Source organism: Orcinus orca, chromosome 8, assembly GCF_937001465.1.
Source record: "Orcinus orca chromosome 8, mOrcOrc1.1, whole genome shotgun sequence".
Classification (NCBI taxonomy): Eukaryota; Metazoa; Chordata; class Mammalia; order Artiodactyla; family Delphinidae; genus Orcinus; species Orcinus orca.
Genome location: NC_064566.1, coordinates 47408596 through 47472488, shown reverse-complemented (window position 1 = coordinate 47472488; position 63893 = coordinate 47408596). Strand labels below are relative to the sequence as shown.

The following is a 63893-nucleotide window of genomic DNA, read 5'->3' as shown; positions in this document are numbered from 1 at the left end:
GGACTTAATTTATATTTATAGAGCATTCCACCTGAAAGCAGCAGAATACACATTCTTTTCAAATGCACACGGAACATTCTCCAGAATAGATCACGTGCTGGGCCACAAAACAAGCATCTTTTCCAACCACAAGGCTATGAGACTAGAAATCAACTACAAGAAAAAAAAACACGTGGAGGTTGTTACTAAACAACCAATGGATCAATGAAGAAATCACAGAATACCTGGAGACAAATGAAGATGAAAACACAACATTCCAAAACCTGTGAGATGCAGCAAAAGCAGTGCTAAGAGGGAAGTTTATAGTGATACAAGCTTACCTCAGGAAACGAGAAATCTCAGGTAAACAACCTAACATTACACCTAAAGCAATCAGAGAAGAAACAAAATCCAAAGTTAGTAGAAGGAAAGAAATCATAAAGATCAGAGCAGAAATAAATGAAATAGAAACAAAGAAAACAGCAAAGATCAATGAAGTTAAAAGCTTGTTCTTTGTGAAGATAAAATTGATAAACCTTTAGCCAGACTCATGAAGAAAAAAAGGGAAAGGACTCAAATCCATAAAATTAGATATGCTAAAAAGAAGTTACAACTGACATCACAGAAATACAAAGGATCATAAGAGATTACTCTGAGCAATTATGTGCCAATAAAATGGACAAGCTAGAATAAAGTCTTAGAAAGGTACAACTCCCAAGACTGAACCAGGAAGAAATAGAAAATATGAACAGGCCAATTACCAGTACTGAAATAGTAATTTTAAAACTCCCAAGAAACAAAAGTCCAGGACCAGATGGCTTCACAGGTGAATTCTATCAAACATTTAGAGAAGAGATAACACCTATCCTTCTGAAACTATTCTCCAAGAAACTGGAGAAAAAGGAACACTTCTGAACTCATTCTATGAGGCCACCATCACCCTGATACAAAAACCAGACAAAAAGATCACAAAAAAAATTATAAACCAATATTCCTGATGAGCATAGATGCAAAAATCCTCAACAAAATACTAGCAAACCTACTCCAACAATACAGTAAAAGGATTGTATACCATAATCAAGGGGATTTATCTGAGGGCTGCAAGGATTTTTCAATATCCACAAATCAATCATTGTGATACACCACATTCACAAATTGAATAAAAACCATACAATCATCTCAACAGATGTAGAAAAAGCTTTTGATAAAATTCAACATCCATTTATGATAAGAATTCTCCAGAAAGTGGGCATAGAGGGTACATGCCTCAACATAATAAAGGCCATATATGACAAACTCACAGCTAACATCATACTCAACAGTGAAAAGCTAAAAGCATTCCCTCTAAGGTCAGGAACAAGACCAGGATGTCCACTCTCACCTCTTTTACTCAACATAGTTTTGGAAGTCCCAGCCACAGCAATCAGAGAAGAAAAGGAAATAAAAGGAATCCAAATTGGAAAGGAAGAAGAAAAACCATCACTGCAGATGACATGATACTATACATAGAAAATACTAAAGGTGTCACTAGAAAACTACTAGAAGTAATCAATGAATTCAGTAAAGTTGCAGGGTATGAAATTAATACACAGAAATCTGTTGCATTTCTATACATTAACAATGAAATATCAGAAAGAGAAATTAAGGAAATAATCCCATTCACCATTGCAACAAAATGAATAAAATAACCAGGAGTAAGCCCAGCTAAGGAAGCAAACGACCTGTGCTGTGAAAACTGATAGGAGGCTGATGAGAGAAATTGAGGATGACATAGATGGAAAGACATACCGTGTTTTTGGATTGGAAGAATCAGTATTGTTTAAATGACCATACTACCTAAGTCAATCTACAGATTCAGTACAATCCCTATCAGATTACTGATGGCATTTTTCACAGAACTGGAACAAAAATTTTTTAATTCATCCAGAAACACAAAAGAACCTGAATAGCCAAAACAATCTTGAGAAAGAAGAGTGCAGCTGGAGGAATCATGCTCCTTGACTTCAGACCATACTACAAAGCTACAGTAATCAAAACAGTTTGATACTGGCAAAAAAAAATGATACATAGATCAATGGAACAGGATAGAAAGCCCATAAATAAACCCACATGCTTATGGTCAATTAATCTACGACAAAGGAGGCAAGAATAGACAATGAAGAAAAGACAGTCTCTTCAATAAATGGTGCTGGGAAAACTGGACACTGACGTGTAAAAGAATGAAATTAGAATATTCTCTAACACTATATACAAAAGTAAACTCAAAACGGATTAAAGACCTAAATGTAAGACCAGATACTATAAAACTCCTAGAGGAAAACATAGGCAGGACAGTCTTTGACACAGATCGCAACAATATTTTTTTGGATCCATCTCCTAGAGTAATGGAAACAAAAGCAAAAATAAACAAATGGGATCTAATTAAACCTGATAGCTTTTGCACAGCAAAGGAAACCATAAACAAAATAAAAAGACAACCTACAGAATGGGAGAAAATATTTGCAAATGGTGCAACTGACAAGACTTAATTTCAAAATATACAAGTAGCTCATACAGCTCAATATCCAAAAAAAAAAAAAAAATCAGAAAAATGGGCAGAAGACCTAAATAGACATTTCTCCAAAGAAGACATATAAAAGGCCAACAGGCCCATGAAAAGATGTTTGACATCACTAATTATTAGAGAAATGCAAATCAAAACTACAATGAGGTACCACCTCACACTGGTCAGAATGGCCATCATCAAAAAATCTACAAATAATAAATGCTGAAGAGGGTGTAGAGAAAAGGGAACCCTCCTACACTGTTGCTCGGAATGTAAATTGCTGCAGCCACTATGGAGAAGTGTATGGAGGTTCCTCAAAAAACTAAAAATAGGGTTGCCATATGTTCCCGCAATCCCACTCCTGGTCATATATTAGAGAAAACTCTAATTCAAAAGGATACACGCACCCCAGTGTTCATAGCACTATTTACACAAGGCAAACATGGAAGCAACCTAAATGTCCATCAACAGATGAATGGAATATTACGCAGCCATAAAAAATGATGAAATAATGCCATTTCCAGCAACATACTAAATGAAGTAAGAGAAAGAGAAATATCATATGACCTCACTTATATGTGCATTCTAGAAAAATGGTATAAATGAACTTATTCACAAAACAGAAATAGACTCACAGACATAGAAAGCAAACTTATGGTTACCAGAGGGGAAAGGGAGGGAAGGGATAAATTTGGGATTAACAGATACACACCACTACATATAAAATAGCAAAGATCTACTGTATAGCATAGGGAGCTATATGCAATATCCTGTAAAAACCTATAATGGAAAAGAATCTGACAAAGAATATATATATACACACACACACACAACTGAATCACTTTGCTGTACACCTGAAACATTATAAATCAACTATACTTCAAAAGCAGCAGTAATAAAAAAAATCAAGAGCATAAGTGGTTTTATCCAGGCACAGATAACAAAGCAACAGCATGTCATCCTGACCACAAACAACAGATGGTGATAGTGAACACTTATACCCTTTGCAATAAATATGAATGATTTAAGGAATAGCCTCAGGAACCTAATTTTGTTTGCAAGTTCAGAAGCTTCTGTACTAACCATCCCTACCTGACCACACCAGAATTGGGCCTGGCATTTAGAGGATCCTTAACAAAGAAGCACCCCTTACCTCCATTTGTGGTGTACAGTGCAGGGAGTCCAGGATTCTTGGAGCCCACGTTGACTATTGCCCTGATGTGTATTTTTAACACCATTTCCATTTCAAGGGTCTCCTACAAGAGAAGAACGAGTGCACATGGAGGGTGCCTGAGCCCTCTGATAGGTGTGACCTTAAAAACAACACTCTAGAAAGAGGGGTTAAAGAGAAATTGGGAGTTGACACGATTCTCCTGGAGTTCTGCCCCAGTATTTTTGACCATTGTGACCCCCCCAAGGACACAAGATGCCAATTTACATGTGGGGCAGGTCAAGGCCTTCTACCTGTCTAGCAGGTCCCCCACAGAGCCACACTCAATGGCTATCTGCTTTGCACTGAATTTTACTTCACCAAACTATGGAAAAAGATACTGAAATGGAATTCCTTCAAGCAAGGAGGCCTCAGAAGCTACTTTAGAGAGGAAGGAGTGCCAGCGTACACAAAGACGCATTACGAGGGACTTTTGAACACTTCCCAGTATAACATGGTGAAGCTGAGCTCATGAACGGGACCAGGCAAATTTGCCAAGAGCAAGGGAGGCATTAGTAGGTGAAAATCATGTCCTTGGTGTAACCCAGTTTCTCCAAGTTAGGGTGCACGGCTCTGGATCAGGGGTGGTGGGCCACACACCAGGATGAACGAGAACCTCCCAGGAGGAGGGAGACGCTCCTTGATCGTGTCCTCAGTAATGAAGCCTGTCTGTACTTCCAGCCTGAGATTAAGCAGAAAAAAGCTGTTGCGGGGGCCAGGTTGCGTCCCTGACCCCAGGCCCCCTGCCCGCCCTCCCTCAAGCCGGGAAGAGGAACACAAGGCTATTCGCCAAGGCTTAGACATCTGCACTACTGCTCTCCGCAGAAAGCTGGGAGTAGAGCACGTGGGGGGCCCAGAGAGCCCTTTTCAGTATTTACCCCAGACCCCAGGCTCACTGCTGGGGCTCTGAGTCCCTGGCTGGTGTCTGCCTGCTGTAAGCACCGGCGCGGGTGAACGCCACCGTGAGACAGATGCACCGGGGTGCGGCGTGAATCGAGGCTGTGAGCAGGAGCTGTGCCGGGCAGAGGGTGCTGTGGTTGTTTGGGGACTGGCTCGTTTGGGTGGCGCCCTCTGCTGGGCAGTGAGCTGTATGACGAGGCAGGCACAGCTCAGCGCTAGGTGGGAGAGGCAGCCTGTCAGCGTGAGGGCTCTGCGGGGTGCAGCGTGTGCGGTGGCGGCCGGGGCTCAGCTTATGAGGACTGCTGTCCTAGGTGAGGTGCGGGGTGCAGGGTGAAAGGGTCAGTGGCCGTACAGGAGGCAGTGTGAGTGATGGCTCTGTGGGATGCCGTGTGGAGTGTGTGTTCAGGGTGGCCCGGGGCCTCAGGGTCCCCCCTGACGTTCAGAGCAGTGCGTGGAGTGCCGCTGAGATATCGGACACCTACCCTCTACCGCCCTTACAAGCAGGTCATCCCAAATCCTCTCTCCCTCAAATTCCTGCATTTCCCAAGTAGAGACATAGTCCAAGGCCTCAGCCACCCAGCCCAGAACCAACCAACCCAGGGACTGGCCCCTGACTGGGTCAAGGGTTGGAGCTGACCCACGGTGGGGACAACGGGGACCTTACCAACAGGAGGCCTGTCCAGGGTGTACCACAGGTTGAACTGCTTTGGGTGAGGTCTATCAACTTCTTCAAGCTCCTTTCTCACCAAGATCTCCTCCTGTGTCTAGAAAAGAAGCAACACGAGCCTCACCCCTCCAGGGCACCCTGCTTGCTCCCCAGACTCAGCACACAGGTCAGCACATTCCCGCCCCGGCCACCCTACTCTAGCTGGAGTGCTCCCTGCAGACTCTGGGCCAAAGAGTTCTGCTGAGGCTCCGACACAACAAACGCCCTCTTGTGGAGGGAGGCGTTGGGTGACTGCCCTCCAGCTGGAAGGCTGTGTCTGATCACCCCAGCCCAGCTCCTGCATCCACTCTGAGCGCCAGGCAAGGCAAACCAGACTGGCCCAGGATCTCCTGCACGGAATGCGAGCAGCTAAGGCAGTGATATATGACACGATATATATAATCTACGGCACTGGAGAGCTACAGCAGAGGAAGACAGAGGCTGTAGCCTCCGCTGGGGAAAGTGCACAAAGCCAAAAGATCTGTTGCAGGCTCAGAGATGCTGCACACAAGACCTGGACCGTAAAACTCGTCACGATCCTTGTCCCAACAATTCCACTTCTGCGATTCTGTTTAACAAAATAATCTAAGCCTAGGCACAATTATTCATCACTGTATCATTTATAACTGTGAAAACTGAAAACAACCTGAATGGAGGAGAAGATTTAGTAATGATGGTGAGACTTGATATAGACTGATGAAAATATTTATAAAGAGTTTTAATGAGAAGAAAATGCCTGTGTGGTAATGTTGAGTAAAAAAACTAAAAATGAAAAACAATATACCTATAATTGTGAATATATAGCATGTATAGAGCAAACATAAAAAGAAGTAAATTATTTATATGCTTCTGTATTTTCTGAAATTTCCACTAAGGGCAAGGCATCTATGATTTTACATTGGGAAAAGCATAGAATTATATATTAAAGAAAGAAGGAAAGCTTAGTGTTTATGGTTGTTTGGGGAGACAGAGTTGAAAAACAAAAACAAACGGAAAAACAGGCCTGGACTCAGCTTCTATGGCTGCCAGTCTCCCTACTTGAGCCCAGTGAGCCCTCCCATAGCTGCAGGCGCCGGAGCAGCATGACTGTGGTGAGTGGGGAGGAGAAGAATGCAGAGACCAGCTCAGCAAACAGTGGAAAATTCCTTCCTCACTCAAGGCTGACTCAGCAGAACTGACCTGGCTGGCACAGACGAGGGACATCCTGGTCTTGTCACTGGGCTTCTTGGTGATGCAGCGGATGAGCTGCAGCATGGGCGTAACCCCTGGAACACAGCTGGCAGGCAGGCCGGGTTTCCCTCCCCCTCTGGTGCTCACTGTCCCTGGTCTGCAGCAGCTTCACAAGTTTCCTTGGCCCCGGTTACTTCTCTCACTTCTGTCCCCAGAACTCAAAGAGCAGAACCACCCTTCATTTTGGTTTTCCCTTCTAATGCAACAGTCCATCAAAAGCACTTCTCATTTTCACATGGCAGCACTGGCTTTGAAACGACTGCATTTCACGTCTAGCTCCCTAACTGTCCGACTAAGGTGAGTCAGGCACCTGTCTGAGCTCTTCAGTGTCATCTGTAAAACAGATATAATGACAAGTAAATGTGATATTTTTTAAAATGCCCGTTACGGTGCCTGGCACGTTGCAGTTCTCCTTACACATTTGTTCTCGTCTTTCAGGCATTCATTTTCAAGGGGTGGGGAGCATCAGGCTTGAACAGGATCCAGGAGCCCCTGGGGGCCTGTGTGGCCCTGCCCAGCCTGGCCCCCAGCCTCACCTTAGAGGCTCCAGGGGCTCGTGGGGCAGCCACCATGTTGGTTAAGGGGGGCAGGGCGTCCAGGGTCAGTGTCAAGACCTGTCACTGACCCTGCATCCCCATCTCAAAGAGCCAGGGAAGGAATCTCTCACATCACCCCTTCTAGGACCAAATGACTCCCAAGTCAGAAAGGTCTCAGGGCTCACCCTGTGGATGAAGCCCCCAGTAGCCTCTTACCTGTGGCCCCAGCAATCATTCCCAGGTGATGGACCAGTTTATTTTCAAGCTCACTCATTTTGTATGGTTTGAACGCAAACTTCCCTGAAAACACAGAGGATGCTTCTGATGTCTACGGCTCTTGACGGAGAGCCCGCAAAACATCACTGAGTTCCTTGGGCCTCCCAGGAAGCAAGTCCACCTAAGCGAGTGGCTGTGCCACTTTAAACCAGAGGAGCAAGCCAGGGTGGGCTCCTTAGCCAGCCCTGGTCCACCGGGGCCCAAAGTGGGAGTAGAGCCTGGGCATCCTTGGGGGAATAACTGCACCTTTTCTTCTGAGGAAGAAGGAAGGCAGGCTGAAGTTAACATGGAGTGTCACACAGCACTCTCACCCACGGCAGCGAATGAGTAAGTGATGAGCGTGTGAGCACACGGATGAGTGTGCATTCCATCCACCCACCCACCCATCCTCCACTTCTCAGCAACGGCAAGTGCCTTTCGTGCATCAGGCATCGTGCTGGAGACACAGTGATGAGGAAACACCAAACCTTTGTGCATCAGGCATCGTGCTGGAGACACAGTGATGAGGAAACACCACATCTTCGTGCGTCAGGCATCGTGCTGGAGACACAGTGATGAGGAAACACCACATCTTCGTGCATCAGGCATCGTGCTGGAGATACAATGATGAGGAAACACCAAATCTTCGTGCGTCAGGCATCGTGCTGGAGACACAGTGATGAGGAAACACCAAATCACTCCCTTACCTTCATGAAGCTTATAATCTCATAAAGTGGGTGTGTGAATGAATGTATGAAGACTTCAAGGACAAGTCCATGTGACTCAAATCTGAGGAGCTTTCTGGAACAATGGAACAACCATAGGCATCTTCTTCCTCCTAGCTGGAGGCCCAGTGTGAACCCCCCAGTACCTGACCCATGATAGAACAGGTGCCCGGATGGCCCTTGAAAAAGGATGGTGTCCCCAGTTTTCATGTTCTCCAAGTACTGAGTCCTCTTCCCCCCTTCTGGATGATTAGGGTGTACATTTTTGAAGTAGACCTGAAAAATAAGGCAGCATGGTTTTCACACCTTCAGCCCCGAGGCCACAGCCACACACAACTCAAGAATACACTTGCTACCAGAAACCAGGAAGAGCAAATCCTCTGCGCTCACGGTTGCTCTAAAGCAACACCTGAAGACTTCACTAGGTCAACAGCTTCACTGTTAAATGACACCACTGGGAAGCCCTGTCCGGGGCACGTGCCCCTTCTCCACCCACCACCCTGAACAAGCTTGTGACGGTGAGGCAGCTGGACACGGCGGGCATCACTTACCTTGATAATTACGTCCACAAAGCCTAGATCCTCATCACTGGACACAGGCGTGTAAGCCCTGACCACCAACACACCATCAATTTTGGCCGAGAGATTAACATAGTTACCTACAGAAAAGGCACCAAATGTTAAGCCTGAGCAGGGCCAGCCTAAACAGGACCAGGGATTTCTCTAAAGGACTGAGCTTTGGTGGCGGAGGGGGTGCATAGCGCGACAGGGTGCATGGGAGGAGGGCCAAGCAGGGAAGGAGCCCAAGTCCAGGATGCCTAGATCCTAGGCCTGCCCTTATCACTCCATGTGCAAGCCTGGACAAGTCACTTCACCCCATATACCTGCCCTGACTCCATCACAGCGTAGCTGTGAGCTTCACACACAGGAAGCCTACTGTCGGTGCAGGCTTACCGTGTCAAAGTGCTCTGTGGGGCAGGAAGAACTAATTAAGGGTGGAGGCTGAGCATTAAAAATTATAGAAAAGTGTTTCCTTTTTAAAGCAAAATATGTTGCCTTCGTAAAGTCATTTCTTCCTAAACTGTATGTATCACTGGGGTCTATGAATGAATCACAGCTCCCTCATCTGTATCCTGTCCCCTGGCCTGGAGCAGGCCTGGCCTCACAGGTATGCAGGGCTCCAGGATTTAGACATCCGTGGACCATGAGTTCCAGCAGCAGCACTGTGTCTCCCTGGCCCATGGCTCTGCTGAAGGGCAGCAGTGAAGCTTTGAACCATGTAATTCTGTCCCCCCAGGGTAGACATGAACAGACCAGGGTGGCCAGAGACCTGTGGATCATGACTCCATGATCCAGTGTCACATGATGGGCTAGGCCACTCAGATTTCTGCTGCATCCAACATGGGAGACGTCAGTGACTAAGGCAATTAGTGGTGAGGGCAGAAGCTGCGATCAAGAGATGCCAAGGGGCTTCCCTGGTGGCGCAGTGGTTGAGAGTCCGCCTGCCGATGCAGGGGACACGGGTTCGTGCCCCGGTCCGGGAGGATCCCACATGCCGCGGAGTGGCTGGGCCCGTGAGCCATGGCCGCTGAGCCTGCGCGTCCGGAGCCTGTGCTCCGCAACAGGAGAGGCCACAACAGTGAGAGGCCCGCGTAATGCAAAATAAATAAATAAATAAATAAAAGGGATGCCAAGAGACAAAGGCAAGAGGAAGTTCTGAGCCAGAGTATCTGAGGGGGTAGAAGCTGTGTGTGCACAGGACAGAGAGAGAGCATATACAGACAGAGCAGGGACCCAGGGAGAAGGGGGAGGAGAAGGGCAGGAGGGAGGGAAGGAGGAAAAGGAGGAGGGGGCACTGCAGGGGCAAAACCCAGTCTTTGAGGGGCCCCGAAGCCTGAGGTGCAAACGCTCTGGGTTAAGAAAGGACAGGCTTAGGATGGATAAACAAGGTCCTACTGTATAGCACAGGGAACTATATTGAATATCCTGTGATAAACCATAATGGGAAAGAATATGAAAAAGAATATATATATGTATAACTGTGTCACTTTGCCGTACAGCATAAATTAACACAACATTGTAAATCAACTGTACTTCCATAAAATTTAAAAAAAGAAAGGCCAGGCTCAATGGCTCTGGCTGTGCCCTGGCTGGGAACCAGGGATACCCAGGAATAAACACCTGTGGCAGCTTCCTGCCGAGAACTCATCTGATACTGGAAACCTTAGAAAGCCTCTTTCAGATGCAGCCAACCTGGGCCTGGCCTGGCAGCAACCTCAGAGAAAACGGGGCTGCCCGGCTGGTCCCGCAGACCGCATCTCTAACCAGCGTCATTTCAGCAGGGCTGGCAAGCATGAGCGATCTCCGAGCCTCCACAGCAGACTCTCCCAGAAGCCTCTAAATTACCTTGTGCACTGACTGTGCACTGCCCACACCAGGGCTGAGGAGAGAGTGGGTCATGACAGTTTCTAAGAAATTCTGTTTCTCAGAGGTTTTATTCTTCAGCCTTCTTGCCAATAGGGCTGGTCTCACCAGCCAGGCAGAGGCCTGGAAGGCAGGCTGACACCCAGCTCCCACGGATGAAGAGGGACAGAGGAAGCAGCAAGAAGGCTCAGGGGCCAGGCTGGCTGCCTAGTGGGTAATTTCATCACCTGAAGAGGTGACGTCAAGCTTCTGTCCCATGCACCCTGGACAAGTAGGCTGTGGATGAGGAACTCCACCAGGAAGGCAAGCAGCACAAAGTTTCAGGCTGTGGGCCTAGCAGAGCGCTAAGACCGACTCGGCCACCTGGTGGTGGTACAGGTTAGAAACGGGATAACTCGGAACTCTAGGACCGCTAGGGCTCATATCCACAACGGGTCCCTCCTTTCGTGCATGAGTCTGAGGCCCCTGCTGAGAATCCGCGTACTGGAGAGGAAGGGCACCAACCCCCTCCTGCCCCTCCAAACCTTCTGGGCCTTTCTCTTGACAGTAGGGGCACATCAATTCCTCCCATCCTTCCTAAGTGCACAGTACTTTACAGTTTCTGAATTTTCACATCCATCAGTCACTTAATTCTCACAACAATGCAAGTAGCAGACAGGCCTGGGAAACCCCATGTCATAGACAGTCTCAGAGAGGTTGACGGACTTGCTTAAGATTGCCCAGCAAGGAGCTAGCAATGGGATCTTAGACCTTCTGACTCTAGACTCAGTTCTTTTCAATGCTCATTAAGATATCGCTTTTGTGTCAGCCCCAATGGAACAATGAGAAAGGGAATGGACTGTCCCTAAGCCTACCTCCCTACCTCTTTTTGAGTTTATGTGGCTCAGGAAAGGTAGCAGGGCAACCTCTACACCTCAGCTGAGTTTCTGATAGGAGCAGAGTGCCCACAAGGCCCAGGTCCTGGTGATGACACCAAACTCCACTCACCTACAGGAAGCCCTAAGGCATGGTCCGGCGAGGACAGTCCAAAGCGGAACCTCCGAGTGTTGTAGCTGATTTGCTAATAAAACAGAAAACAGAGGCAGGCTCTGTCAGCTTTCTGGAAGCTTTGCTGGGCAGCTCAGATGCCTGGGAAAGGAGCTCCCAGCACACAAACACAGACAGTGCAGTGGGGAGCAAACTAGAGGCCATGGAATGCCCATCCCACTGCCCTGGCCTCCCCAGCCAACACATTCCCCACCGCTTTGTCTTCCTCTCACATCACCCCCCCATCCTGCCCCTGACAGCAGAGGGGGAGGGCTGACCCATCACCTCTTTCTCAGTCAGGGGCAGCAGGAACTTGGCTTCAGGGTGCTGTAAGGTGATAGGACGCCTCTTCGTTACATTCTTGTTCTTCAGGGCCAACAGGAGCACAGATCCCAATAACAGTGATGGTGAGGAGCAGGGACGTGTCCTACCAGACACATGTGAGCAGGGCACCTCAGGTCCTGCCTGCCCCGGGCAGGACAGCTCTCAGGCCCAGTGGCACCCGCTCCACACCAGGGGCATGTATGAAGCCGGACTGTGCCTAAAAGAAACTAGGCAGAGGTAAAGGTACTAAACTAGAAGGCAGGCTCAGCCTACGGTGGACATAGAGGCTGGGAGGGGCCAGCTACAGATCAGACAGGAGGGATGCTTTAAACTCCCAGTCCGATGGCTCAGGAGTGCTAATGTCACCAGGCCTTTCCTGCCCATCTGCCTCTATCCTGGCTACAGCCAAGGGTGCAAGCCCTGGCAGTCCCCTCCTTGAGGTGGAAGGGGTGAGGATGCTGCTTCCAGTACACAATTTGGAATGAGGGCCCCAACCCCCAGGGACAGAGCTAGGGAGGGGGGAGTGGCTGCTGAGCTAAGAGGGATGCTGTTGCTTCCTCCACTCCCCTCTTCCAGGTCTGGCTAGGGCAGGGGTAGGGGTGGGGTGAGTACCTCTGTTGCCAGAGCTGCTCCAGGTCTTTGCTCAAAACCCACCAACGCCCACTGTTAGCAGGAGTGAACATAAATTTTTAACTTGAAGGGTTCAGAGAAAAGAAAAGGAAGCTACACACACACACACACACACACACACACACACACACACACACAAAAGATGGAACCAGCTGGGACCAACAGGGCAATGAATCTGACTCCAACACACCCTGAGTCTCATCTTACTACATTAGCATATTAAATGACGCACCTATTGGTGGCCAGGACCTGACATTAAGGACCAAGAAAGGATAAAAAGGGGGTGGCACCCCACTTCCTCAGAAAAATCCCCGCCCCTTCCCCTGTAGACTATTGCATATGCCTCCACATAGCTCGCCTCACTCCTCCTCCCGTTGTCTTTACTCTTTAAACCCCTCTCACCAGCTGTGATCTGTGAACTTAGTTCCCACCTCTCCATTCTTCGGCCACTGAATGAAGACTGCTGGGTCAATCGCAGCTTGGGTTTTGTTATTCGCCTACTTGAACCCAAACAGAAAAGAAACCCTCCCTCGCCAAGGCAGAGAGCCTCCACTGGGCTAGGGCTGGAGCAGGGCCCATACGACTTAATTCGGTAACAAATTTTGGCGTCCAATGGGGGTCCCATTCCGTCTGGTAACTCAGGGCTTACTCGCCAACAAGGCAAGTTAAATAACTGGCCAGTTTGCTCCAATTCTGGATCCCTGAGCCAGTGAAGGCTACTAAATTAAGCCTGAGATCAAAAGGCAGCCAAGAATCAAGCGGGGTGCTCCCCAGGTTAAGACCCCACCCCCACCCCAGCACATCTCCAAGGACACTTGCTACAGATTGGTGTAGTGTCCAGGCGATGCCCAACACAGGGGGCATTGACCCCACTTCGGTCGATAAGGCCAATGGCGGTTGTAGGGGTTGGCTAATTAAGGGAAAGGATCCCAGCCACATGGTTGGAGCCAGACCTCTGCCGAGAAGACTGGACTGGACGGTTGGTTGTCTAAATTGAGCCAATGCTCTGATAACGGGGGAGGCGAGACTGGACAATTGTTTGCCTGAATGGACTGGACGGGAAGCCCTCCAGGCCACCACATGGTAAGAACATCTTTGTTTTGTGTGTGCAACGTAAGCCCTAGTCTCTGTTCTTGATAAGGGTGAAACTTCAATCTCTGTTCTATGTGGTCTTGTTTGCCCTGATGTTCTTGGAAATACTTACCACAACTGTGGGCATGGGTCGAGCACTTAAAGGCCACTAGGGCGCTCTCCACTGGAAGACTCCTGTGAAAGGATAAGTCTGTGACGGATCAGGGTAGATGAGCGCTAGGTATCCTGCCAGCTGGAAGCAAATGTCCATGTAAGTTGGCACACTGCAAAGCACTCACAGCCCTGACCCCTGCAGCACTCCCCACTCTAGGATATAGTCAAAAATCCAAAAGCACATCTTCTGTATTGGTTCGTCTTGCCCTAACTTGCCATCCTGGGGCAGGGTATATGGCTCTGTTGGGTAGGTCTCTCCCCATTACCCTCTATCACAGATCCCTAGGGATCCTTCCTCTGAGATAAAAACCCTTTAAAAATCTTATTTTTGCCAGATTTCCAGAAAATCGCCGTCTAGCCAGAGAAGGAAGAAGACACCCAAATCATCCAAAGTCCTTGGGTCCTTGCAGCTGAGAGTACAGAGAACTGCACACATTCCACATGGGCATTCGGCCTCCCTGCTCGATCGCCTGTAACCAAGCAGGGTCAAGCCCTTTTTGAACAAGCCTCCTTGACTGCCAGAGAGGCTCTCCGAGCAATTTATCTGATTAGAGAACGCTTATTTATAACCCATTCCTCCTTTACCCTATCTCCGAGGACTGCTCGCTGAAAGCACTCACCTACATTGGGTATCTCCTACAGTCTCACAGTAGGCCTGGAAACGTCTACTTGCTAACTTAGAGGGGACTTTATAACTAGGGCCCTCTTAGACAGCATCTCCCCTTCCAGCCCCTGTGAAGATTGGTTCAGATTTCAGTTAGAGTGCCTAGACAACTTGGTGTGGGCCAGATCCTGTGGGATCTGTGTTGCTACCAACCCTAGGAAGAGGCCACTGGGAAGCCGGAAACAGACCAGAAATAAGGACTCCCCACTATGGGTAACCAAGCCTCTGTCCTGGCGAAATTGCTGCTAGGGTGCATTCTCCATAACGGGAAATTCTTCGAGTACTGTCCACTACCAAAGAGACGGCTTATTTCCTTTTGCAACACCATGTAGCCCCAATATAAACTGGCAGATGCAGAAAGTTGGCCAACTAATGGCTCGCTAGATTATAATACTATTTTTCAATTGGATCTCTATGGCCAGCATTTAAAAAAATGAGATGAGATTCCCAGGTACAATGTTTCATGGCACTTAGCCAAAACAAGGGCCTCCACAAAAAATGCAAGGCTGGTTCAAATCTCATTCTCTCTCGGTTTTCCTCCCCCGGGAACTAGTCCAATGCACGCCCACAGAGTTCAGTACCAGAACTCTGAATCAGTAAGCTATTCCCCCTTTGGGAGGTCCCCAATGGAGAGGGGGGCGCTGACCACCATGTATGTACCCCTCTCTTTCTCAGATCTATACAACTAGAAGGATCAATCCCAGGGTTTATGGGAAGACCCCCGAGGGAATCCTTAATTTAGTCTGGGGAATATTCCACTCTCATTTCCCCACTTGGGTGGATGTCCAAACCCTCCTAAAATATCTTATTCTCTGGGGAAGAAAAGGCACTGATTATAACTAATGCAAGGGAGAAAGTGGATAAGACCAATCAAAATTATGCAGGGCACACCGTATAATAGCTTGGAGCCCCAGCCATCCCCAACACGGACCCTGGGTGGGATCATCAGGAGGAAAACAGTTGGCAGAACCTCACACATTTCAGGGATTTGATTCTTAAGGGCTTAGTCAGCGGGGAAGAAACCCGTAAGTTGAAGTAGGGTACAGGGAGTCATCCAGGGACCGGAGGAAAATCCCTCAGCCTTCCTTGAGTGCCTAAGGGAGTGTCTCCAAGTGTACGCAAATATAATCTGAAGCCATTGGAAGGGCAGGCCACTCTTAAGTCCCAGAGGGCCCCAGACGTTGTGAGAAAATTACAAAAGTTGGGGAGAGGGCCCACCATGCCCACTTCCCGGCTGGTGGAATCAGCACTTCGGGTGTTCAACAACCGGGATCTGGAGGCGAATGCAGAGGAAGATAAACGAGCAGAATGAACTGCCGGTGTTCTGGCTTTAGCGATTCAGGGTCAATCGACCTCCCAGGAATGACGGCCCCCCAGGGGACCCTGTGACATCGATGAGTCGCCCTGCATTTCGAAGACCACGCCCACAGTGGAGAGAAGGGCTTAAAACCAATCAGAGTGCAAACTGCATGGAGGAGGGTCATTGGAAGGGAGAATGCCCCAATGTCTCGGAAGGAAACTAGGTGGACCATTGTGTCCTGGCCCAACCTCACTGGTTGCGCACATAAAAGAAGAAGAGAACTGAAGGGGCCTAGGTGCTCCTCAGAGCACCCTGGAAATTACCCCTGAGGAGCCTCAGCTGACCCTGACCATAGGGGGTAAAAAGGTTGACTTTTTAGTTGACACAGGGGCCACCTTCTTGGTCTTGAACACTCGACAAGGCAAAATGACCAAAGATAAATGTAAGATCATGGGAGTGGAAGGGAAGCCACAGGAGTGCAATTTTATAGAGCCCTTTTAGTGCGCTTTGGAAGGAAAAATGTTATCTCACTCTTTCTTATATATCCCAGAATGCCCAATTCCTCTAATAGAAAGAAACTTACTATATAAATTGGGAGCTACAATTTACCTCAGAGACAAAAACCTTATCATTGAAATACCCAAGACCACCTTCTGTTCTGTAGCCCTAACGCTACCGCCCTCTGACAATAATAATGGTCCAATTAACCTTGAGGGGATTAACCCCTCAGTATGGGCCCACGACAGAGCCCATACTGTTGGCAGAGCCAGGAGGGCACCACCAGTCATAGTCAAGCTGTGACCCAACTACAGTCACCCAAGTAAAAAGCAATACCCCTTAAACCAAAGAAGCCCTAGTGGGCATTAAGCCTATAATAGAAAGCTACTCAAACAAGGGCTTCTTAGATCCTGTCAGTCCCCTTGCAACACTCCTATTCTTCCGGCAAAAAAATCCAAAAAATGGGAAATACCGGCTAGTTCAGGACCTCCAAGCAGTAAATGAAGCTACGGAGGAAATTCACTCCTGGTGCCCAACCTGTACACATTACTCTCTACCCCAAACCCTGAGAGGATCTGGTATTCACTGTTAGACTTAAAAGATGCCTTCTTTTGTGTGTCCTTAGCCCCAGTATCTCAATAGATTTTTGTATTTGAATGGCAGGATCCCTACAGCTCTAGAAAACAATCATTGTGCTGGAAGGTTCTGCCCCAGGGACTTAGAAACTGCCCCACCCTTTTCGTTAAGGTTTTAGCTAAAGATCTTAGTGATCTTGAGTTAGAAGAGCGAACTATACTTCAATATGTGGATGACATTCTAATCGCCAGCCCCACCAAAGAGCTTTCTGACCATAACACAGTTAGCACCTTATATCATCTGGCTGAGAGAGGATATAAAGTTTCAAAGCAAAAAGCCCGGATCTCCCTCCAGCGGGCAGAATACTTAGGATTTATAATAGAAAAGGGGCACGTGTTGCAGCAAAAATAGAAATGAGATTTTTCTGATAAACAAGGAAAATAAGCAACAGTGAACAGGCTGGGGAAACAGCATAAACAGGCCTGAAAGAGTTAAGCAATCTTGGTTATTCTTTAGCTGTTACTACAAACACCCACTTGTAGCTAGACTTGTCCTTCACAAAGCTAAACAAAGCTAATTACTCTCTGATTCCATATGAATTGTACCCTGCACCTGGCGTTTACTCTCTGCATTCTCTTGTAGCAAATTATCCCTTGTAGCTGTTTACATTTCAGAAAGAAGGTCTCAGGCCGATAACCCAGAGATGAATGGACCCAATTACCAGGCTGCCTGACAGCAGCAGTGACTGTTTTAAAATATTGCAAGAAGAAGAATGCAAGACCTTCACCACTTTGTTCCTTATCACTTATCCTGGACTGCAAGTTCCACCTATAAGACCCTCCGCAATTCCCCAAGACAGGGGGGCACAGTTCTTGAGGTGCTAGCCTACTGTGTCTTCCCTTCTTCCTGGCAAGAAAAATAAAGCCATCTCTCCCTTCCTCCAAAATCTCTGCCTCCGTATTTCTGTTCGGCATCGGTGCACAGGAAAGCTGAAATTTCGGCAACACACAGGGCACTATCTAAGGAGAAGAAGGAATTGGCTTGCCAGACGGCACCCTCTAGTATGAGAAAACAGCTCTGGGGGTTCCTAGGGATGGCCGGGTTCTGCTGTATAGGGATCGCCAACTTTGGCTTAGGTGCTAAGCCCTTGTATGAACAATTAAAGGGAAGGACCCTGACCCTTTTGAGTGGACCCCCAATTGTGACCGGGCATTCCTGGAACTGAAAAACCACTTCATAAGAGCCCCCGCATTAGCCTTACCCAACCTGAGCTGTCCCCTCCATCCATATATACTGAGAGAGGAGAAACTGCCCTGGGGGTGTTTACACAATAACTGGGACCTCTGACTCAGGTTGTAACCTATTTTTCTAAACAATTGGACCAAACCCCTAAAGGATGGCACCTATGCTTACAGGCTGTAGCTGCCACTGCTCAGCTTCTCAAAGAAGCTAACAACTTAACTTTTGGACAGCCCCTGACTATCTAGACCAGCGGTCCCCAACCTTTTTGGCACCAGGGACGGGTTTCATGGAAGACAATTTTTCCACAGTCCGGCGGGTGGGGGTGGGGTGGTTTCAGGATGATTCAAGTGCATTATATTTATTGTGCACTTTATTTCTATTATTTTTACATTGTAATATATAATGAAATAATTATACAACTCACCATAACGCAGAATCAGTGGGAGCCCTAAGCCTGTTTCCCTGCAACTAGATGGTCCCATCTGGGGCGATGGGAGACAGTGCCATCGCAGCGTGTTGCTTGCGTCCAATCTACTTGGTAATCTCGTTTTGGTTGCTGTCACTGCAGAAAACCCTGCTTCACAAAAACAGGATGTTGGAAATGCAAGCAGGCTTTTCAGTGCCTTTGTGGCAACCTCAGAATATTCCGCCTTGACTTAAATCCAGAATGTATGGAGATCTGAAGTTGTCTCACACATACTTCTAAGGCCACCCTCATTTGCGATCTCAAGCAGTTGATCCTCTTCTAGCACGGACGAAGTCGATTCACCTGGCTTATTCACAAATGGGTCATGGATCCATTCCTTCCCAGTTCGGGGGTCTTCTGTGATTGGGAAGTAATGCTCAAACTCTTTTGAAAGCTGAGATAGGTGATCGTGCACCAGCTGGGAGAAAGAAGGCCCTGGCTTAGTCTCTTTCAAAATCTCTGTTAATGTCTGAAACATGTCAAAAATCCCAATGTTCACTCGTCACCCCCATAATTCCAGTTTGGCTTTGAATGCAGCCACTTTATCTGCCGACTTGAACACGGTTGTCCTTCTTCCCTGAAGTGACGGATTGAGTTTGCTGAGCAGGTTGAATATGTCACACAAGTAAGCAAGTTTTGTGACCCATTCTGTGGCACCAAAATGTGCTGCCAGTGGTGACTGTTCTTCTAAAAGAAATCTCTGGAGTGGCTCTCTTAACTCAGAAACTCTGGCCAGTGATCTGCCTTTAGAAAGCCATGTCACTCCTGTGTGTAAGAGAAGACGTGTGTGCTCTGCCTCCATCTCCTCACAGAGCTGTGCAATCAGACGTGAGTTAAGGGCACGTACTTTAATGTGGGTGATAATCTTAATCACATCCTGCAAAACGCTGTTAAGTTCAGGAGACATTTTTCGGCTAGTCAGCATTTCTCTATGGATGACACAGTGTGTAGACTTACATTCAGAAGTGACTACTTTGACCCAAGTAGTGAAACCAGAAAGCCGTCCAGCCATGGCAGCTGCTCCATCCGTGCATATACTGACACAAAATGACCAATTCAGTTTTCCTGATATGTAATCATTCAAAGACTTGAATAGTTCTGCAGCTGTGGTATTGGTTGGCAACAAAAGTGCACACAACATATCCTCGTGCACATCCTCCTGAAAAATATATCGCACAAACACAAGCATCGTTGCCTTGCTGTCAACATGGGTCGATGTGTCAACCTGGATGACGTACATGGTGACTCATTAATCCTCTCTAAAAACTGTGCCTCAGTATCTTCTGTTATTTCATCAATTCGTCTAGTTATGGTGCTAGTGAAAGAGGAACACGTGCCACCATTTGAACTGCAGCCTCTCCTGAAAGTTCACAACGAATGTCCTTAGCAGCAGGCAGGATCAACTCTTCACTGATAGTAAAGGGTTTCTTAGGTGTATCAATGTGGTTGGCCACTAAGAATGATGTTCTCAGTGCAGACACATTTGCTGAAGTGGTGGCCTTCAATAATTGCTTCTGTTCTTTGTGTTCACATTTTTTTCTTTTGAAAAACTCCAAAGGCTTGTCTTTTCATGCAGGGTGCTTGGTCTCCATGTGGTAAAGCAGTTTTGGAGGTTTCATGGCTTCCTTGGATGGCCAGTCACCACATATTATATAAAGCGGTCTTGGAGAATGTGAATCACCTGTTGCAATGAACCCATAATTTAAGTAGAACTCTTGGTATTTTCTTTTAAGTGCAGCTGTCTTTTTGTTGGCAGTCTTAGAGTCTTCTGCTATCTCATTATTGGGTCTTTCCCGTTTTTCAAAGAAGTTTTCCAGTGACATTTGTTTTTTACTCATTTTGGGTACTGTTAGCTTGTGGGCTTACCAAAACTGTGACTGAGACAAGTGCACAATGTGGAAAAGAGGAGCAGACAGAAGTGGTAAATAAAATAATGGGCAGGCCACGTGCAGACTAAATTAAGTGTCAGATTCTGACTTAAAGCCTCCCACCAGATGCAGCTTAACTGTCACTTGACACTCACTGATAGGGTTTTGATATGAGTCTGCAAGCAAATAATTTACTATGGTCTCTGTGCAGTCAAACCTCTCTGCTAATGATAATCTGTATTTGCAGCCGCTCCCCAGTGCTAGCATCACCGCCTCAGCTCCACCTCATATCATCAGGCATTAGATTCTCATAAGGAGCGTGCAACCTAGATCCTTCGCATGCACAGTTCACAGTAGGGTTTGCGTTCCTATGAGAATCTAATGCCACTGCTGGTCTGACAGGAGGCGGGACTCAGGCAGTAATGCGAGCGATGCGGAGCAGCTGTAAATACTGATGAAGCTTTGCTCGCGCACCTGTTGCTTACCTCCTGCCGTGTGGCCCGATTCTGGTCCATGGCCTGGGGGTTGGGGACCCCGGATCTAGACCTCCCATTGCCTCCGAGCCCTCATTAAGGAAAGCGGGGGCAGGTATCCCCTAGTTCTGAGGCAGGGGATAGATGGGCCCCAGGCTGAGCAGCTGATATTTGTCTCCTGAGGACAGACACTTCAAGATAAACACAATGGCAGGAGCAGAGAGGACCTAAGCCCTGCTTGGGTAAAAAGATAAGGAGGTTACATACTTCTCATTCTTGAGGTCAAGAAGACCTCCTAAACTTCACATGAGCAGAAATGATGCTCAGGGGTCAGGAAAGGGAAGGGATGCTAACCCATAATATGTCCTGCCAACCTCCCAGAAACCCTCACACTGGACTCCATCTTGGCTAAAAGATGTGAGCACACATGGGGGAGAGCCTGAGTCAGATCAGATATGGGAAGGGAGCAAGATGACTGGCCACAGGAAAACAAAGACCCATAAAACTGACGCTATATAAGCAATTTAAGACACCCCCAAAGCGTGACTCTCTCTCTCAACCCACCCGTGTGTCCTTTTCACATGTACTCTGCTTCTAATAAAAGCTTTACCCACTTCACTACCGTCTCTCTGCTGAATTCTTTTTTTAATTTACTTATTTTTTAATGTTTATTTTCTTATTAGTCATCCATTTTATACACATCAGTGTATACATGTCAGTCCCAATCTCCCAATTCATCACACCACAACCCCCACCCTCCAACTGCTTTCCCCCCTTGGTGTCCATATGTTTCTTCTCTACTCCTGTGTCTCAATTTCTGCCCTGCAAACCAGTTCATCTGTACCACTTTCTAGGTTCCACATATATGCTTTAATATATGATATTTGTTTTTCTCTTTCTGACTTACTTCACTCTGTATGACAGTCTCTAGATGCATCCATGTCTCTACAAGTGACCCAATTTCATTCCTTTTTATGGCTGAGTAATATTCCATTGTATATATGTACCACAACTTATTTATCCATTCGTCTGTCAATGGGCATTTAGGTTGCTTCCATGACCTGACTATTGTAAATAGTGCTGCAATGAACATTGGGGTGCATGTGTCTTTTTGAATTATGGTTTTCTCTGGGTATATACCCAGCAGTGGGATTGCTGGGTCATATGGTAGTTCTATTTTTAGTTTTGTAAGGAACCTCCATACTGTTCTCCATAGTGGCTGTATCAATTTACATTCCCACCAACAGTGCAGGAGGGTTCCCTTTTCTCCACACCCTCTCCAGCATTTGTTGTTTGTAGATTTTCTGATGATGCCCATTCTAGCTGGCGGGAGGTGATACCTCATTGTAGTTTTGATTTGCATTTCTCTAATAATTAGTGATGTTGAGCAGCTTTTCATGTGCTTCTTGGCCATCTGTATGTCTTCTTTGGAGAAATGTCTATTTAGGTCTTCTGCCCATTTTTGGATTGGGTTGTTTGTTCTTTTTAATATTGAGCTACATGAGCTGTTTATATATTTTGGACATTAATCCTTTGTCTTTTCAATAAGTGGTGCTGGGAAAACTGGACAGCTACATGTAAAATAATGAAATTAGAACACTCCCTAACACCATACACCAAAATAAAGTCAAAATGGATTAGAGACCTAAATGTAAGACTGGGCACTATAAAACTCTTAGAGGAAAACATAGGAAGAACACTCTTTTTTTTTTTTTTTGCGGTATGGGGGCCTCTCACTGTTGTGGTCTCTCCCGTTGCGGAGCACAGGCTCCGGACGCGCAGGCTCAGCGGCCATGGCTCACGGGCCCAGCCACTCTGCGGCATGTGGGATCTTCCCGGACCAGGGCACAAACCCGTGTCCCCCCCTGCATCAGCAGGTGGACTCTCAATCACTGTGCCACAAGGGAAGCCCCAGATTAAGCTTTTATATACAGAATGGATAAACAAGGTCCTACTGTACAGCACAGGGAACTATGTTCAATATCCTATGATAAACCATAATGGAAAAGAATATTAAAAAAAAGAATGTATATATATGTATAACTGAATCACTTTGCTGTACAGCAGAAATTAACACATTGTAAATCAACTATACTCCAATTAAAAAATATAGAGAGAGGGACTTCCCTGGTGGCTCAGCAGATAAGACTCCACACACCCAATGCAGGAGGCCCAGGTTCGATCCCTGGTCAGGGAACTAGATCCCACATGCATGCCGCAACTAAGACTTTGCATGCCACAACTAAGGAGCCCACGTGCTGCAACTAAGATCTGGTGCAACCCAATAAATAAATAAATAAATATAAAAATAAATAAACAAATAAATGGGTAAACTTTAAAAAATAGAGAGAGAGAGATAAAAAATAAAAAGTAAAAACATTTCAAGAAACAAAAAAAGAATGGCTCGAGGAGTCCTATTCCTGTCGTCCCTCCCACACCCAGAGGAATCCTCCCTGAGCAGCTCTGTCTGCAGAGCTACGCCAACCCTGCTAGTCGAGTTCCCCCCCAGTGTTTACAGCAGTTGCTTCAACTCTTCCCAAACGGCATCTGTTGTGGCAGGGCTGGGGTACAGCCTCCAGAAGGTAGTATGTAATTGTGAGTTTACAGCTTGGGTGGTGGAGACAACAGGGAGTAACTAGGACAGCTGATGCAGCTTCCGGGGGAGAGTGCCACCTGCACAGATGGGGTGTGGCTGCCTGCCTGGGGCTGGGAGCCTCAGACCTATATTAGGAGAAAGGCTGGCCTCCAGGAAGGGAGAATGGGAAAATGTCCCGAAGAAAGAAATGAAAGAAAACATGCCTGCCTCCTAGTTGAACACAGCCAGTGTTTGTGGGGGCAATTCCTGTTGTTTGTTTTTTAAAGCAATAACGAGTGAAGATGGAACAAACTGGGCTAAAGCCGCCGTTCTGAGCATCATTATAAAACATTCTTTTTCATGGAACTGTAGGGTTTGCAAAGCATTTCCCATAGTGGGAGATATCCCTCTGAAATTGCTGTGATCCTTTTACAACCACTTTAGTTTGGAGAAAGAACCTCAGAGGGATTCCATGCCTTGTCCAAGGTCACAAAGCTAGGACACAAGCCCATGTTTCTGAATGTAGGTCTTTCCCCTACACCACGGCAACCTGTGATACAGTCAATGCATAAAAACATTTTTTTCGGGTTTCCCTGGTGGCGCAGTGGTTGAGAATCTGCCTGCCGATGCAGGGGACACGGGTTCGAGCCCTGGTCCGGGAAGATCCCACATGCCGCGGAGCAACTAGGCCCGTGAGCCACAACTACTGAGCCTGCGCATCTGGATCCTGTGCTCCGCAACAACAGAGGCCGCGACAGTGAGAGGCCCGCGCACCGCGATGAAGTGTGGCCCCCGCTCGCCGCAACTAGAGAAAGCCCTCGCACAGAAACGAAGACCCAACACAGCCAAAAATAAATAAATAAATAAAATTCAAAAACATTTTCTTCGTGATGCCACACAAACTTAAACTGAATTCCTGACTTCAAATTTAAAGAAGGCTTCCATTTTTCAGGTGCCAAAGCTGAGGCCCAGAGATGTCAAATGATGCTCTTGGAGAAAGGACTCTGATTGGGTCATTTGTATTGAGACTTCAGTCTTTCGCAGCCTGCAGTTTAAGAGCAAGTATAACTTTCTTCCATGGTGGGAGAGAACTCAGAAAGTATAGAAATGTAGAAAGGCTCCTCTTTTCTCTGCCTTTCCTCCTGTTACTGTGTATCACCTGCCGTGTTCCCCTCTAAGTTCTCTTCCCCTCTTATCTGTTAAGGAACATTGCCCCAGCAATTCTTCCATCTTTTCCTCTCATTATCAGTTCCTTCTCTCTACTTGATAATTCCTGGCAGAGTACATGTGTTCTGTAATTTTTCTCATATTAAAAAAGTCATAAAACCTCTTGACTTCCATATCCACATTTAGGTGCTACTCCATTTCCATGTTCCCAGTTACAATAAAATTTCTTGAAAGAGTTACCTATACTTGCCATCTTCAATTCTGCCCATCAAATTCTCTCTTGAGTTTACTCCAAAAAAAGCTTTCACTCTCACCACTCCTTTAAAACTGCCCTTGTTGAGATTTCAATAAACCCACATTGCTAAATGTAATGGTCAGTTCTCTGTCAGTTCCTTCTCATTTTCCCCCAACCCCGTAAACGCTGAAGTGCTGCAGAACTCAAATCTCAGTTTCCTTGGTGATCTTGTCCTATATCATGAGTTTAAATAACAACAATATGCTGATGGTTTACATATGCAGGCTGGATCTTCCCCCTGAACTCCATGTTCGTATATCCATCTGTCTACTTGGCATCTCCTCTTGAATGACCATAGGCAATTCAAACTTCACGTGATCAAATACAAACTCCCAATCTTCTCCCAGAATTCTTGTACCTTATAGTCATCTAAAGAAGTCATCTCAGGAGAACACCCGAGATCAATATAGTCATATATAAATAGTTCAAATCCTTCCTATGCCACATTGGTTAATGTACATTGTTCAGAATTTTTCATTTCAGGAAATGGCGACATCATACTTCCAGTTGCTCAGGCCAAAACCACTGGGGTAATTTTTTACTTCTCCTTTTCATACCTCACATTCAGTCTCTCTGGCGTTTACTTTAACGTATATCCAGACTCTACTTCTCACCAGGTCCACTGCTACCACTCAGATGTCAGTTTCTTGCCCTGATTATTGCAGTAGCCTCCCGACTGACCTTGCTTTGTCCCGTGCCCTCTCCCAACAGTCTAGTTTCAACATAGAAGCAAGAGTGAACTTGTTAAAATGGGCTTAACTGCTACTCCACTTGATGTCCTCTCATTCTACTTGGAGTAAGAGCCAATGTCTTTACACTAGCCCATAAGGTCCCACAGAAGCTGCCTTTCCCACCTAACTTCTCTGATCTCCCTGTGGTTATGCCTCTCCTAGCATACTGACCTTCCAGTGGGTTTTTATACATCTCAGACATGCTCCCACCTCAGGTTTTTAGCACTTGCCCTTCTCTGCCTAGAATGCTCTAATCCCCAGATATCTGCCTAGCCTTCACCCTTACCACCTTCAGGTCTTTCCTCAGATGTCTCTTCATCAGTTCTTCCCTGACAATAGATTTTTTCTAATTGTAAATATCCTTCTATTTAGCATTCATTATCCCTCATCCCTGATTTATTTTACTCGATATCATTTATTCTCAACTGCTATATTTTTTACTTTTTTGCTTATTATCTGCCTCCCCATGTCCATTAGACTTTTTTTTTTTTTTGCGGTACGCGGGCCTCTCACTGTTGTGGCCTCTCCTGTTGCAGAGCACAGGCTCCGGACGCGCAGGCTCAGCGGCCATGGCTCACGGGCCCAGCCGCTCCACGGCATGTGGGATCTTCCCGGACCGGGGCACGAACCCGCATCCCCTGCATTAGCAGGCGGACTCTCAACCACTGCGCCACATTTTTGTCCATTTTGCTCACTGAAGCATCCCTTGTGCCTAGATACCTGGTGCAGATAGAGCCCCTTACAAATGCCTGTTGATTAAATGAAGAGATAAGCCTAAGAAGAACCTAAAGAACACTCATACCCCATCAACCCAAAGAAAATCCTACCAACCCCTTGGAATACATCCTTTTAGAGTTCTTATTCTGGATATTTATATTCTGAGTTGGACAGAAATTAGTGGCATAAAAGCAAGTCAGCCTCTCCCACCCCTTAAATTAGGAAAAATAGACCAAAACTTTTTCAAGATGCAAAAAGAGATATAAAATGCTCCAGAGGGACTTCCCTGGTGGTGCAGTGGTTAAGACTCCACGCTCCCAATGCAGGGGGCCCGGGTTCTATCCCTGGTCAGGGAACAAGATCCCACATGCATGCCGCAACTCAGAATTCGAATGCCACAACTAAGGAGCCCGCCTGCCGCAACTAAGACCTGGCACAACCAAATAAATAAATAAAATGCTCCAGAGTGTATTAAAGTTATTGATAAATAGCAACGGCTGGAAATACTCATTTTTGCCCATACTTATCATTTCAACTACATTATCATGTTCACAATCTTGTTCCAAGTCAATTTGATTTCACTCAAAGCAATTTGAAACCACAATCTTGTTGGAATGGGTTTCAGGATGCAAACACCTCAGATTAATACAGTCATATATCAATAGTTTAAATTTTCCCTATTCCACTTTTGTTAATGTATATTGTTCCAAATGACTATTATTCTGAGAAAACTAGAATGCCTACTATGTGTGTTGACTGTATATAGGGGCAAACTCATGTGGCCCTAGAACTCTTGAGGATGGCCTAGAATGGAAGCATAATGGTGAGACTAGCTTTCTGTAATAGGTAGAGCTTTATTAACCATCCTTGAATGTCTACTATGTGCAGGCACTGGGCTAGCCTCATTACAAGCCAGGACATTCTTTATAAATAGATGATTGAGGATAATAGGGAACACCTGAATCTGATCACATTGTTTAGGGTGTACTGCACTGTGCACAGCACCATTGTCGTGTCTGTGGTTAAGAAAACTATGGTCTGAACCATTATTATAGTCTATCCTGAAGACAGACAGTGTTAACATGAGATGGGTATTCATGGAGTCTGAAAGAAGGGAAATCAGAGAGCAGTGTTTGCTACCCTGCCCAGCGTCACGAGCATTCTGCTTACTGGAACGGTGATGGGAGAATGCTTTGGTAGGTCTCTCCCCCACCTGGATGAGATGCCCCTGAGGATGATGCCTGACCTTTGTTGGCCATCAGAAAAGTTTGGCAGCAGAAGTTGGGAGGGGTGGATGTACATATCCCATATCCCATATTACATTCACTAGAAGTGAATTGCCCCGGTCCCACATTAATACACCCACCTCTGTGTTTATATATCCTCCCGTTGAGTCTGGGACTCATTTCCTGTGAGCCTCGTCACAGCGAGCATCTTGACACGGTTGAGTTTCTGGGCCGACAGGGCTGAGGACCTGGACTCTTAGGGCACCTCCAGGACTCTGCTTGAGGAGCCAGACCCCCTCCCTGAAACAGAAACAGTTTTTTCATTGGCTCTTAAATCAAGCTTCAACAGGCATGAGGACCTCATTTCTTGCTTCTTACTTTTTGATCCTGTGCCCAGAATCTTAAGTGTAACATAGAAATTAACCCCAACAATTATGGTGTATGGACTAACTATAAGACATAGTTAACGTCCTTATGTATGAGCGGGTTTCAGCTTGAGTCTGAGCTTCAGACTTTTCCAGGGATGTTTGAACGGGTGGGATGGAATTAGCAGAAGTCTATTTGCTTAGGGCTGAAGGGACTCCTGAGGAAGAATTTATATCGGGGGAAGAATGATCCAGGTATAAAGAGTCTGAGGAGATGAAGAAAGCTTAATCACCTTAAGGGGGCTATTCTGAGAACATCGTGGTGTCTTCCATTCTTTTTTCTTCCAATTAGAAAAAATGTAGTAAAATACACATAACATAAAACTTACCATCTTAACCATTTCAAGCGTACAGTTCAGTGCTGTTAAATACATTTTTATTATTGTGCAACCATCCCCACCATCCATCTCCATAACTTTTCTTCATCTTGCAGAACTGAAACTCTAACTCCCCATTCCTTCCTCTCCCCAGCCCCAGCAAGCACCTTTCTACTTTCTGTCTTTATGATTTTGACTATTCTAAATATCTATTATAAGTAGAGTCAAACAGTTTTGTCTTTTTTGACTGGCTTATTTCACTTAGTATAATGTCCCATAGTTTCATCTATGTTGTAGCATATGCTAGAGTTTCCTTCCTTTTAAAGGATGAATAATATTCCATTGTATGCATATACGACATTTTGCCTAACCATTCATCCATCAATGGACACTTGGGTTGCTTTCACGTTTTAGCTATTATGAATAATGCTGCTATGCATGTGGTTGTACAAATATCCCTTCATTGTCTCCCATTATTGACTCTGCTAGACTCATCCCAAAGAAAGCAAGGGTGAAGTCCTTAAACCAGAACTGAAAGAAGAATTTCACTCAAGTCCCTATTAAACAGCAGGATCCAAGCAGAGCTCATGGAGGGTGGCACAAAGCAGAGAGACGTTCTCCCTCCTTTCACCAAGGAAATGACACCACTGGGGCTCCACTAACTCAGTGGAGAAGAGTGGGGACACAGAGGAGTGTGGTGGCAGTGGCCCTGAGGGCTGGTAACTGAGCAGGGAAATGCAGTTCCTGGTAGATCTAGGTTGGGAGGTGGAAGAACCACACTGCCTGATGGGAGCAGACTTGTGATGATCCAGAAAAGGAAAGGATAGGAGGATATTTCTGCTGGGGTCCAGGAGGGTTGGGCACTTGTAACAGCTGATTATGCCAGAGCCTGCCCTCTGCAAACTGATAAGGACCCCTGATGAGAATTAAAGGTTTGTGGGTCATCAATCTTGATATGCAAGCTGTAGATTAATCTTGTGATATATTTTGTCTGCTAATTTAACTTTAATGTATGTTAATAATAAGTCTGGTGAGAATTGAGGAGCAATAAAGAATGTATGATTCTTCCCCAAACAGGATGAACTAAATCTTTTGAAGCCATAGAATTGCCTGCTCTACCCCATACTGCAACCAGTAGTGATTCAATTCCAGAAGCAAGGAAAAAGGAAACCAAAACCCTGAAAATATAAGAGGAGGATCCTTTTCCTTATCTGGAGTACAACGTTTCTGAAAATCCAAAGGAAGCTTTTTTAGAAAGGACAATTCAGTTCTCAAAAGATGGTTCTTGAAATTATCTACAGGGGGTCTCTGAGGATCCTGAAGGTTCTAACCTCCCATGGTCACAGCAGCTCCACCAGGGGCCCTTTTGTCAAGCCACCAGGTGACAGCCAGAATCTTTCCCACAGGCTGCCAGCTGCCCAGTCCCCCAGGAGTGCTGCCAGAGAGGAGAGAGATGGTGGGTGGAGAACTTACCCAGAAGGAATCCTTGCCTCCCCCAGAAGGGAAGCCAGCACCAGTGCTCTCCAGAGATCCATGGAGCGAGGGACGCACAACACACCTGGCAGGCTTCAGAGGCAAGGATGGAGACGTTAAGCTGCAGAAACTTGTTGGACATCTCTCCACCTTGAAGGCAAGGAATCGCTTTTGTTAAAGTCCATTAATGTCTAGGAAAAAAAGCAGAATATATTTTCAGGGGATATTTGTGCATTTTATCCATAAAGACAAAGGGAAAGAGGATTCTACTATGTGGATTAGAAGGTATGTGATGTTTCTCGGCAAGCTGTCAAAGAAAATTATATTACCCGAAACATTTATAAGAAGTGATGGTTATGAGAAAAAACAGTCCCCTGGAAGACTACCGCTGAGAAATAAATGGTTATTAGGGTCATGCTAGCGTATGAGTTATCTACGTCCTTGACTTCTGAACCCAGAAGCATCAGCAGCCCAGAGACTAGCCACTGTACTTCGGGACCATCCTTCTGAAAAGGAAATCTATCTCTGTTGTTGCCTCTTTGTCACCTCCTGTTTATTCTCCTTCTTTAGCCATCAGACCATGGAATCCTGACTTAATGAGGTTACCCACAACATGCCAATGGCCAAATCAAAAGGCCTCTTTTCCCATTCTTATAGGACTAGATTTTGTGCAGCATTTCACATTATTGACTACCCTTCTTGTTGAAAACTAAGCTCTCTCCCCAGCTTCCATGCTCTGTCCTGCTTCTCCCCCTGCCCTTCTGCTCATTCCTTTCAACTTCTTTCCTCAGGTTCTCCTCTCCCTTTGCTCCTTTTCCTCTTAAAATAGCCTTTCTCAAGGCTGCAACCCTCACCCATACTTGCTACCTCTCAAATCACATCATCCTTGGCTGCTTTCTTAATCCCTGGACAACTGTAGCTGGACATCCCACAGGTACCTCCAAAACTACCAAACACAAACTTAATTCATCTTCACCCCTCACACCCTCCCTATATCTGCTACTGCTATGATATTCCCTTTCTGGTTCTTTTCTTTCCTCCATTTTAAGCATTATTGGTCATCAAATCTTTTTTTTTCTTTCTTTTTTTTTTTATTGGTCATCAAATCTTATTGAGTCTGTAGAAACAATGTTTTTGGAAATTACTTTTTCCTCCTTGTCACTCTTGTAGTCCTCATCATATTTTATTTGGGCTCTTATATCTATGCATCTCCTCAACTGCCAGATTAATTTTTCTTTAGTACAGGTTTTCTTTTTTGCCTCCTCTGCACGTGAAGGGCAATAGTTCCCATCACTAGGCTATAAGATAGAGTCTAACCTTAGTGTTACCGAACCCAGGTCTGGCTGCTCACCGCTTGAAAGCCAATTCTCGACGGACAAGTGTTGGTAGGAAAGGAAAGGTTGCTTTATTTCAGAGGCTGGCAACAGGGGGAGAGGGTGGACTCCTGTCTGAGAACCAACTCCCAATTGCTGCTCAGGGGACAGGGGCTTTTAAAGGGGAGTTTCAGGGTTGTAGGTGGAGGGAGGGAGCAGAACAGCGCAGTCAGCTCTGACAGGCATCCTCAAACCAGTAATGTGGTGGTCTGATCAGCGCCATCTTGGTTGTTTTAAGTACGTTAACCTTTAGTTCCAGGCTTTGTTCCCATTTCTCTGAGGTCAGTTCTCGGAATTGTGTGAAGCGGAGCAGCTTATGTCACGGCTTCAATTTGGTCATCATGTCGTCAACCTCCTCCACCTGGCGGGGTCTTCGGTGTCTGCAAATCAGTTAACAGGATGTGGCTCAGAATATTATCTATAGCCCTTAAGGAGGAACTAAAGGTCCTTGACTATGCTTAATGATTAAACTATTATTATTTGGTCTCCTTTGACTGTTTTCCTTTGTTTCTGCATTTTCTCACTTCTCTGATTAAACTTATTCTTTGTCTAAAGTTTTCCCACAGACAAAAGGCAGGCTGAAGACATACCGGGGGAGGCAAGGACCATAGGGTCCTGCTCTGTTTCATTAGCACCAAAATAAGACCCTTCACAACTGGGACTCAGGCTGTAATTTTAAATAAACTCCCCTCAATTCCCCCTGTCAAAGCATCCGCCACATAGAACTGCCACCTTTGGCCCGACTATCCCTCTGCTTAGCCTTTCGAATCCTTAGTTCATGCCAAACCCTCTGAATGGAATGCCTTCCCTTCTCTGTCTCCCTGAAAAACTTCTGATTCTTTTCAGGCCCAGCCTACGTGTCTAATCCTTAGTTAAGCCTTCCCTCAGAGTCCTAGGAAGTCACTCCCTTCTCTGTGTTCCCTCTGAACATACTGCTCACATCTGTGACAGCGTTTATCACCTTGTTCTGGGGACGGTTACACACAGTTCATAAATTCTATGCTAGAGATCACAGATTGGGTTTTATTTGCTTCTGCATTCCCAGAGCCTAACTGAGAGTGTGGCAAGAAGATGGCGCGCAAAGAAGACTTGCACGTGACCATGTGAAAGAATGAATGACACAAGGGATCAGTCTCGGGGCAGGAAGGGTGGCTTCGCACCGGAGCGGTGCGGAATCAGTCCCAAAGTGGGGACAGTGCAGAGATGACTGTGCTTAAGCTGCGTCAAGCTCAGGCTCTGTCTCGGCAGTTGCGTGACTCTGTCACTTCGACTTTAAGAGCCTCAGTTTCTTTTCTTTTCGTTAACGTGGGGTAAGTGTGCTCGCCTGTTCACACCACAGGGGCAGTGTGAGAACCACTGAGAGAGGTGTGTAAGTAAGCAGTCTGTGAAGGGCTGCAGGGATGGAAGTTTCCCAGGACCCTAGTGTGAGGGCTGATCGCAGACCTGGATGAGGGCGCCCATCCTGTGGCCATGACCACGAAGGTGCCAATTCAAGTGAAGGGGGTCCACCAGCTGCAGCGTTGCCAAGTCATAATCCACAGTGGTGCTGCGGGAGCTAGGGTGGCTTACGAGGTGCGTGATGGACCTTTTCTGATAAGACAAAAAGAGCGTAAAATAGACCCACTGAAGAAGGGAGGCTCGTGGAGCTTGGGTGCTTGAACTCTCCCCAGAAAGGAAACAACTGGAAGTGTGGGTACCTGGTCACCATGTGGGATGGTGTGGGACCCCCCTTGTGTTGTAAGTGCCCGCATGGCTCCAGGTGGCGAGGGTGTGAGAGAGGGTTTCCTAAATGACTGTTGCTCATTCTACAGTCCTGCAGGGCTAGGAACGGGAAAAGCTGACCTGTGGGCAACAGAAGGTTCCCAGGAGAAGAAGAGGACCTCCATTGTGAAGCTAGACACAATTGACAGACCTGGAGTTGGCTCTTCAATCCTCCCTATTTCTCTCTTTATAAAGGGAAAGAAAATCCAGTCCAAATCCTGTATTCTTCACCAGAAACATCTATGACCAAACCCAGGTCAGCACCGTGGGAACCACGTGATCTAGTGGGGCTGTGGCACTCAGAGCGAATGCTGGTGGCCAGGAGAGGAGGGAAGCTCTGAGGTCTCTTACCTGAGGGGAGCCTTTGGCCAAATCATAGATGTTTGCATTCACCAACCAGGCAACTAGAAAGTAAGAAGAAAAGAAATCGAAGGTATGGCCTCATTAAAAAATATGGGGTTGGGAAGTGGCTCTCCAAGGACCCCTGGAATCAGAGGGAAAGCAAGGCCGCCATCTTGACCATCACAGTGAAGGCAATAGCTGGCCCTTCCAGCAGCCCAGTGAGGCTCTAGAGAACGCTGTCTCTTCTATGTATGTAGATGTTCCTACGGCTCAGAAACATGACGCAGTCTGTCTGACACCACTTCATGAGTTAAGAGCTCTAAGAGGGGAGACCTTCAAGATGGAGGAGGAATAAGACATGGAGATCACCTTCCTCCCCACAAATACATCAGAAATACATCTACACGTGGAACAACTCCTACAGAACACCTACTGAACGCTGGCAGAAGACCTCAGACCTCCCAAAAGGCAAGAAACTCCCCACGTACCTGGGTAGGGCAAAAGAAAAAAGAAAAAACAGAGACAAAAGAATAGGGACATGACCTGCCCATCTGGGAGGGAGCTGTGAAGGAGGAAAGGTTTCCACACCCTAGGAAGCCCCTTCGTGGGCGGAGACTGTGGGTGGCAGAGGGGGGAAGCTTCAGAGCCGCAGAGGAGAGCGCAGCAACAGGGGTGCAGAGGGCAAAGTGGAGAGATTCCCACACAGAGGATCGGTGCCGACTGGCACTCACCAGCCCGAGAGGCTTCTCTGCTCACCTGCTGGGACGGGTAGGGGCTGGGAACTGAGGCTCGGGCTTTGGTCGGATCCCAGGGAGAGGACTGGGGTTGGCGGCATGAACACAGCCTGAAGGGGGTTAGTGCGCCACAGCTAGCCGAGAGGGAGTCCGGGAAAAAGTCTGGAGCTGCTGAAGAGGCAAGAGACCATTGTTTCGGGGTGCGTGAGGAGAGGGGGTTCAGAGCACTGCCTAAATGAGCTCCAGAAACGGGCGTGAGCTGCGGTTATCAGCGCGGACCCCAGAGACGGGCATGAGACGCTAAGGCTGCTACTGCAGCCAACAAGAAGCCTGTGTGCGAGCACAGGTCACTATCCACGCCTCCCCTCCTGGGAGCCTGTGCAGCCCGCCACTGCCAGGGTCCCAGGATCCAGGGACAACTTCCCTGGGAGAACACACGGGGTGCCTCAGGCTGGTGCAATGTCACGCTGGCCTCTGCCGACGCAGGCTCGCCCCGCACTCCGTACCCCTCCCTCCCCCCGGCCTGAGTGAGCCACAGCCCCCTAATCAGCTGCTACTTTAACCCCATCCTGTCTGGGCGTGAACAAACACCCTCAGGTGACCTACATGTAGAGGCGGGGCCAAATCCAAAGCTGAACCCTGGGAGCTGTGAGAACAAAGGAAATTTCTCCCAGCAGCCTCAGGAGCAGTGGATTAAATCTCCACCATCAACTTGATGTACCCTGCACCTGTGGAATACCTGAATAGACAATGAATCACCCCAAAACTGAGGCGGTGGACTTTGGGAGCAACTGCAGACTTGGGGTTTGCTTTCTGCACCTAATCTGTCTGGTTTTATGTTTAACTTAGTTTACTATTTAGAGCTTAATATCATTGGTAGATTTGTTTATTGATTTGGTTGCTCTCTTCCTTTTTCTCTATATATAGATACATATATTTTTTTCCTTTTTCTCTTTTGGTGAGTGTGTATGTGTTTGCTTCTTCATGTGATTTTGTCTGTACAGCTTTGCTTTTACCATTTGTCCTAGGGTTCTATCTGTCCTTTTTTGTTTTTGTATTTTAGTATAGTTTTTAGCGCTTTTTATCATTGGTGGCTTTGTTTTTTGGTTTGGTTGCTCTCTTCTTTCTTTCTTTTGATTACATTTTAATTTTTAACAATTTAAAAATTTTTTTCTTTTAATACCTTTTTATTTTATTTTATTTTGTTTTATTTTCCTTCCTTCCTCCCTCCCTCCCTCCCTCTCTCTCTGTTTCTTTCTCTCCTTCTTTCTTTCTTTCATTTTTTCTTCCTTTTCTTCTCAGCTGTGTGGCTGCCAGTGTCTTGGTGCTCTGGCTGCATGTCAGACCTCTGCCTCTGAGGTGGGAGAGCTGAGTTCAGGACACTGGTCCACCAGAGACCTCCCGGCTCCATGTAATAACAAATGGCAAGAGCTCTCCCAGAGATCTCCATCTCAACGCCAAGACTCAGCTCCATTCAATGGCCAGCATGCTCCAGTGCTGGATGCCCCATGCCAAACAACTAGCAAGACAGGACCACATTAGCAAAGAGGCTACCTAAAATCATAATAAGTTCACAGACACCCCGAAACACACCACCAGACGAGGTCCTGCCCACCAGAAAGACAAGATCCAGCCTCATCCACCAGAACACAGGCACCAGTCCCCTCCACCAGGAAACCTCCACAACCCACTGAACCAACCTTAGTCACTGGGGGCAGACACCAAAAGCAACAGGAACTACGAACTGCAGCCTGTGAAAAGGAGACCCCAAACAGTAAGTTAAGTGAAATGAGAAGACAGAGAAACAAACAGCAGATGAAGGAACAAGGTAAAAACCCACCAGACCAAACAAATGAAGAGGAAATAGGCAGTCTACCGGAAAAAGAATTCAGAGTAATGATAGTAAAGATGAACCAAAATCATGGAAATAGAATGCAGAAAATATAAGAAATGTTTAACATGGACCTAGAAGAACTAAAGAGCAAACAAACAATGATGAACAACACAATAAATGAAATTTAAAATTCTCTAGAAGGAATCAACAGCAGAATAACCAAGGCAGAAGAATGGATAAGTGACCTGGAAGATAAAAGAGTGGAAATAACTACCACAGAGCAGAATAAAGAAAAAAGAATGAAAAGAATTGAGGACAGTCTCAGAGACCTCTGGGATAACATTAAACGCACCAACATTCGAATTATAGGGGTCCCAGAAGAAGAAGAGAAAAAGAAAGGGACTGAGAAAATATTTGAAGAGATTATAGTTGAAAACTTCCCTAATAGGGTAAAGGAAATAGTCAATCAAGTCAGGCAAGCGCAGAGAAACCCATACAAGATAAATACAAGGAGAAACATGTCAAGACACATATTAATCAAACTATCAAAAATTAAATACAAAGAAAAAATATTAAAAGAAGCAAGGGAAAAACAACAAATAACATACAAGGGAATCCCCATAACGTTAACACCTGATCTTTCAGCAGAAACTCTGCAAGCCAGAAGGGACTGGCAGGACATATTTAAAGTGATTAAAGGGAAAAAACCTACAACCAAGATTACTCTACCCAGCAAGGATCTCACTCAGATTCGACGTAAAAAATTAAAAACTTTACAGACAAGCAAAAGCTAAGAGAACTCAGCACCACCAAACCAGCTTTACAACAAATACTAAAGGAACTTCTCTAGGCAGGAAACACAAGAGAAGGAAAAGACCTACAATAATAAACCCCAAACAATTAAGAAAATGGTAATAGGAACATACATATCAATAATTACCTTAAATGTAAATGGATTAAATGCTCCAACCAAAAGACATAGACTGGCTGAATGGATACAAAAACAAGACCCGTATATATGCTGTCTACAAGAGACCCACTTCAGACCTAGGGACACATACAGACTGAAAGGGAGGGGATGGAAAAAGATATTCCATGCAAACGGAAATCAAAAGAAAGCTGGAGTAGCAATTCTCATATCAGACAAAATAGACTTTAAAACAAAGACTATTACAAGAGACAAAGAAGGACACTACATGATGATCAAGGGATCAATCCAAGAAGAAGATATAACAATTGTAAATATTTATGCACCCAACATAGGAGCACCTCAATACATAAGGCAAATACTAACAGCCATAAAAGGGGAAATTGACAGTAACACAATCATAGTAGGGGACTTTAACACCCCACTTTCACCAATGCACAGATCATCCAAAATGAAAATATATAAGGAAACACAAGCTTTAAATGATACATTAAACAAGATGGACTTAATTGATACTGATGGGACATTCCATCCAGAAACAACAGAATACCCTTTCTTCTCAAGTGCTCATGCAACATTCTCCAGGATAGATCATATCTTGGGTCACAAATCAAGCCTTAGTAAATTTAAGAAAACTGAAATCATATCAAGTATCTTAACCGACCACAGCGCTATGAGACTAGATACCAATTACCAGAAAAAATCTGTAAAAAATACAAACACATGGACGCTAAACAATACACTACTAAATAACCAAGAGATCACTGAAGAAATCAAAGAGGAAATCAAAAAAGAACTATAAAAAAGTGACAATGAAAACACGACCACCCAAAACCTAAGGGATGCAGCAAAAGCAGTTCTAAGAGGGAAGTTTATAACAATACAATCGTACCTCAAAAAACAAGAAACACCTCATATAAACAACCTAAACTTACACCTAAAGCAATTAGAAAAAGAAGAACAAAAAACCCCAAAGTCAGCAGAAGGAAAGAAATCATAAAGATCAGATCAGAAATAAATGAAGGAAACAATAACAAAGATCAATAAAACTAAAAGCTGGTTCTTTGAGAAGATAAACAAAATTGATGAACCATTAGCCAGACTCATTAAGAAAAAAAGGGAGAAGACTCAAATCAATAGAATTAGAAATGAAAAAGGGGAAGTAACAACTTACACTGCAGAAATACAAAGGATAATGAGAGGTTACTACAATCAACTATATGTCAATAAAATGGGCAACCTGGAAGAAATGGACAAATTCTTACAAAAGCACAACCTTCTGAGACTGTACCAGGAAGAAATAGAAAATATAAACAGACCAATCACAAGCACTGAAATTGAAACTGTGATTAAAAATCTTCCAACAAACAAAAGCCCAGGACCAGATGGATTCACAGGTGAATTCTATCAAATATTTAGAGAAGAGCTAACACCTTCCCTTCTCAAACACTTCCAAAATATAGCAGAGGGAGGAACACTCTCAAACTCATTCTACGAGGCCACCATCACCCTGATACCAAAACCAGAAAAAGATGTCACAAGAAAGAAAACTACAGGCCAACATCACTTATGAATATAAAATCCTGAACAAAATACTAGCAAACAGAATCCAACAGCACATTAAAAGGATCATACACCATGATCAAGTGGGGTTTATCCCAGGAATGCAAGATTCTTCAATATATGTAAATCAATCAATGTGATACACCATATTAACAAATTGAAGGAGAAAAACCATATGATCATCTCAACAGATGCAGTAAAAGTTTTTGACAAAATTCAACACCCACTTATGATAAAAACCCTCCATAAAGTAGGCACAGAGGGAACTTATCTCAATATAATAAAGGCTATATCTGACAAAGCCATAGCCAACATCATCCTCAATGGTGAAAAACTGAAATCATTTCCTCTAAGATCAGGAACAAGTCAAGGTTGTCCACTCTCACAACTATTATTCAACATAGTGTTGGAAGTTTCAGCCACAGCAATCAGACAAGAAAAGGAAATAAAAGGAATTCGAACCGGAAAAGAAGAAGTAAAGCTGTCACCGTTTGCAGATGACATGATACTATACATAGAGAATCCTAAAGATGTTACCAGAAAACTACTAGAGCTAATCAATGAATTTGGTAAAGTAGCAGGATACAAAATTAATGCACAGAAAACACTTGCATTCCTATACACTAATGATAAAAATCTGAAAGAGAAATTAAGGAAACACTCCCATTTACCATTGCAACAAAAAGAATAAAATACCTAGGAATAAACCTATCTAAGGAGACAAAAGACCTGTATGCAAAAAACTATAAGACACTGATGAAAGAAATTAAAGATGATACAGATAGATGGAGAGGTATACCATATTCATGGATTGGAAGAATCAACACTGTGAAAATGACTATACTACCGAAAGCAAACTACAGATTCAATGTAATCCCTATCAAAGTACCAATGGCATGTTTCACAAAACTAGCACAAAAGTTTCACAAAACTAGCACAAAAATTTCACAATTTGTATGGAAACACAAAAGACCCCGAATAGCCAAAGCAATCTTGAGAAAGAAAAACAGAGCTAGAGGAGTCAGGCTCCCTGGCTTCAGACTACACTACAAAGCTACAGTAATCAAGACAGTATGGTACTGGCACAAAAACAGAAATATAGATCAATGGAACAGGATAGAAAGCCCAGAGATAAACCCATGCATATATGGTCACCTTATTTTTGATAAAGGAGGCAAGAATATACAGTGGAGAAAAGACAGTCTCTTCAATAAGTGGTGCTGGGAAAACTGGACAGCTACATGTAAACGAATGAAATTAGAACACTCCCTAACACCATGCCCCAAAATAAACTCAAAATGGATTAAAGACCTAAATGTAAGGCCAGACCCTATAAAATTCTTAGAGGAAAACATAGGCAGAACACTCTATGACATATATCACAGCAGGATCCTTTTTGACCCACCTCCTAGACAAATGGAAATAAAAACAAAAATAAATGGGACCTAATGAAACTTAAAAGCTTTTGCACAGCAAAGGAAAACATAAATAAGAAAAGACAACCCTCAGAATGGGAGAAAATATCTACAAATGAAGCAACTGACAACAGATTAATCTCCAAAATCTACAAGCAGCTCATGCAACTCAATATCAAAAAACAAACAAACCAATCCAAAAATGGGCAGAAGATCTAAATAGACATTTTTCTAAAGAAGATATACAGATTGCCAACAAACACATGAAAGGATGCTCAACATCACTAATCGTTAGAGAAATGCAAATCAAAGCTACAATGAGGTATCACCTCACACCAGTCAGAATGGCCACCATCAAAAAAAATCTGCAAACAATAAATGCTGGAGAGGGTGTGGACAAAAGGGAACCCTCTTGCACTGTGGGTGAGAATGTAAATTGATACAGCCACTATGGAGAACAGTATGGAGGTTCCTTAAAAAACTAAAAATAGAACTACCATACAACCCAGAAATCCCACTACTGGGCATATACCCTGAGAAAACCATAATTCAAAAATTATGTACCACATAATGTACCACAATGTTCATTGCAGCTCTATTTACAAAAGCCAGGACATGGAAGCAACCTAAGTGTCCATCGACAGGTGAATAAAGAAGATGTGGCACATATATACAATGGAATATTACTCAGCCACCAAAAGAAACAAAATTGAGTTATTTGTAGTGAGTTTGATGGACCTAGAGTCTGTCATACAGAGTGAAGTAAGTCAGAAAGAGAAAAACAAATACCGTATGCTAACACATATATATATATAGAATCTAAAAAAAAAAAAAAAAGGTTCTGAAGAACCTAGGGGCAGGACAGGAATAAAGACACAGACGTAGAGAATGGACTCGATGACACGGGGAGGGGGAAAGGTAAGCTGGGATGAAGTGAGAGAGTGGCACGGACATATATACACTACCAAAGGTAAAATCGATAGCTAGTGGGAAGCAGCCGCATAGCACAGGGAGATCAGCTCGGTGCTTTGTGACCGCCTAGAGGGGTGGGATAGGGAGGGTGGGAGAGAGACACAAGAGGGAGGAGATATGGGGATATATGTATATGTATAGCTGATTCACTTTGTTATAAGGCAGAAACTAACACACCATTGTAAAGAAATTATATTCCAATAAAGATGTTTAAAAAAATGGGGAAAAGTAAATCACAGTTTAAAAAAAAGAGCTCTAAGGGGAACATAAACAAGTCTCGCAGTTGCATTCTAGTGTCAACATGGGTTATAGCTGTGCCTGTCCATCATCTGCAGGAAATATCTCAGAGTCACGGTCCCCAGTCCCTGGTCAGCCTGCCTGTCTGGGTCAGCTGAAGTGACTCAATAGGGTGTAGCCAGAAAAATAGGGTCATTACAAAAATTAACTGTTTTCTAAAATAAAAACTCTATAAAATGATGATACTAGCTAGTCTAATTTTTTTTAAGATTTTAAAAATATACAAAATTGGAAAAGTAGCAAAGATCACAAAAGTATATAAGGAAATGTTTTGCACAGCACAAAGCAATTAGTAGGAAAATCTGAGTGTTATAGCTATCACTAGGAGATTATAAATTGTCAAAATTGAGTGAAGGTGAAAATTTTAAACCTAAAAACCAGTAACAAGGAAGGAACTAAACAAGATGTTTAGTATATGTAATCACATGACATCATTAGTTATTATTCCCCCGTTATAAATTTATGCAAAGCATACAGAAGGAAAAAGAAAAGAAGGAAAGCTCTAAGAGAAAGTTGCTGAGAGTAGATCTTAAAAATTCTCATCACAAGGAAAACCAATTGTAACTGTGCGTGGTGGTGGAAGATGACTACGCTTATTGCAGCGATCATTTAGCAAAAATACAAATATCAAATCATTTTATTGTACACCTGAAACTAATATGTTACATGTCAATTATACCTCAATTTAAAAAAAAAAGGAGAGCTCTCGAGTTCTTTTCATGAAGAGCACTGATACCAAAGTCTGACGGAGGCAGACGACAATAAGAAAACTATAGCCAGCGGTTCTCAAATTTTGGGTCTCAGGACATCTTTACACTTTGAAAAAAATCACTGAAAAGCCTAAAGAGCTTTTGTTTATGTGAGTAATATTTACCAATAGTTAACATACTAGAACTTAAAGCAAAAGTTTTTTAGATTATATATTAATTTATTTAAGATAACCATAATAAAACCATTAAGTTAATACATAATGACATGTATTCAAGTAACTACGTCTTCGAAAATAAAAACTTTAAATAAGACTGGCATTGTTTCACATTTTTTCAAAACCATTTAATGTCTGGCTAAACAGAAGACAGATGGGATTTCCTATCTGCCTTTTACACGCAATCTGTTGAGATATCACATGTTATATAGTCTCTGGAAAACTCTACTGCATACTGGTGAGTGAATGAGAGTAAAAGGGGATAATAATGTCTTAGTATTACTATGAAAATCGTTTTGATCTTTTAGGGGGTCTCCCCTAAAAGGTTCTTGGAGATCCCCAGCGGTCTCCAGATCACATTTCGAGAACCTCCGCTATAAGTCAATTTCAGTCATGAATGTTGATGCAAAAATCTAAGTGAAATATTAGTAAAAGAGCCCAGCAGTACATTGAAAGACGAATGTACCATGTCTAAGTGGGATTCAGGGATGTAGGAATGTTAGGAAATCTATTAATACAGATTTAATATACTAATAAGTCAAAGGAGAGAATCAATCATTTCAACAGATGCTCAAAGTATTTCACAAAATTCAATATTCATTTCTGATTTAAAAATCCTAGGAACGAAGATATGATAAAATAAGTGTATCTCTATCCAACAACCAGCCTCATGTTTAATTAAAATATACTAGAAACTCAAGGTGAGGGGGTAGAAATTTCCTGAGCACTCAAGGAACTCACGTTCTCGCTGGGGAGGCGGATTGCCCATGATGGTGGTTGAATGGGGAAGCAGCAGCAGACCCTGATGGATGTCAGAGGTGGCAGATGAAGAATTAATGATCAGCCAACTTAAACCACGAGCTCTCACCATGTTCCACTGCCTGGGTGTACTTACATATTGGTGAAGCAATGAGCATGGGTGGCTACCCAGGTTTCCCAGAGATGCCTGGTGGCAATCTGCACACTGACCTGCTATGACCAAGAGCGACTGTTGGCCTCCTGCCTCCCACAGTCTGGCTGGAAAGGGATCTGGAAGTGGGAGGGGAAGTGGCTCCACAGAGCCCACCTGGAAGGGGGCCAAGAAGGCATATCTTCGTTACCCATGGGTCCTCCTCACCGTCAAGTCCAGGTCTGAGCATCTCCCTTGTGCTGGAAACTCTAATAGACACCTGGGAATAATGAGAAATGCTTATTGTATTCTAGAGAGATTTATATATATACATATAGAGAGAGAAAGAAATGGATGTTTCACCCAAGAGTAACACATCAAGCCCACCCTTGACTTCCCCCTCTTTTTTGCCTCAATTATCTACTCACCAAACACTTTAGATCCTATATTCACAAAATATCTTGCATCCATCTCCTACCTTTGGGCTTGGGTCTTCAACATTGCTCACCTGGACTACTCTCCCTGGGGTTCAGCTTTCCCTGTCCTCCTCCCACTCCCAAATTAACCACCAAAGAGCACTTGTTTTGATCATGTCACTCCCCTAGCCAAAACCATCCCAGGGTTCCTCACAGTGTTGGGAATAACGTTGACATCCTATTTATCTTTGTGGGCCCCAGTCAAACACCGGTGTCCTAATCATCTCAGAAGTTATTTCAGTATTTTCTTGTATTGTGTTTTTCTGTGCACATTTCCCCTTTTGTTGTCAATTTTATTAAAGTATAACATACACACAGAAAAATACTCAAGCAATAAAATACTTTGAATGTTTTTCCAAGAAGTACAACCAGAACCCAGATCAAGAAACAGACTAGCAGAATCTCAGAAGACACTTCAGGAGACCAGCCCAGTCACTGCTCCTGCAAAGCGTAACTGCTATCCTGACATCTAACACCATATATTAGTCTTGAAGGCTCTTAGTTTTACATAAATCTACTCTCTATCTGTACATATAAGCTTCATTATTGGGATATAAATTCCTCGAATATAGGTTAGTACCTATCCTGTTCCTCTTTGTATCCTGCCTCCCCCACTCCCTGGTCTCTGGTACAGAGATTTGTCCAGAGAGGACACCAAATCAGTACCAAGCCAGTGTGATGGGTTGTCAACAACTGAGGAATATAGGTGAAGGATAAACAGGTGTTCATTGTATTCTTCTTCCATCTGTTCTGTAGATTTGCAAAACTTCAAAATAAAAAGCGAAGGAAGGACAAAATTACTTACGGAATGATTTAAGGAATCCAGGTTAGGTGTGCTACTTAAAACAGGACACATGTAAATTCCTGTTCCTGTCCTTAAGTTTTTATGTGTATTTGTATAAGGGAAGAAGGCCCTAAAGTAGGTGTGAGTTCAGGGAGAGGGAATCAGGAAAATTCCTCTTGTTGAGCTTTCACACCAGGAGCTATTTCTGAATTAGTTTGATTCATCAAATATTTATGTGGCATCGCCTGTGTTCTGGGCACTATGGTAGGTGCTGTGGGATAAAATGACCAATAAATCTAGCCAAGTGTTGTAATGAGACTCCTTGGCAGGTACTGAGAGAAATGGCTCTGCTGAATATATCGCCCCCTGGTGGCCAAGAACAGGAACCACCGCAGACACACTTTACAAAGTTTCTACCCAGGATATACACGCATCCTGAGGTCCAAGAAGCAACAACAAAAAGACTCAGACGGCTTCTATCCCTCCTCATTAAAAGGAATACTCCTCTTCTACGTTCTCTATTACTTTGTGTTCTACGTGTCAGATAATTTGTAAAACTAAAAAAATTTTTTAATAATTAAAAATTAGGTGCTTGATCTTTCTCTTGACAAACGATCAAAATGGCAAACTCTGAAAGCTTCCTTGTCAGTGGATGTCACGGAGGAAACAAGGAAAAGAGAAAGCCCAGCGCTCCTCAGTGCTCACCAATGTGAAGACACAGCGGTTCACTCACTTCTTTTCCAGCGGATGGCTCTTGCGAGTCAGACCACAACCTGGCACACTATTTAGCCATCCCTACTGAATGAATCACTCAAGATGGGAATTTTGATTCTGTGACTGAAAATATTTTGCTTTGAGCAAAAGGGACAGTGACCACATCCCATCCAGCTCTATGTGATGGCTTTCGTGATGTGGAAACTTGGCCAGGTTACAGCCCCCGGTTATTCAATCAAACGTTAGTCTAGATGTTGTTATGAAGGGATTTTGCAGATGTAATGAAAGTCCCTCATCACTGACTTTAGGTAAGGAAGATCTTTCTGGATCATCTGGGTGGGCCTGACGTCATTAGTTGGAAAGGCCTTGAAAGCAGTGTGGAAGCTTCCCCCAGAGAGAGAAGAAATTCTGCTTGTGGAGAATGGCCTCAGCCCATGCCTGTGGAATTCCAGGGTCCTGTGACCTTCCCTTTCTGCCTGCTTGCCTTATGGACTGACTTGCTTAGTCAGCTCCCACAATCGTGTAAGCCAATTCCCGGTGTATTAGCTTGCTAGGCAGGCTGTAACAAAATATCACAAACAGGGTGGCTTAGAAGACAAAAATGTATTGTGTCACAGTTCCGGAGCCTCGAGGTCCAGGGTCAAGGTGTTGGGCAGGTCGATGCCTCCTGAGGGTGGTGATGGAGAATCCACTCCACGCCTCTCCTCTAGCTTCTGGTGGTTTGCTGGCAATCTTTAGCATTCTTTGGTTCACACATGATGTATCACTCCCATCTCTGCCTTCATGTCCGTATGATGTTCTCCATGTGTGTGTGTCTCTCTCTCCAAATTTCCCCTTTTATAAGGACACCAGTTGTACTGGATTAGGGCCCACACTAATGACAGCATTTTAACTTGCTTGCCTTTGTAAACTATCTCCAAAAAAGGTCACAGAATGTGACCTTAGGTACTGGAGGTTAAAACCCCAGTATATCTTTTTGGGGTTCTTGGTTGAACCGAGAGTAATAAAATCTGTATACTTCTGGTAGTGACTTTCTCCAAAACAGCTTACCAGAAGCACTGGATTCTTCAGGTAGTACATTCCACGTCTCCAGAAACACTGATTCATTCTCTAATCCGGAGATGTCAAAATCTGGGTATAAGCATGATATAGCTGCTCAGTTCACACAAACAAGGCCAATGTTTGGGATTTATCAGAAAATTATTATTGTTAGAATTCTGGGACATCTCAGCCAGTTAGACTCTATGGGTATTTGAACTGGAAAGTGGAGTATTTTAACTATCACCTGGCTTTCCCATTAGCAGCTGTTTACCGTCCAATAAGAATGAACAACTTGAGAAGCCAGTAACTGGCTTTGTAGGATTTGGACAGAGTGCTCATGGGGTGTGAGAGCTTGGAAGGAAGCTGTGTCTTCAAGTGTCTAGGGACTGGGGGTTGGTGAAGATACTTCACATTTCTGAGCCTCTCTCTGTGTCTCTCACACACACACACACACACACACACACACACACACACACACACACACACACACACACACACACACACACACACACACACACACACACACACACACACACACACACACACACACACACACTTGCTTGTGGCCAAATACATATCATCTGATTTAAGCCTCACTACATCTTTACCAGGCATGTATTATTCTCCCGTTGTAAGACTGAGGAGGATGAATCCTAGATGAGACTTAGATCACACTTCTAGTAAGGACAGGCCAAGATTCAGACATACAGCTGATCTTCATTCTTCACGGATTCTGTATTTTTGAATTCACCTACTCGCTAACACTTGTTAACTCAAAACCAATACTCATGGCGCTTTCACGGTCATTCATGGACATATGCAGAGCAGTGGAAAATTTGAGTCACCTGATCACGTGTCCTGGCTGAGGTCTCGTGAGGCCACACTCTGCCGTCTTGTTTCAGCTCTCACACTATAAACAAGCGTCCTTCCTGCGGTCTGTTAGCGCCACTTTTTGTTTTGCTTTTTACATTTTGGGGCTTTTTGTTGGCGATTTTGCTGTTCGCAATGGCCCTAAACATAGTGCTGAAGTGCCATCTAGTGTTCCTAAGGGCAAAAAGCCTGGGCTGTGCCTTAGAGAGAAGGTACACGTGATGGACCAGCTCAGTTCAGGCGTGAGTTATAGTGGTATTGACCATGAGTTCAGTGTTAATGAATCAGCAATGTATATTAAATAAGGTGACTTGAAACAGAAACCCACATAAAAGCAGAGGCTGAGAGGCCCCCAACTCTGTATTTCCCCAGGAGCAGTGGTTCAGGATTCACAGATTCAGTGAATCATGAGTTGATTATATCCATGCGGGTCTCTAAATGCTGCCCTTTTTACCACAGCAGGAGGATGAGACTTGAGACCTGAGGAGTTGGGGCCTCAATCTTCTTACCTGTTTTAGGAACGAAGGAGACTGTAGCCTGGAAGCCTCTGAAGGTCATGTTTTCATCGGACTGGAAGCTGATGGACATCACCCTGGAGATGCTCACCACACGGGCGGGGACAACAAAGCCACACAGTCGAGCTGGTCCAAGCCCAGCCCCGGCATGACATGGTCAAGGGCCCAGGAAACAGATGTGGCACTGGATAGAAGAAAACAATTGTCCTTCAGGTAACTGTTAAGAAATAAACCTTTCCAGTGTATGTCACAATTCATTTCCAAAATAGAAAGGCAGAGTGCTCCTTTGTACTGTGTATTGAACCCCGTCAACATTTCAATTCTGTTTATCTCCCAAACACTCCCACTGGGAATGCCACTAAGGGAAGTTGTTCCAGCCACAGGGCTTATTTCAATGTCACTTTCCCCTCTGACCCCTCGTTCACTGTGAGCCTTCCACATTTTCTGATCAAATCGTTCTTCTTCGATTCTCCCTGAAGCTCTTCCCGCCCCTGATGGCGGAGAAGGAGGAGAGGTGGTGAGAGCACAGGAAGTGATGGAGATGGTGCAGGGGAATGAAGGAACATTGAGCCACATTCCCTAAAAGGAGTCCCAAGAAGGACTGGGTCCAAATGCAAACCAGGGAAGCCGAGGCTCCCAAGGAACACAAACCTATTTCTTTCTTCCTTTCTACATCCCTGTGCATGCTCACATAGTCGGAAGTGCAATCTCCACTTTCTTCTGCTTCCAGGTTCTGAAAGGAAAGCTGAGAAGACTCCATGTTACATCCAGAGTAAACAATGTGAACGCATTACCTCACTTTGATCAAGGAGAGGAATTTGGATTGTTCAACTCGCTCTACAGCATGACCTTAGACGAGAAATGTAACGGGGCATTCATGAGTGCGTTACATGACTTAGGAAATGATGCTAAACCCCAGGCTGCCAAACCCTCTGAAACATCTAAGCACCCAATCACAGGCTGAACAGAAGGGTGGGGAAATGTGCAAATATTCGAGCTCCCCAGCTCCCTCCTTGGAGGAGCAAAGAAACAGCAAAGAACAACATCTGAGCAATCTGATAGCCCTGACTAATTGAGAGGAGCAGTGGGAGATAGAAACGATGAGGTAGCAGCTTAGATTGTTTATACACAAATGATGCGGATTCAATGGAGCCCGAGCACTTGGCAAAAGACACAGGCCTGCGCGGCTAGGACAGAAGTGGAGGGAAAGGATGATTCATGGTGAACGAGACATGGGGAGAAGGAGACGTGTCAGAAACAGGATCCGTTCAAACATTTCTTAAACCCCTACTGGGATACTTTCTGGAAATAGACCCTTTTTGGTTACTCTGACCATTGTGTCTTATGGAAAGGGTTTTAAGAAAAGGAGGAAAATTACATAAATCTTCTTGTTTGTTTGTTTGTTTGTTTTGTGGTACGTGGGCCTCTCACTGTTGTGGCCTCTCCCGTTGCGGAGCACAGGCTCCGGATGCGCAGGCTCAGCGGCCGTGGCTCACGGGCCCAGCCGCTCCGCGGCATGTGGGATCTTCCTGGACCACGGCACGAACCCGTGTCCCCTGCATTGGCAGGCAGACTCTCAACCACTGCGTCACCAGGGAAGCCCCCATAAATCTTTTTTAAACCAGAAATTTCCATCACAGGGGATCTAGAATGCCTATAATAAATAATTTACAAGAAAACTTAAAATATTTCTAAAAGTCAGATATACCTGCTCCTTTAATATCAATAATATTTAAAATTTAGAATTTAAAATGTTTGAAGTTGGTAAACATAACTTGTAGAGAAATAAAATTTATGAATAATAATAATAATTTTAAAAAGACCCTTTTCTCTTCGAGTCAAATGGTGTGCACATAGTTACGACTTGTCCTACCAACTTACAAATGACCGTCCCGGATGGGTCCTGCAGGCTGATGCTGTCACTAGCCCAGTGTGAGTGCATCTTTTCACGGATGCACAGCACTCAGTGTATTTTATTGCATAGATGCTTTTGAATCACTTCTAGCTCTGATATGTTCAGATTTTCAACTAAATTTTGTCTTCTTCCTCCTTCCAGGCGTACGCTCATACTTAAGATTTTCTCCTCTGTCAGTAACACAGTTTCCCTTAATCCTGCTTCGTCCTGAACTGTCTGCCTTGACTCTGTTTGGGTTTCAGAAACTTTTAGAAAGACAACAGCTACACTTGTCTCACTTGCTCCGTGTCTCCTTCTCCTGTGTGATCTTGTTTCTGCACCTAACATCTGATTTCACCTGACCTTTCAGATGACACCTCCCCCACCTCCTCTCTACTGTTCAATTGTCCATCCCAACTCTTCTACCTTTTTATTGGGGGATGAGGTGGGGACTGTATAACGGGTGCTTAGTCCTCCCTCTCTTTATTTTTTAAAAAAGTTTTGTCTTTTTACTTTGTTAACATTTAAAAGCACATTTGAATAGAACAAAAGGTTTCAGAGCTGTACAATCGTTTCTCTGCAGAAGGAAGAGAGAAAGAAGGAAGGAGATCAAGATCTATCAAGAAAGAGAGAGAGAATGGAAGGAAGGAAGGAAGGAAGGAAGGAAGGAAGGAAGGAAGGGAGGGAGGGAGGGAGGGAGGGAGGGAGGGAGGGAGGGAGGGAGGGAGGGAGGGAGGGGGTCCTCTTTCTCTTTAAACTCTAACTTGCTGTGGGAAATCCAACCTATTGGCCATAACTTTTTGTTTGTTTGTTTTGTTTTGTGTTTTGAATTAAAGGCTTCATTCTCTGGACTGTCATAACACTGCACCAATTTGGTTCTATTCCTGGGTCTCAGATCTCTTTTGGCCTCTTAAATATACAAGAACTTTGAGGTCTTGTTCACCCTTACTCCTTACCTGTTATTTTATAGTTTACTTTGTCTCCATATACTCTCTTGCTTTCAATTATTATTTTAAGAGAAAGACTTCTAAATAATGCCTAATTCCAACGTCACCCTGACTGCAGTGTCATCTACCTGAAGGCATTTGTGCAGATGGCCCACTAGTGTTAACTGAACAAACACACAAATGGCCACAAACATCGCGAATCAAAGGCCGAATACACTCTGTATCCTGACATTCAAAGCCCTCCATGATTCCATCTCAGCCTCGCCTTCCACCACCCCTCCTGCTATACCTTATGCCAGTCCCTGAAACTGTTCTGCACTGCACTTTTGTTATCCACTCCCCACAAACTGTTTTGTTAGCAGTTTAATTAATAAGGAAGAAATGCTTGTTTCTAGAAAGGACTAGACACTGATGAAACAAGTCACCTGGTACAAAGATTAAGGCCACATTTCAACAAAATGTAAAGCACACAGTTGCCACCTAGCGGTAAGTGTGGGTAGTTACAGTAGAGAATAGGCTAGTCTGTTAGTCAACCAGTATCAATAATATTTATCAAGAACCTTGTGTGCCAGGTGCTAGGTTCTATTCTAGGTACTAGGGATACAGCAGCAGATACACCAGATAAAACGTCTGCCCTCATGGTGTTTATGCGAGCGATTCTCTGGAGATCCTCAGCAAAGTAAGGGTAACCAGGGTCAGTACCTTAACGAGGTGATGTTAGGGGGCTTGAAAAACCCAGTTGCAGCTGGCCGTGTTGCTGTAGTCTTCAGGATAGTGAAGACTCTGTATGAGGCCTTCTTCAAAAAGGATAGTTAAGGAGCTGCAGCCTGACTCTGCAACACAAGGGAGAACGTCCAAACAATGGCATCACCGCGCACAGAGGGATCCTCTTTGTTCTCCCCCTTGTGTCTCCCACAAGCGATGCCTGAACTGACTCTTAAGGCAGAGCCATCAAGAAGGGGGAGGTCGCGCACTGGTTCCCGAGAACTCATCAGGCCCTCTCAGCTCGCTTGGGTAGGCGACAAACACGCTTTAGCAGGACTGCAGAAGGAGCCCCTGCACCTGCATCTCACTTGCCTTGAGCTCCTCTCTGCTATGGAGCTCAGTGGGCCTTGGGTGGGGGGGCTCCCTACCCCTCATCTCATTCCTATGGGTCCTCAATTTCTGCAAAAGGAAGTCATAGTGTGTGATAAGAGCAAACGGTTTTACCAGGAAGGTAGTTTGGTTTAAGAGCTTTATACGTGAGATTAAACCCAACAGCATAGTCTGTGGCATCAGAGGTGAACCTCAGCCTTATAGCGTTGGAGCCAACGAGAACCGATGAAGCCAGGCTGTTCCCACAGAATTTCCCTGCAACGTAAGAATGAAGCGTTTTGGTTCAGAGCATAGAAAACAGCACCCATGAAAAGACTTATGGGGAACTGAACTTTCATGATAGTGCAGGCTTGTCTAAATCAGGGTTTCTCAACCTCAGCACTACTGACATTTTGAACTGGAACGTTCTTGGTGTTCAGGCTGTCCTGCACATTGTAGGATGTTTTGCAGCAATCCTGGCCTCTACCCACTGGATGCCAGTAACATTCCCTCTCGTTGTGATAACCAAAAACGCTTCTAAGACATTGCTAAGTGTCTCCTGGGGGAGGGAGGGGGTGGGCAAAATCACCTGCAGTTTAGAACCACAGAAACACTCCTGCATTTCTGTTTCTTGTATAAGTAACCTTTATCTCCTCCTTGTGGCTATCTGTTGGCATCTTCCTTCTGAACTGGACGAGGCGGGTAATGGTCATTTTCACGCGTAGGAGAGCAGCATTCTGCCCAGGAGGCCCCAAGGGGCACTGCTATATGTCTACATTTTACTCCTGATGGGCTCCAGGTCTGGCAAATGAGTCTAGGAAGCCTGTTTCCATGGGCAGCAGATGCTGTAAGTGAATTGCACTGTGGCCCTTACAGCCCTCACACAGGCTCAGATTTTGTTCCTTTCCACTGTCAATTCTATGTCTCAAAATTGGAGACAGGAAGTGCGGTACTTATAGATGCCTCAGGGCCAGACATATCGTAACCAGGCCCCATTAAGTCCTCCTAGCACTAGTGTCCATTCGACAATGTGAAAATCCACTCACCAATCAGTGTGTCTTCTAAAGAATGTATTGACAGGTAATTGTGGTGACAAGACTCTGCATCGAAGTGGGAAAAATTGAGGAGCACGTGCATTCCCTCTGGTACAAACAGGGCCCAGACACACAGTCTGAAGGTAGCTACATTGAGAGGGTATTATTTCTAGATGGAAAGCGACTGTCACAGTCCAATGAGTGGGGCAGAGTCAAACTCGAGGTGGGAGTCAAGGGCAGGGGAGGCAGCGGGGGCTACTCACTGCTTGCTCTAATACAGGAAGGGGCTTTCTGGGAAGTGCAGCTCCCCTTCTGATGCTCTGATCACAGGGTCCTGCTCACTGCATGAGGCTGGGAGGGAAAGCCACGCGAATCAGCGCTAACAGTGATGGCTATAGCCACAAGAGCCCTTTTCCCCCAGAACCTGTACAGACACTGGGGCCTCCTGGTTCTCCTTCACACACGCTTCCTTTCGTGGAGACACGAGATCTTTTGCTATCTTGGCTTCTATGATGCCTTACTTTTTGTTTCTTGTAGATCCTGCCTAACCTTGAGATTCTATGATTTCTTCTTCTTTACTCTTCTTTCTTTGACCCCATAATTCCACTCTATAGATGCAGGTATTTCCTAGGTTCTAAGTTTTCATTTCTCTCTACACGAGCCCTCTGATCCACTTCATTCACACCATCAGTTTCAACTATTATCTCTACCTGAACTTCTGATTTTTCAACCATCTCCTAGATATCCCCCCTGAAACTTAACATGCTACAAAAGGACTTCCTCTCAGTCTGCAAAACTGCTTCCACTTCTGATTTGATTAGCTTATGTGCCCTTTTCTTAGCTTTCCATGCTCAGAACTTTGGTGTCATCCTTCATTCCTTCCCTCCCTCACCGCTCGTAACCTTAGTGACTATCCTGGCCTAATTCATCCTGTTTCTATGCCCTCCTTTTCATTCTCTGGCCATTGCCCTCGTTCAAGCATTATATTCTTGTCTCTTGAACGAATGCATAATCTCATAAGTCCACCTTGAATTATTGATATTTTCCTCTCCAATTTATCCCCTATGTGCCGTTCTTATAGCACTAAAGTATAGCTCTAATCTGTTTATCTAATTAGTCAACTTCCTATTACTCAATAAAGTCAAAATTTTCTTGAATGGTGTTCAAAGTTTCCATATTTTGTTCTCAGGTTACCCGTTTAATCTTCTCCCTCATAAAAACTCATCACATAGCCTACACTTCAACTGATTGACTTACTGGGTCTCTATTACATCCTAAATTTTCATATCTCCATATTTTAGTATCCATCTTCTGATAAGGATGATTCCTTAAGCTGGAATATTTTTCTTTACCTATATCCCATTTCCAACTGACAAAATCCTACTCATCCTTTGTTCTTTAAGGTTAAGCTTAAAAGATGTCTGTGCTCCAAAGTCTCCCTTGTATTTTTTCCCCCCAGCTAGAAGCAGCCACCCACTCCTCTGAGCTCTCAGGGTACTCTTTTTCCACTTTGCTCTTTGGAGATAGCCCCACAGACTCACAGAACCACTGAAGATTTGAGCTAAAGATGCCTTTGAGACCACCTGGTCCAAACTCTTTCCTTTTTGGATGAGGAAACTCAGGTTCAGAGGTAGGAAGGAGCCTGCCCAAAGTCACAGACCGAATTCATTTCAGACCTGCAATGTAACCCTGGGGGTGAGTCCCCTTTTCTTTCAGGACAAGGTGTGTAGCTTCCGGACCACATCTGCCATGCCCCACCTCCTCCCTTGTGTCTTGGATCCAAATCTGGGATTTGCCAACTGTTTGCTGAATTGAACTGGAGCTCTGGATTGACAAGTGAACTCAGAGGGAATGTTGTGCTCCTGCTGGGTGAAGGGATGAATTCACCCTCCCTGGCTGGGGATGAATGGCTGTGTGCTCCTAGTGATGGTTTTATACCTAGTGATTATGGAGAGCTCTTGCAGAGGAAGACTTTTGATTATAAAGGAACCGATATTCAGAAATCCTAGAGATTAATTCATGCTCCTGGAAGAACAGGCTACAAGAAATACCCACCTCTGGAGTGCTTTCTCAGCTTCCCTGGGAAAGAAAAAGAAAGATGCAATTCGAGGTTGTGATATCCTGAGCAATATTTCAAGAAGTTAGCATCTCCCTGGCTCAAAAGTGCAGAGGTTGTTAAGTCAATTTGCAACTAATGAAAATACAATCTGTGGAAAGAACAGAAGGGATAAATTGACAAAGCAGCAAAGTGGTCTTTGTGCTTTAAGAAGATGATTTCACTCTCTTTATTAAATGGACTGCTTAGCTTGGGGATTACACAAAGCAAGAAGAGGTCATCTGGTCTACCCCTCTAATTTTTCATGGAAAGGGAGGCTACAGATGGAAATAACACACCCACAACTGCTGGACAGCTACAAGTTGAACTGAGGACTCCGAAACCTGCTAGTGTACCGTATACTTGAACACAAACCCAGGTTCTTCCTGAACTAATTTGAATTAACCCCTTTGGGAAAGAATAGAAGTCCTATTTTAGGCTGGAAGCCACCAGTTAAGAAAACAACTAAGTTGGATTTGGAGGCAAAAATGAAGTTTCAATTAACTCACTGGTGAATCTGGTAGAAGGATGTATATAGACCCTGGCCTTTTCAGACTTATGGTACCTGGCTCTATGCCAGGCCTTCTCAACCACAACACTACTAACATATGGGACTAAATCATTCTTTGCTGTGGGGGAGGGCTGTCCCGTGCACTGTAGGATGTTTAGCAGCATCCAGAGCCCCTACCCCCTAGATGCCAGTGGCACCCCTGTCCCCTGCTGTGACAACCAGAAATGTCTCCAGACATTGTCCCGTGGGGCGCAAAATTTCCCCTCCTTGATAACCACTGATCCATGCTATAGCTTGCTGAATCTTGCTAGCGGAGTTGAGAAGTGGTGAGACAGTTTCAATCAAAGGCAAATTTGACAAAGTCTAGGATGGATGTATTCACGTTTCATTGAATATTTGTACACTGTACCACACATCATAGTTTACCCTTGTTTTAGACTCAGTAAATACCACAGTCCTTATGTGAGACACTAAGAACAGAAGCAGAGGTTGTCTGCTCAGTGGTCCTGACTTGCGTAGCCTCTGCTGATGCTCTCTCTCTTTCCCTAGCTTCTTGACCTTATGTTCTGGCTTGGTTACCAATTTGGATGTGTTTGTGGATCCAGGGAAGCACTTTAGTAAGATCTGTGAAGATCCCAGGGGATCCTTGATCATCTTTCTGCAGGTTATTTCTCCAACCTCGACCACAGCCCAAACCCCAGGAAGTCACACCAGCCAGAGTCCAAGTCCCTTTCTTATTCCGGCACATGAGGGAACCTCCTGAGTCTCCCTGTAGGGAGAAAAGATCTCTGTTACTGTCATTGTCAGTGTCTGTGCCCCCCAAAGGTGCTAGATGAGGATTAATGCATTTCTTCACTTCTAATACTTTGGACTCAGGGGCCTGGGAGAAGAGGCAAGCACAATTCACAGTCAATCGTCAAATACCATTGGAGCCTACCAAGTCCACCTCCCTCTTCCCCATCCTAAGCTTTCATCAAATATCAGATTGTTTCCTTCTCCTGTTCATCCTACAGACTCAGAAAAGTCTTGTCCAGTAGGCGAATCAACGTCAAGTTTGGTCAGCAGGAAGGATGGAGGGAAAGAGAAAGCTCCCATTATACACAAACTGGAAATCTCTAAGTAGGAAAGCATCACCTATCCTTCAGGGCCGGAGTACCCTAGTTCATTGTTGGCATCATCTCCATTATTTGGTCTTTTGGAAAGAGCAGAAGATCGCCTCTGAAAGCACAGTCTCTGCTAAAAACAGGTTGTTTAAACTGTCCTCTATTTTGACTTGACCTCCCTTTTCAGTCCTGATCCTTCTTTCCCGAGTCCAGGCTTGCCTACAGCCTTCTTTCAGCCCCTCATCTGATGACAAAGCTGAGGGAAGCCCTGCCTGGGACCTGTCAGCCCAACCATTCCTGCCTACCTGACATGCATCTCTTCCTCCATCTGGGAAGCCTGCGCAGAGAAAGGTCCGCCCACTAATGGGTTTCTGTAAGGTCAACAGAGCTGTAATACACTCATCCTGGGTCAAAATGGGCAGGTTCACTTCCTGCAAGACTTGTGGGACGACGCCATCTAGAAAACACAGAAATGAGAACCCCAGCAAGGTGCTCTTTCACCTTTTCTGCATTGAAGATGCCCCATTCAGGTTTGTGTCTTTTGGAAAGACTTGAATTTCGAAGTACAATGTGATAGTCTCTATTTTTAAAATGTCTACACAACTGTCTTTTTAAAATAGATTTAAAATTCTCTTTTCTGATTACCAACCAGAAACTTCTGATACGAGCATAGGAGTTCTTACTTTCATTCAAGCGGCCCCAGCCTGTGGTTGTACAAATAAATCCAGGCTCAAATCGTTCCCCTGGCTCTGGAAGACACACGGGTCCCACAGACTGGTCTGCAGAAAAGAGCAAGGCAGGGCTTGTTTCATTCATGGAGGAGAGGATACCATAAGCCACTCACCAACTGGCATCTAGGTGGTTCCCAAAGAGCTTGTGATCTCTCTGTCTGGCACCTCCAGGGGTTACTTGTGAAACAAAGTAACGGACTCCACACGATCCTATATCTAAAGCCACAAGCCAAGAGGGTTTCAGGTAGGGGAGGCTCCAGCTCAAATTCCTGTCTCAAAGTACATGACTCAGAATTCTTGGGCATATGCTGCATAACTTAGACTGTAGGGAATGTGCTATGGAACAGAAGTTCTGGAGCACATGGGGTAGACAATTCAGAGTGAGCTTCAAATGTTTACCAAAATGGAAAGCTCCAGCCATCTTCAAAAGAGCAATATCATAATCCATTGGCTTCTTGGTAGAGAAATATGGGTGTATGATGATGCTTTCAATGGTGAGGGTTTGCTCTCCTGGCTCTATATAGCTCAAGTCATATTCTCCAGCAGTAACGTTGAAAGTTGATGCAATATTTCTATGAGGAGGAAAGAGTAAAATGGATGGATTTCATTGAACCTCTGAGTACAGTTGCAGTGGTTGACAAAATGACTTCTTCAAAATGACATGGATAGGGGCTTCCCTGGTGGCGCAGTGGTTGAGAGTCCGCCTGCCGATGCAGGGGACACGGGTTCGTGCCCCGGTCTGGGAAGATCCCACATGCCGCGGAGCGGCTGGGCCCGTGAGCCATGGCCCCTGAGCCTGCGCGTCCGGAGCCTGTGCTCCGCAACGGGAGAGGCCACAACAGTGAGAGGCCCGCGTACCGCAAAAAAAAAAAAAAAAAAAAAAAGACATGGATAGATAATGTAGGTGTGAAGCTGATGAACAGAGAAAGTGAGAATGATTCCAAATGTAGAGGTTCCCAATGTGAGTGAGGGACTAGTAAAAAGTGGCCTCATATGGAGCCAATAATATGATAAATTGAATACCTTGCAGTGTTACTTGTTAAATGCCTAAGGGTGTATATACAGTATAATTCAGTGGTCTAAAGCTATATTCAGCTACCCCAGATGGCTGGCCTGGCCTCAATATCAGTGAGATCCTTTGGGAGTTTCTGGTGATTCCCATGAAGTATGCTGCTTTAATGTCAGAGATCTAATGCATAGTGCATACCATGAAAGACGTAATAGCACCGTAACTCTGATGTTCCAGAGGGTATGCACACTCAGGGCTTTGGGACTGATTAGAGCAATGGGAAGTGGGGATCTTCCCCTACTTCCTTTATGTTTGTAATTTAGAGATCTAGCATGACACGGGAAACACCATTCTATTCCTCTTCTACCCGCAGCAAAGTTATCTGAAAGGAACTTGATAGGATGCATTGAGGTGGATTAAGAGCTTTGGGCTTGCCATCTCTGGGGATCTAGAAGAGATGAGTTTATACAAAATTGGAAAAGACATCATTTTCTCTTGGTATATTTCCCTGGCTCTTGGCTATATTAAATACCAAACCTAATACATAGCAACTCTCTAGCCTAACCACCTGCCACATTGCAGTGAAATTATCAGTTGACTCTTTTTTAGACTATCAACTCTCGGGGGGGCAGGAATCATATCTTAGTCATCTTTGTATCTTTGATACCCACTAGTGTCCAGCACTGAGTAAATATCCAGGAGATGTTTGTGGAGAAAGAGGGCAAATAGGGGGATATATAATCTTCATTGCAGCTTTATGAACATCAAGAGCACTGGCAACAGTAGAACATTTGGAGCATACAAGAAAATGGATAAGAGACGGAAATTGTTAGAGTGAAGTTCAGAGAGGCAGGGTCAATAGGAAAGAAGACACAGGAGCCTTCTTCGTGTTTTACTGTCCTCCCTTTGTTTTCTTTTATCCATTTATTAAGATGCATAATGAACTGGATGCTTTTTTTTTTTTTTTTTTTTTTTTTTTGGATGCTTTTTTTTCACTGAAATTTAAGAAAACTAGGAGAGAACTTTCAGAACTCTATCTTTGAGATGCTTTTTTTCTCACGTGGATATTATTCTTTATTAACTTCTAGCCCATTTTAAATAAGGAATGAATGTTTTCTACCAAGTTGTGTACCCTCGGACAATGACCTTGAGCCCTATCTGTATTATGCAATTAACATGTTCTCCCCTAAGGCATACATCACACCATTCCATATTTTAATAGAGTTATTGCTGCTGATTCCCAGGGAGTAGAAGGGTAATCTGACCTTCATCAATGGGCTGGGCTTTCCATACCTGTTTGCAACACAGTGAGCAGCTGTGATCACCCACTCTGGAGAGATGATGGTCCCACCACAGACATGCTTCTGCCTTCGTTTCAAAGACACCTGAATTGCAAAGACCTTAAATAGGAGTAAGTTAATGCCCTGGGATCCCCCCAAACCTGGAGACTGAGCATATTCTGAAAAAGAGACCCAGATATCTTACTCATAAATATCAGAAATCATGGACTGTGAAGTGGTAAACCAATCACACTATAGCTCAGAAAGAAGAGCAATGCTGGAACCAGAAGATTCCTACTGCTGGCCCACAGGAGAGGTAGTTACCTTGAGATGATTGGCTACAAGGTTTTAGTAAGTTGGTAATAAAAATTGTGGGTATTTAGTTATTTACATGATAATGTTTACCGTCTGTTACTCTAACAATATGAATCATATCTGTGAATGAAGAGAAAGAAAAAGAAGCATAAGATACAGAACAGACCAGATGAAGAAGTTTGGGAAAAAGACAAGGTGAGGGCTAAGGGAGTCTTCCAAAGTCCGTTCCAGTTCCTCTAAGCCTCTTAGAGAAAGAGTCTGGATTTACAACTGTCTTATAGTTTTTAACTATTTGACCTCTACAACTGCTTCAAGCTTATTTTTAATCTGTCTCTACAACAGATTTTCTATCTTTGGCTTGTCCTGTTCATGATGTTTGGCTTGACTCCAACACGACTTATAGGGTACAAGCAAATACTTTTAATTCCACTGTTTAAATTAGAAAAGAAGCAATTTATTAGAACTGTCTCCTTTTTGAACAAAAATTATTCAATGAGCAATTGAAAACAAAATTAATACAGAGAAAAGGCTAAGAACAGAATAAAGCACAAGTAAGTAAAAGTCAATGAGTCATCCCTGACTATGATTTGAATACGGACTTCTGAATTGACTAGCCAACCAACTGACCAAGTAAGAATTTGATCAATCAACTCTTCAAACCAGGTAATTAATTCATCAGGTAATCAAATGACAATGATTCAGCCATTCCATCATCTCACTGAACACAGACTCAGTCAACCAATTGTTACCAAATATCCATTGATCTAAAAGTTAATATGACTGACTCAAGAGAAGTAAAAATAAAGAGCTATTGTTCTACCTACAAAATGAAGAGGCAAGAATATAGCATGGCTCCCAGGGTAAAGAAAATTGGGAGACTTTCAAAGACAATAAATGCCTTAGGCTAAGGGCAGAAGCACAAAGGCATTCTATGGCATAGGAGGAACAGGAAATTAGATTGAGACAGAATTCTTAGGACACTAACTACCACGGAGGCAGCACTCTTGATTATTCCCTGAAGGGTCCTATGGTATAGGTATGAATCTTACATCCCAAACATAAAAGTAGACCTATGGCTACACCTTCCCTCATCATCTTTAACTATAACAAGATAAGTATGTTTTAAATATATTTATTGAATCAGAAAATTATTTTTTAAATTATAAATTTGAAGCGGGGTTTTTGTATTAGGGACTGAAAGTCTGGGATGGCATTTCCAAATTTTGGAGCAAGCCAACAGCGCTTGTAACTATTCTGAACACACCTTTTCTAGAAGTCAACTGATGGACATCAGGAACGTCTTGGATCCTTGTACTAACTCATGAGATCTCTGGTGATGAACTAAGCAGAAGAGAGCATACTGATGAGCAGCATGGGTTCTGAGAGATCCAATCCTGAGACAGCTCATAATCCAACCACAGGAGAATGTTCCCTGAGACTCACCTGCCAAGGGTAGGAACCCTTTTCCACTTGTCTTCCCCCAACAATGCGACTGAAAATGTTAAGGTAATTCAAAGGCCGTGACTGAACCAGACTCTGCCCACAAGTGGGAGCTAGGGGGAAAAAAGACAATAATTTAGTGATTAGATATATCTCTTAGGACTGAGGGGTACAGGAAAGTCTTCTGAGCAAGAAATACTATAAAACATGGAGCATGTGGCAATACTATAAAATGGCTTTAAGTTATTTGTGGAATTTGCTGTGATTTGCGGTACAAGGGGTTGTTCCACTTTTTCACATAGGACGTGCATATCATGAAGAGATCTACTTTTCTGACATGAAGATTTAGGGCCTCAGAGGTAGATCTCCGCTGGGTTAGCGTGAATACAGTCCCCTTTTGATACTGAGCCATCTGACCCCTTAGAGGCTCCTCACAGCACTCTGTGCTTCTGTGACATTTATCACATGCTCTTATGGTAATCCTTCAACCCCACCAGACTGTGAGCTCCTCAGAAATAGGAACTTAATCTTGAAATACCTGTATCTACAGTATCTAGTGCAGTTCCCGATTCATAGAAGTTGCTCAATTAATTGGTTGAATGGTTAATACTATAGTCTGCCTTAGACTGTAATTTTGTTTGCATCTTTTCCTCTGCTTCACCCAAGAGACTAAGTCTGAGATCATGTGTGCCTGGCACACAGTCAAATATTGGATTTAATTTGCTATAAGAGTGGAAAGTATCAGGTTGTTCAATGATAGTGGAGTAGAGGGAAGACAGTGTCCTGATCCACACACTAGAATGGCGTTAGGGTAGAAGGGTTGCTAGGTAATGGGAGAAAGAACTCTTTCCTTTTTGTGGAAAAGATCTTATCCTTGAAAAAGTTGCATTTACTTATTTATTCTCAATATTTGTTCTGCTTTTTTTTGTTTGTTTTGTTTGTTTTTGACTCTTCAGCTAAGAGAGGGGCTAGATTAAGATGCTGAAGACTGCCTGGTAATTTAAGGATGGTCCATGCTCTGTCCCTACTGCAGGTCCTTCTTTTCTACATGTTGTCTAGGAGGGCCTAGCATGCCCTGTCTCATAATAATCCCACTTCTTTACATAGTTGAATTCTCTAATCCCTATTCTTCAGCTTGGAGATCACTTCAACTGAGAACTCTTCCTTGATTTCCTCAAACTGTGTTAAGTGTTTCTCCCCTGTAGTTCCTCTCCCCTCTTATAGTTTCTGCCATGCAGTATTATGATAATGAATTGTTTGTCTCCTTCACTGTACTATGAAGTACTTAAGGAAAAAAAAAAACCTATGTTTTATTCATCTCTGTATTTCCAAGGTTTAGCACATTCCTAGCATACAGTAGACACTTATAAAAGTTGGAAGAACAAATGATTTTTCTTGAAAATATATCCTTGAAAGCATAGCTATTTAGATTAATATGTTAAAATATACAAAACTCTTTCAAATAACTTCTCATTTAAGCCCCATTCTCTGCCTGTGAATCAAGCACTATGACCCCCACATTACTGATGGGAAAATGAAGAATCAAAGAAATACACAGCTAATTAATGACAAAGCATGGATGTAACATTGTCTTTTGATTCTGAACCCAATACAGGTATAATATTGAATCAAAGCTTATTTTCTAGCTGTTTCTGTTGACTGAATCATAAATACCTTAGACACAAAATTTAGTATTTCCTGAACTAATTGAAGCAAAGATAGAAAACATGATAATTCTTGAGGTTAGTACAAATCTGACTGTGAAGAAGCCTGCCAAGAACTGTTCTCAGATTATGTTACTTGAGGGAAAAAAGACCATTTATATATATATAAATAATAGACTACAGGAAACATGCTTCATATTTCCCAGCAATATAATTTTTTAAAAGATTACAAATGCTTCCAAATTTATGCTGATTTCCAGAATTTGCTACATGAAAGGAGATGGGATTGTGGAATGTGTCCAAATAAGTGAACAATTCCAGTTTTCTCCAGATCAGTGCAACTTGTCCAAGTTGTATTCCATGAATGTTCTATTCAGTTTAATATGATGATTGCAGGAGAGAAATCCAAATTAATTACATGAAAACTAATTAGATCTCCAAAATATATTTGTCTCTCCTGTTCTCCCAAAGGAATACGGAGTGGAACTGTGAGAGCCATTGCCAGCAAAGTTTATTTCTTCAGATAAAGGTAGTTACAGAGATCATTTGGAACTTACCTTTGGGGAGAGAGAGAGTTGCAGATTTACTCTGTTCCAAACAGATCATTCCAAGCAGTAAAATGAGCTTATTCTTGCTCATATGCATTTTGAAACTCAAGAGTTTTCCCCTGGAATTTTAGAGAGACTAAAGAGAACCAAAACAGAAAGCCTTGTGAGAGCAGCAATATACCAACTTAAAACAAAGTTACTCATTAACCAAGACACGAGGCATTCAACCATGTCCGTATGATGTTTCTGAATGTGGTTTCTTGCAAAGATCTTTGCAAGATGTGGGGAGTCAACCACAGAAGCATAGTCTTGCTCAAGCAATAGTATGTCGGGAGCCACATAGGAAGTGCCTTTGAGTCTCAGCACGGACGAGACCCTTAGTGTCAGCAAAGCTGGTGCTGTCAGGTATAAATATGGAAAAGCAAAGCTCTCGTTTGCAGGCGCTCTCTTCTCACAATCTCCTTGCCCAGGGCTGGTGCCTGGGCTTTCCTGCCCACACTGAGGTTGAGGCCTCCTGGTGGCTGGTGCCGTGCAATTGGTCTCTCTTGCCCAGTGCTGTAAGCTGGGCCCTCTCTGGAGGAGAAACCTGGGTTCCCGAAGACATGTGATCAGAGCCGGGGCCCCGCCAGTTGGCGAGGGAATCCCAGGGCAGGTGCTGGGCGTGGAGGCCACGGGGGCATAGGCTACCAAGGTGACAGAGAACTGACCTTCTCTGGGGGCACTGCACCTTGCTCACTCGCACACCTCACATCTCCCTGCTTGGCCCCGGAGGATGGCTGGTTAGCCAGAGACGGGTAAGATTCCTCAGGGAAGGAACAACCTAAGACAGGCACAGTCGCAGAGGGGCCATCAGGAGAGAACTTGGGGGCCAACAGAGGTGGGGCACAGACCCTCACCCCCCCCCAACTTTGCAGGGACCTGAACCCTCACCCCTTCTGAGGGAGGTCTCTTGTCCCCATGGCTGCTTCGCTTCCCACGCCCAGCTCAGATGGGAACCCAGGTAGCAGACAAGAGACCTGGCCAATGGCAACTGCTCTCCCGCCGCAGCAGGGCTTTGTTTCCCATTTT

General features: G+C 44.5%; 2 protein-coding genes across 2 annotated transcripts; both read right to left on the bottom strand.

Moving 5' to 3' along the window:
* Window positions 1-4246: 4246 nt before the first annotated feature.
* Window positions 4247-13708, bottom strand: LOC101280516 (NADH-cytochrome b5 reductase 2). Its single transcript, XM_049713827.1, is given in 11 exon segments — window positions 4247-4307; window positions 4309-4405; window positions 4408-4416; window positions 5299-5398; window positions 6520-6605; window positions 7323-7406; window positions 8233-8362; window positions 8638-8744; window positions 11497-11569; window positions 11821-12000; window positions 13694-13708. Coding segments are annotated over 11 exon segments (942 nt in total).
* Window positions 13709-32539: 18831 nt separating this feature from the next.
* Window positions 32540-62922, bottom strand: OVCH2 (ovochymase 2). The gene is given in 17 exon segments (XM_049713826.1): window positions 32540-32710; window positions 33233-33285; window positions 45805-45906; window positions 47175-47306; window positions 47832-47925; window positions 50724-50854; window positions 51231-51371; window positions 52142-52266; window positions 52393-52480; window positions 54185-54208; window positions 55315-55504; window positions 56144-56295; window positions 56522-56617; window positions 56969-57141; window positions 58872-58963; window positions 60617-60726; window positions 62835-62922. Coding segments are annotated over 17 exon segments (1962 nt in total).
* Window positions 62923-63893: the final 971 nt, after the last annotated feature.